The sequence below is a fragment of the Oxyura jamaicensis genome, chromosome 13 (assembly GCF_011077185.1).
Source record: "Oxyura jamaicensis isolate SHBP4307 breed ruddy duck chromosome 13, BPBGC_Ojam_1.0, whole genome shotgun sequence".
NCBI classification, from domain to species: domain Eukaryota; kingdom Metazoa; phylum Chordata; class Aves; order Anseriformes; family Anatidae; genus Oxyura; species Oxyura jamaicensis.
Window position 1 is genome coordinate 11,205,763 of NC_048905.1, and position 72,089 is coordinate 11,277,851.

Here is a 72,089-nt window from a genome sequence, read left to right on the forward strand (position 1 = left end):
TGGTGTTTTCAGTCTCATCATTTTCTACAGCTGTGATTCAATTATTAAAGTATACACACGCTAGGGAGGAAGTCAAATTTTTACAAAAGGGAAAAAGTAGGATCAAGCCTGGCTGGGATCAAACAGGGATACAATCATTTCACCACTGGCGTAGTTTGCAGTGCTGGGCAAAGCATCGGACACCTCCCTGTTTCATTTGTCCATCTGTAAACTGTTAAAACAATTCTCACCCCAGCATCCAGGAGAAATCAATCATCAGGATGAACTGAACTAAATAGCAGTTAAATTCTTGGATAGAGGACATAACAGAAATACACGTATTTCAGCTTGAAGTGTTATGCTGCCCTCAGTGCAGACTATAGTGGATGTGGTGTTAAACAATGCACATTGTCCTTGCTTTCAGGACAGACTGAAACTTTCAAAGACTACCAAGCGTTTTAAAGGCTATTATGTAGTAATGCTGCTTTCTTTATCCTGAGTCCTTTGTGAGGTTGCACCTGGTAAAAGGCATTGCAAAACCCCAGTTCTGAATTCTGAGAGACAACCCTAATGATTCTCTGGCAGCTGCCTTGCGAGCAGACCTCCAAGCACCTTTCCAGTGAGCCACCTTAGAGGGACCTTTGCGATGAATGGACCTTGTCCTGCCCCTTGACTTCCCTACAGCAGCCCTGCTGCCAATTCTAAGTGCTTGACATCAGAGAGTCAGGCCTCTACAGCGTCCATAATAATGCTTCACAGATATCTGAGGTCTTTAAAGGAGGAATACGTTCACATTATCCTAATACTTCACCTCTGGCTTTGGTCACACTCTGAACCCTTCCCCTGCATCACTTGGACTTGAGTCTTTCCTTTGGTTTTCTGAATGACAGCAGAAATTCTTGTATAATCCTATTAATCCAGCAGCTGGCGCTTCAATTAAAAAAAGATCTGCAAGTACTGCAAAGCACAAGTTCACTCTAAAGGTGGGCAAACCCACCTAGCTCACTAGAAAGCAAGCACAAACCACAAATTTGTTCAATATAGAGATAACTGTGACACGGAGCCTGTCCGGACCACCTAGTGAAGGTGAGGTGTGCTGCCCCAGCAACTCTACCTTTTCCTCCCAGTGGCTGCCCAAGAGCAGGGACCTAGCAGACAGCCTGGGGGCTGACCCATCGCATTCAGCACAACAACAGGTAAACCTGCAGAGGATTTATTTTATTTTATTTTTTTAAACAAAGTTGAAATCACAGATAAAAATGTTTCTGCAACTGCAGGTATGTTTTATCCTATTTTCTTTTTGGAACAAGCTTCCACTTTGTATTGAAAATGACCTAAAATATTCCAGAATTTATTTCCAATAAATAATGCAGAGACTTGTTTAGGATGCAGCTGGAATTTGAGCTGCAAGTTTCAACACTAATAGCACTGCCTAACTTTCCATCAATGCTGTCAAAGGCTTAGAGGCTAAACAGAAGGGGAAAAAAAAGTCCTGCCAGAAGTCACCCCATAGTCCAATGTCCCTATTTCTACAGGCTCCCAGCTCACTTTCCTTGGCTGTGTTGTCTTCCAGAGACTGACCTGAAGACCCAGTATGTACCAATACTAAAGGATGCTGTCCTTTCCTGTGCACCTTCAACTGTGCAACTTGCATTAATCCAACAAAAACTTCACCGTGTGAGCCAAACAAAGCCAAGCAGCAAAGTACTCGATAGCTCCCACTGTCTTCCCACACATTTTTGCTGAGTACTTTTCATCCAGACCTTTAACAGTGGCCATTCTTCTGTGGTGGCCTCAGCATGCAGAAGTCATGGCACATCTTCTATATGTGCTCTATACCCTCCTCAGCTTCTCATGTGTTGAAGTTTTTTGTGGAACCCCCATTGGTCCTGATGATGCTTTTGATTTAGCAAATGTTTATGTGATTCTGGGTTGGGGAAGGAAGTCCAGGCACATCACTCTAAATAGATCTGTGGGTAACACTTTAGCTACTCATTGAGCTGAGATTTAGTAGCATCGTTATTGCATGTAATGTTTATTTTATTAGGTTTATTTTATTAGTGTGCCCACAGCAGAATGTAAGCCTTGTCTTTGTCAACTCAAAAGGCACCCCACAAGAGGCTCTGAGTAGAAAAATATGGTGCACTTCATTTTTTCCTTTGGAAAAGCCAAGCAGATGCTGATGAGTGGATAGTCACAATAAGTGTGTGTTTTGAATACAGTGCTAAGCTCCAAAGCTCAGCTGAGTTAACTTGGTGGGAAGTTGGGTTTAATTTGATCCTGTCTCTGAGTGTTCATAAAATGATGCAATTCAGCTTTAGCCAGATGAGTAGTATCATCAAAATATATTATTTAAATCCCACCCCCTCAGCCATGTGGCCAAATTGGAAGAAGTGTCATTTAAGTATCTCCTTCCAGGCCAGGAAAAGATCAGTCACACTTTAAATTAAGTGTCTCAAGTAAGGATTTAATTTAGACCTAATAAGACAGCGATTGTACATTAAATACCATTGAGTTATTAAAACCATATTCATTGAGGTTTTACAGCTATGTCAGGACAATATGCCATAAATGGAAAAACTGCTAACAAGGCACAGTTATTGATTCTGACATGTGCTAGATAGGATGCATTTGTATGTTCAATAAAAATTAGATAAACATAGAAGAAACACCCACAAGTGTGTTTTCCAGAGTCTCCATGGACCCCCTTACCGAAGAGTCTGAGCACTCAGAGATGAGAGTGCTGAGACTCACCACCTCCTTAAGAACTGAGATTTATGTGTCCTATTGCAGGAGAAACTGAGGCACAGGAAGGGCTTCAAAGACATTTCCATAGGCTTAGCTACAAAGCCTTTGGGAAGGCAAAGATTTTAAATTGCCCTTATGCTTCTCCTCCTGTGCCTTAACCACAGGACAAAGTTGCTAGAGAAATGATAGAGAGGGTTTGAACAAGAAGGATGCTGATCCCATCTATCCAAGGATCCAAAAGGATCCCAGAGCATATATTAAAAAGACATTCAGCAGCATCTTCCAGGCCAGCCTTCTGCTGAAGAGGGAGTGCAAGGTCTGGGCAGTCCCACAGCACCTTTGTGCTTGGGGTGAGCAAAGCACAGCTGAACTTGGATATGTTAGATAGAGGTTGTGTATAGGGGGCTGGCAATATCCCTGCTTGCACAATGCTGGGAACAATATTGCATTTGCATAATCACTATATTCCTTCACACACAAATATACATAGCTGTGTGTGAATGTGTATATACAACACATGTATATGTATAAGAGGACTTTAAGGAGGAACTTTCCCACCGGAGAGAAACTTGGAAGATGAGAATGTTTATACAAAAACCATTTCCTTGGCCAAGAAGTTTCTGTATTCCCCTTGCTGCTATTAGAGACATTTGTGTATAAATCAGAGCTCCCAGCCCTGCCTCTCCTTCCATCTGAGCCTACACAGATTGCATAATCCTCTGTTTGTGGCATCATCGTGCGTTGCTATAGAGATAGGGGAAACGTCTGCAATGATGATGATGTCAAATCGCTCAGCCAGAAAACTCCAGCATCAAGACAGAGGAGGAAAGGGTCTGTAAACAGAAGCAAAGTATCATCACTAGTAGTCAGCAAAGAGAAGAGGTAATATTATTTATAGACCTTTAAAGGTAAACAGATGTCAGCTCCAAACGAGCACGACTTGAAAGCTTTCTCCAGTGTGAAAGTCCCCAGCTCTGCTCCCACTTTCAAAGCTTTGCTTCATCAACATGACTTCTCTTTCAATTGCTCTTTTATTCAATGAGCTCTATAAATTTGGGAGTAGTTAGGCTGCTACTGCCACGGGAATGTGGCAACCCGATGAATACTTTGTCTGTCTCATCTTGTGGCTATGTCTGGGGATGGACTAAGAGTAAAAATGCGGATCCACTACTTATAAGCAATATTTATTGCTCCTGTTGCAGGCCAGTCTGAGGACTTCAGACAGGGTTTGGTCCTGGCTGCTCTGCTAGAGAACAGCACCCAAAATCCTTGGGGCAGGATGCTCACAGAGAGGTACAGGCAGGGAGGTATGGGCATGGCTGTTTTGAGACCCGTACCCAGAGCCCACAAGGAGATGCCATAACTGCAGTTTTCCATAGGAAAGGGAACATTTCTAGCTCTTGGAAGTGCAGGGCCCTGCCTGTCAGTCTTGGTTCACAGCACACCCTCACCATCTGCACTGGAAATCCCCAAGGACACACAATGAGGCCACCCCAGACCACATTCGGGAGAATCTTGCCTATGATCCTAGGGGAACAAAGGCTCAGCACACTCATTAACTGAAGGCAAGCTCTTGTTTCTGCCCAGACCACAGGAACAGCATCAGTTGGACCGGTCCAGCACCTTGAGGCAGACCCTGCAACCTGCAGGGTGAAAACGGAGAGCCTGAGGCAGCACCATTAAGGATGGGTGGGAGAGGAGGCAAACTTGGGAACCGCTTTGGTCCCAGTTCAAGTTGACCACTTCTGATTTTATCTCCCATTCCTGCCTACATCCAGCTTTTCCACCGGCCCTTCAGTTCAGTCAAAATACAGGTTTACAGGACAGTTGAAGGAAACCGATCTAAAAGACAATTATATTCACAGTTTTTCTAAAGAAGAAAGTAGTGGCTCAGTTTCTTTCCTCCCCAGCCTGTTTAATTACTGGGGTATCATGGAATGCCTGCATTGTAATAAAACCCCAGTGTGTATCCAGGTACCGGGGGATTTATTAACTTGCACTCAACGCTGGCAATCAGCAGCCAGGGTCAGATGTGCCTGCTGCTGATGACATCATCATTTTTGGCAGCTCTTTCCAATGAGTGTTGAGTGAGGTAATGTCCCCAAAATTAAAACTGACAGCAGGATTAATAATGATAGATTCTTCGAGCCTTTTCTTTGTGTTTTGGGTTGGTGTTCTATTTCTTCCGTTGGGGGTTGCCAAAAGATCATCGTAACATCCACCCGGCATTTCAGCATGCCACCGCTGAGAGTGATAGGGGACACTGGGGAGTGTCAGGGGGTGAGTAGGTTACCTCAGCATGGTTTTGTCATGTGAAGCCACTGGCTGTATTTTCAATGGGAGATGGGCATGTCTCATGCCACCAGACCAATCGCCATCCTCATGGACGTGCCAACCTGCAGCTCTGGGAGTACAACTGGAAAGAGCTCCCGGGAGGTGCTTGTCACCTGAGTGGGATGGCTCCTGCTACCTGCGGATTTACATCGAGTTCAGCTGGGGGAAGACTGCCTCAGAGTGCGTGCTGCCCCAGCCTCTTCGGATATCTCCAGCCATACACCCCAACATAAGGATCATTAAGTCCAGAAAACCTTGCCCAGAACACCCAGGGATGTTTTCAGATTTCAATTAAAAAAAAAAAAAGGATTGGCTTGCAGGTGGTTTCATCTGTCTGTTCCAGGAGGTTTATTTATTTCTGAAGTTTTTGCGAAGGAAAGGGGAAGGAAAGGAAACCCAGGCTGTGGCTGTCACCCTGTGATCAAGCTCACTCAGCCCAAGACCTCAGCAGCCACAAACCAACGCTGTGAGTGCAGAGCACACACTTAACCAAACCTAACCCAGCACACACAGGCCTGCTAACACCAGGGCTCACAGACCTGTCTTTATATAGATAACACACAAACCTGGCTCTCTTTTCTGCTCAATTGAATGTCAGATGGAAAGGTCTTCCTGGGGCATCCCTGAAATCTGTCACCCACAGCATCACCACGAGTTCCCCTGGATACAACAGTCTCATGACTTTGTGCCCAAGAGACGCAAAGCATCCAGGCTTCCACACTCCAGCCCTCACCCCCTTTTCTCCTCCCACTGCTCCCACTGTCTGACCATTTTGCTTCCTTGAATTCTGCTCAGATCCATCTCCTGACATTTCTGTGCTTTTTCTTGCTCTGCTCCAACCACTCGCCTGCATTCTCCACTGAGACCAACACAACCGAAAGATAAAGCCTGAACATAAGCCTAAGGTTCAAAGTCAGATTTCTTATGCAAATTTTCCAAACTAGCCAGAAAGAGATTTGAAAAATTAGCGTAGGCAAGTACCTGGGATTTTCCTGTTAATTGTGTTCTGTCACAGCAGCAGATGGAGGTGGCCTGGGTATTCATGCAGCCTATTGACAAATTAAATCCTCTGATGGCCATTTGGCACTAAAATGAAGAAAAAGAAAATACTGAAACTATGGATCTCAAGTAGCTTATATTCACATTAAATAGCACTTACTACTCCTAGTAGTCACTACTCCTAGCTCAGATAAAATCCAGCTCAGTGAGGCATTACTCTGCCTGAGCACAAGCTACAGATCTGGGCACTTACTGTGCACTTACATGCTGTAAAAACACTATTTTGTCTTTGTGCATAGGTGGGTGGTGCGGTGCATGGAGCAGTCCCTTCTGGATACTCTCATGAAAAATGCAGACCCTCGTAGGACCTACCGCCCTTGAGGTGTCCCCACCCCTTGCTCCGTATTGACAGCAGAGACGTACTGCCTCTATATTGCTAAGTCAAAATGAAGACATGGAAATCTGAAATAATGATGGAAGAAATGAGCAAAGTTTTGGTCATTGTTTAATTTGCTCAGAGAACAACCCCACCTAAGATTCCTTCTGCCAACTCTGACAAAGTGGCCAAAGATAAAGACAAATATGCCTCAGAGATGAAGCACAGCTGTTAAACTAACAGTGAATGAAAAAAAAAAAAAAAAAAAAAAAAAAAAAAAAAAAACACAATAATTTAATTAGTATCTGTGCCCTTTCCATGTTTCTCCCTCCAATGTTATTGGCAAGAAACATAGCCTGAGATTTTAATTTTTCCTATACAGATGTGGCCATTAAAAAAAAAAAAAATCTACCAATAACCTCTTAGGACTCCATTTCTCTAATGATGATAAAGTGCTTTAGTTAATTAAACCTCACAACATTTCTGAAAGCGTCAAACTAAGCAATGCAGCAGCCTCATCTCAAAACGCAGCACTTCCAGAAACGTGTTTGTGGGCTCTGAGCAGCGGATCTCCCCCACACCCTCTGCGTTCATATCAGTTGCAAAGGAACCCCAGGGGAAGATTATATACAAACTGACACAGAAAATGGGTTGGAGCTGTTTCTACTGAAAGCATGGGTGGTTTTTGTTGTTGTTGTTTTGTTTTTATAATTTGTGGCTTTAGGAGGAAAAAAAAAAAAAAAGAAAAAAAAAGAAAAAAAAAAGGGCAAACAAAAAGTTCTGTTCCCAAAGCTAAAATGCTTTGCAAAAATTATCTTGATTTTGCCTGAGGTTACAACAGAAAAGATACTGAAGTTCAGAATGTGACTCGCTGGTCAAACTTAAGGGGAGAACATGCAGTCAGTCCAGACCCTGATCTTGAGGTCTGAGTTTTATATTGCAAACAACTTGGAAGGATTTCTCTTCATGTCAGCACAAAAAAATCTCAAAATTGCAAAATGTGGTCACCAGACATGGTTGTAGTTTTACATCCAGCTCTATCATCAGGGAAGATTGGGTCTGCTTTATGTTTCCCTTTCAGGTAGTGGAGTTGGTAGTACAAGCAATTATAACAATAATGTCTCCAGTCAAAACCGACCCGTAACAATTCCTTCATATGGGCATGTACATGCAAATAGCATTGCCTCTGTACACATTTAATTCTCCTTCAGTAAGAAATACGCATGAGATTTGCTGTCAATTCTCTGCTATGCTCCCCATCTTTTTAATAGGAACTCTAGTAGGAAAACCAGCAAGTTTTTCATCTGCAATGAAACCCTTTAACCAAGGCTACTGTTGAGTGGTTCAGGCACGGCCTCGCTGCATGGTGCTGGTCCTGAGGAACCCAGATTGGTTTGCAGTGGGCAGACCAGCCCTTGGCTCACACAGGCTCTAAATCAGCAAATTCCTCCAGCCTGTCCTTAACTTCAGTCTTGGGTCCCATCCTCTTCCTCTGGGACAAATATTTCATTGTGATTGCCAAGCAGGAGACCGTGCCCTTGGGGGCTGACTGTAGGCCAACCTCTGTGCTGAACCGAAGCCCGTCTGCCTGCTGGGTAACCCCAGCTACTGCTTTGGTTGTGGGCTGCAGAGCTGCTGGGCTGTGGGCTGTGATATCCCCATTTACCACACCACAGTCAGATAGACAGCAATGTACAGAGAAGTGTCAGACACGCACAAAGTCCTCCTTTCCTCACTTCTGAGGAAAACTTTGTATTAGGGGAAAGAGGTCATCTCATCACTTCCATGTTTGCTGACAACCCAGACCCCCTCTGCCAAGCTTCAACCCATGTGTGGAGTTTTACTGCTAGATTTAAAAACACGGCAAGCAAGGGCTCGTCTAGGATAAAGAGGCTCAGCAGAGATACTTACAGGAATGTGAATATTGGCAGCCAGGATTTGTACAACCTGCCTGGGAGATAACAAAGAAGCAAGACCTATCTTCACATCGGGTACCAGCTTCACTCTTATTCAAATTGTGGATCCTGTGGTGGTTTCCTTCACTCCCAAAACCACTAATTTAATGTACAGTACAGTCATTCTATGTGGGGGGAAAGAGAAATTCTTTCTTCCTTCCTGTTGGAAAACTCTTTGGCAGTAACGCTTGGATTGTTTTCTTTGTAAATTATATTCATGCTGTTTTCAAGATGTTTTCCTGACTTTATTGAAATTTGACCAATTTAACGAGTAATGTAGAACTTGTTTCCATGTTAAAAAACTCTCAGAGCTGCTTGGGAATAATTATTAAAACTTCCATGTGTGCAGCAAAGCCAATCACTTTTGCAAATAGCAAAAACTGTCCGCAACAGAAGGACACTGCTCTAACAATAGGCAAAGTAACGCAAAACCCAAGGCCACCAGCCTTTGGAGAACAGGGGCTGCACTGGCTCTGTGCTGGGAACATTACACTCACACCTGGTTTTCATGCCAAAGTCCATTGAAAAAAAAAAAAAAAAAAAAAAAAAAAAAGTTTTAATCACAGATAGGGGACCAACACAAAGCCCTGAAATCAATGGAGAGGCTCATAATGAGTCTAAACCCGAATCAGGCTCCAAAGACCTGATCTCCTGCACAGCAGTTGTGCATGCTCCTAACTTCTTCAACTCCCTTTTGCCAGTGCTTTGGGGGATCAAGAGACTGTGGTTTGCTGTCAGACCTATTTGATGCAGATATGCATGAAAGATAGAGCAGCAACACACTCACGACCCACATGACAGTTATGTCCAGCCCAGGAAGCCAACAAGCATCTGGCTAAACTTCAACCCCTTTTGTTTTTGTTTTTCTTCTAAATACAGCATGACTGTAAACATAAGCATGCACTTAAGGGGTTGGTTGATAGGCTCGGTGCTCCCCATCACACACAGCTACCCGTGGTGGCAGCAGTGCAGGGGACCACACCTCCGTGTTTAGGAGCAAAACACCAGTGCCTCTGCAGCCCCTCTGGGTGAGGGCAGCCCCAGCAGGGACCTGCCAGGCAGGTGGGACATGTCCTCGTTGTTATTCAAGCCGAAAGCCAGAGGCAACCCTGACTGGTTGTAAAGGATCAGAAGAGAGCATTGTGCACGGGTAGTTTACAGAACTGAAATACAGAAGCTGACGTTTTTATGACTTTCATAATCTCGGCAGTGAGCAGCGTGTGCCCTGCAGCAGACAGCAGCTCCCCAGCACCACGCACCAACAGGTACATGGAGAGATGGGAACGTGTCCTGGGAACCATCCTGCACACCTGGGCACTTATGTCAGTTCTTCAGGGATGCTCTCCAGATTTTGATACCCTCACAAACTTAAAATAATACCTGGAAATCTTACAGATTTATTTAGCTATAGATTTTGCTCCTTTTCCTTCCTGGTGGCTAAAAACACATTCATGTGCACACACACACATTCCTCTTTCCTCACCCCTATTTAGCCTTCAGGGCTGGCATTGCAGGCAGTTCTATGCAGCTGCCTTTGAGGTTCTGCTTTCCTCACAAGATTCCCTGTAACACTTTTAGTTCTCATCTCAGATAGAAGAAAAACACAACTGGAGGTTTGGGCAAAAGAAATAAAGGTCTAGGCATCTAAACCCATGGCTAAACAAGAGCATTTGTGAATTTATGAGCACTCCCTGCTTTTAGCTACTTCTGTACTGTTAGTGGGCTCAGCATCTCTGAACAAAGCCCTTGTAGCGCTTGCATTTCCTCAGCATCAATAATGCATCCTGCCGAGCTAGGCTGTGCCATGCCGCAGCAAACCGAGCCGCGGGGTGTCACGCTGCTGCCAGCCGGGCGAGGCAGCAGGACGAGATGGGGCTGCTGCAGCTGCAGTGCCATCCGGCGTGGCAGAGCACAAGCTCTGCTCCAAGGGAAGCTCCCTGGCTTCATCCTTCCAGAGACTCGGATACATAAAGTGCTCCCCTGCAAAACTCAGCACCAGTATGGATTCATCTGCCCAGCTGTTACTCATTCAAGATACATTTAAGAAGATATTCCTTAAACACCTTTCAGTCAAAGGGACAAGATGACTCTGCAATCGTTACTCTTGCATGCAAATCCTCATGTGAGTGGTTTCCCCTTGCAGGATGAACTGGCAAGGTTCCCCTTGCAAGATTTAGGGAACTCTGTTCTTGCAGGGGGCACAGTGCATCATGGAGAGGTGAAGGAAATGATGCTGATGCAAAATAGTGCATTTCCTATCCCCAACAAAGGGGGCATGGATTTTTCCAGGAGTTCAAGGAGATGGCACGCACCCTCTCGCTGTTGGATGAACTTTGTTTTGATGCCTTTGAAACCCTCTGCCTTAATGCTTGAGATTAACACCAGGCAGATGTTGGCAAAGCCATCAGTTTACCCACTCCACGGAGCAACCAGCAGCATGACTGCACCATGTACATGAGGCTAGAGGATGGCATTTTGGAAGCCATCACACCTTTCCTGCACTCACCCACAGGCTCCCCTTAAAGCCTGAGCACAAACACAGACAAGGGTACCGAAGGCGAGGAGAGCTCAGCTCTTCTCCAAAAGGTCCGCATCAAAAATAAAACAGCAGCTGAACGTGCAGCATGTTTAAAAACAAAAACAAAAAGAAAAAAAAAAGTTCGCTTTCCTCTTAGGATTAAAGCGACACTCCATATAGCGTGTTTATTAAAATGCAGTGCTGTTTCAGTATGAATGGCATTTATACATAAAAAGAAGGTGATTTATTTATCCTCCCTCTCCCCAGGGACACAGGACAATGCGTGGGCTGGAGAACTTTGCCTGCTGCTTGCCTACGCTTCTGGCTGATGAAGCTGAAGCGTATCTGTGTCCAGCTGTTTATGCCCTGTGCCTGAGTGGAGGTGACACGCAGGGGACAAACATGGCTTAGTTAAGCTGAGGAGCTGTGGGAAAGTAAAACCTCCCAAGGATGGAGGAGGACAGCAGAATTCAGCCAAAACCGTCACATCTCACTATCAGCTGAGCATCGTCCTGTGTTCTCAGCACGGAATCAGTGAAATATTAGGAACCTGAACTATTGTTACATTCATTAAAAAAAGCAAAGGATTTTATGCTTCATTACAAACTGCAACACACAGCTCTGCTTGCAACTGCTCCTTAAGGGTGCCACGGGATTGGGACTCACTGGGAAATTCTCTGTTCACTCACAAATAGGTCTGCAACGTTTCACAGCATTTAAGAGTGAAGTTTATGAATGCCATAACTAATATTTTCAGCGTTCATTCCTCTAGTGCAACGTAAGCCTTTGAGAAGTTCAGACCAGGATCAGAGAAGTGAACACATGCATAGTAACTTGGCCAGAGGAAAAAAAAATCCCCCCCTCCAAAAAAATACAAGACTTCCTAGCCCAGAAAAAGTCTTAAATCTTTTTTTTTTTTTGACTCCAAATTGCTTCTCTTGTAAGATGTTTTAGAAATATTGCTTGTGTACATCTGCCTTTGCCATGACTGGAGGTAAAACCACAACTGTAGTAAAAAGATTTTTCAGAAGTCTTAAACGTGAAGGAAAACACCTTCAGGCTGGTCACATCACAACCTAAGTCACAGTTTGTAAAGTAAAACATAACCATGAAAATGGATATTTAATGTTATTAAGAGCATCTTGCCTGTTATAGCTAAGAAATATCCCTTCTGTGTGAAAAGAAAATAAAAATAAGAGGCAGCTAACAATCCGCATCATCTGCTTTAAGGCTGCTGCTTGGTAAGAAACAGCCTGGCATGCTTTACAACGACAGAAGTCAAGCAAGAGGACTAGAGATGGTTAAAACTGTTAGCACATCCCAGTGATCACAAGATTTTCAACCTCAGCACACCCTGGTGATCCCAAGCTAGAAGAAAAGCAAGGCAGCCCCCTCCCCACAACATATGGGGGAGACAGGTGTGCGAAGGGTGGATGCTTAACCAGCAATTGGTGAATAAAATTATAAATAAGGAAGCTGATAGCTGAGGGGAATTACTTGGCAAAGGGCAGGGAGGGTTTTTGCTGAAGGCCGAAGCAGGGGCAGAATCCCAGCACAGATCTGACAGCTCCACACATCTCCACAGCCCCATGTCGGGGGTCACTCTGTGGGACTGCCCCACCTGGACGTGCCCCGGCACCAGTGCTGGTGCTGGGAGGGTTTCAGAGCCCCTCGGTCACCTGTGAGCAGCTTGTAGTGCAGAGAGCTAAAGTATGTCTCATATACGCAATTAGCTCTGCAGGCTGCAAGAGAGGGAAAGTCACCTGATATCACTCTGCTACCTACAAGGTGTTTCGAAGGCAGCTGTCTCAAAAAATCTGACTTTTTACAGGTTTGGGAGATTTAAATCTCTATGAGCATTTTGGTCAGCAGAAGAGTTAAATATTCATTGCCAGGAACGCTTCTGGAAACGCTGAGGAGGTCAGAGCCAGGACCAAAGGCAGATTTCAGAGAAGTTCTCTAATACTTTGGCTACAACCATTGCAAAGTTCACCAGCACTTGCTGTCAAATCCAGGCTGCTTTTGGGCAAGGCAGAATCTTGCACATAAACCATTTGCAGCTGTAAAAAGCAATCTTGCTTGCTTCAGAAACTACACAACTTTCCAAAAACCCAAAATGACTTACAAACACTATCATCAAAACTGAATGGAAAGGAAATAAAGTGCCTGCAAGAAAGAAAAATTATTTTTTGCAAAATTAGTCCCATTTGTGCAAATATTTACACTGAAGCTTAATATTACACACATATTCCCACTCAAAACTGATGAATGTACTCAACCATACATTGTTATGCGTTTGCCTGCAGTGTTTGAAACATGAGCGATAATTGGCATGAGGGAAGTCCTGATGCTCATAAGCTTTTGGAACTGCTGATAACCCGATAAACAAAAATGTTAAGGCAACTTCAGGAGCTAATCAAAACCCTGGCAGGTTGGGGGAATGTCAATATTTACAGCCAGCAGCCTTTCATCAGTTAATCACTTTTAACCTTCATAAATTAAGATACTATAGAGGACTTCAGGTTAATGTAGGAACCCTCTATTCAATTAAGGTATTACAAAGGCAGTTACAAACAAGTAAGGCATCACGAAAGCAAGTAACATTGAATTTATCAGGTGAGAAGCCAGCCGAGCAGGGAACAGAAAGCCCCAGTTTCAGTGTTTTAAAGGAAGAAGTAATTCTAAAGAAACAGACTCAGCATTAGCTCCAAATATTTTATTTCACACATAAAGCACGGTACCCGTACCCATACTAATAAAGAACAGACTTATGCCAACTCTGGTGCATGCTTTTGTTATTGCATTATAGTTCCTGAGAATTATTGTGCATAATTAAATAGAAAAAAACTTGAACCTGGAATTATGAAGCAGTCACCACAAACCAACAATTCCACTTGATATGTATTAAGTCATTCCTTTTTCCTTTTTTTTTTTTTAAGTAAAGAAAAAGGGAGTCAAGAAGGAAGAAGGGGGGAGGGGGGAGAAAGAGAGAGAGAGAGGAAAAACTCTTTTCCTTGTAAATCATTAAAAATGCATGAAGGTTTAAAGCACGCCAGATACAGCCCGTGCATTCATTTAGGGGACTATGCACAAGCAAAGCCATTGCATTAAAAGCAAAAAAAATGAGATTTTTCTGAAAATCCATATGGGAGGGTAGCTGAACAAGCTGTGGAAGTGGCTGGAGGGGTGGAAGTGCTCCAGGCAGGGAGGGGCTCCTTGTTCCTCTCCCCCCCTCCTGACGCAAAGCATCGGAGGCCTTCAGCGCTGCGGCATTTGCGATGCTCCAGCAGAGCTTTCTAAATTTTATCTTCCAGAGGAGCTGATCACAATAACAAACATATGGATTATTATTCTTGCTGTTGAGTTCAGCTTCTGCCAGAAAGAAACCTCCTGGTATGAATGGCTAATTTATTGCGCTGCAGATGTGAGCCCTCCCCTGCACGAGGGAGGCAGTGTGATATAGGAGTTAGACAACAGGAGCTAGCAGTTCCAGGTTAAATATCTCTTTGACACTTCCTACCTCCTGAAGGCATTTCAGCTCAGCGCTTCCTTGCCCTGTGAGAGGGAAAGCTTGCTATAAATGATGTTCCACTATGAGAATCCTGGGTTTTGTATAAGCACAGTTGATCGTTATGAAACAGCAGACATCACACCCCATCAGGGGACGACTTTCACCCCGTACGAAGCCGTGCTCCTGTGGGACAGGGTATCCGACCTTGATGTGTCACGCTGTCACTAGAGAGAGACATCAGGAGAGAACTGGCTTTTATTGTGTGGAGCTGCTTGGTTTGTTTGTTTAAAGTTTTCTGCGTCATCCTCTTTAAATTTTTAGAATGAATTTATTGCTCTTGAAATCCATATCCCATGGGCCTGGGTCTGCTCAGCACAGAAGAGAGAACATGGGAAGCGGTGCTGCATCTTTCCCCCCAGTGTCTCAGCCCTGACTTCCTGACTTGCAGTAAATGCTTGGAGATTTAAAAAAAAAAGAAAAGAAAAGAAAAAAAAAAAAGGTTAACTCTGTCTTTCTTCTCTCTTGGCACTGCAAAGCCAGAAGTAGCCAGCCCTGATGCTTTTCCTCTACAATTTGGATGCAGTCAGACTGAGAGCACCATTCATTAGCTAATCATTGCTGGCACCCCAGCGCTACATACCACTGAGTGGGTGCAGAAGGAAAGCTCTTGGAGGATGCTCAGCTCTCTACATCCTCAGCCCCAGTCTCCAGCAGCACAAGCATTGCTCCATCCTGGTCCATGCCAGCAGAGCTGGAGTCACCTGGTCTGTTGGTGATGGCACCCTTAGATTAGAGGTAAAATATGAGAAACACCGGGCTTCGTGGCTTAACTAACACAGGGCTAGAGGTAATCTGCAACAGGGAGAAAAAATAAAACACCCCCAGTGTCCCTACTGCCCCTCTGGTACTGAACACGAGAGCCTGCACCGCATGGACCATGGCTGTCAGCCAGTGTGGGGTCTGCCATAGCCAGTGTCTCTGGAAAAATTTTGGGCTAAAATTTTGTAAGCCAGACCAAAGGACAACCATCTATTTTTCTGCTCCCGGTGCTCGCCATGGAAGTTACTGCTGCGCTCTCGCTGCTGCCGACCAGGAGCTGTGTCCCTCCTAATGATGCCATTTCCTACCCTAGGCAGAAGGCAGTCAGCTTTGGCCTAGTCAGCAATTTTCAGGCTTTTGATTCCACTCTTCCCTGCCCCCTCTTTTTGTCAATATTCATTTAAATGCTTGAAGTCAGAGTTCCTTTTTCGCTGACTGGGCTTTCTCTGCCTCACCCCTTCAGGTGGAGAGCTGACAAGTGACCACTGCTAGCGCAGGGAAACTTCAAATGAATCCCAAAAGGAAGTATTTGTGTAAGAATGAAAGGGCATTCAAGGCTTCTGCTGAGTAATGGATGTGATAATAATTGTAGGGGGAAAAGATCCAAACATGTTTTTTTGGCTGTATTTTTTTCTTTCTTTTTTTTTCTTTTTTTCTTTCTTTTTTTTTTTCTTTTTACCTTTCTGCAGCCAGGCTCTTGATCAAAAGAAGTCAGAGAACTGCAGTTGCCGGAGCAAGCCCTATGCTTTGATTTTAGGGCACCCAGGCAGGACAGTTGCCAACCTGGGAATCAAGAAACTGGCTGCTGCTCCTTTGAACTCTATCAAAAGCTCATCAGAATTACTTCTTCCAATTAATGAGGGAATTTATTATTGGAGCTAACGATGGGCTGGGAGCCAAGGCTGGGAGCAGGTTGGAAGTGGGGAGCTTTGCTCATTGGAGCAGCGGGAAGGCGCTGCCACCTCCAGCCCCGCTGCTACCTCTCTAGTACCCGGAGCAGTCGCTGGTAGCCCAGCCGTAGGCTGCTTTTCCCTGGAGACAGCTCCTTCTTCCTAACAATCCGTCAGTTTTGACATGCAGAACAATACAGCTGCAACCAAACGCCTTCCTCCTGTGCACCGAGGCTTAGGATCGGGTTCCCCCTGTATCTCTTACCTTCCATCTCTGACTTTGAAGGGTTTGGTCTTGAATCGTATCTGGATATCTCAGAGTGGAATTTCATTCTTCTGAGACTTTTAGAAGTAGACCGAGTGAAGAATTAGCATGATACAGGGAGCATACCAAGTGACCTGCAGCTCAGAGAGCTTTCTGTCACTGTTGTTGGCAGTGCCTGGAAAAGATGATGCTCTCCAGAATATGGGAATCGCCACGTGAAGCAAGGGACAGCATCTGTGTAGTTTCCACTCCTTGAAGAACGAGGACAGTTTTCCTTCTTAGCCTGACATAGGTAAAGATGTACTAACTGAGACTGAGCCAGCATTTTCTCACTGAGACTAGCCAAAACCAGACGTCTTGGGAAGGGTAAAAAAAGCAGTCTTTCGGTACATTTGCTCCATGCAGGATGAAGAAATATGTGAAAGGGACATATCAAAACAGAGCCCATTCCTCAGGTCTCAAGCACACTTGTGCAGGACTGAGTTCTGCTGGGTTAGTGCTGTTCTGCCCGCGTAAAGGAAATAACCAAGAAGCAGAATGAATGTGTCTAGGAATTACATTAACAGCTTTTGATGTGGGATCCCATACAGCTGATCAACATATGTCCTCGGACAACTTACTCCGAATAAGAGCATATTGCTAAGTCAGCATCTCCCATCATCTGGTGCATCCCAGCACGTGAACAATCCTCATCCTGCCCAGGGTGCAGCAAACACCGAAGGTGCTGGCACGCATTCATGAAGTCCATGTTAATGTCTAGAGAAGACTCATTACTCTGCACCAGAGCAAAGACAGCATTTCCAGGATGCTATTAAAGGAATAAGCCATGTCCTAGACTTTGTCCGTGTTTCTGAATGAGATGTCCTGGCTGCTTAGCTGAGGAGACTGTCAACATGACTGATCACCCCTCAGCGCCTCAGGAAAGGGCTTTTGTTTATATTTCAGGTAGACAGTTTTACTGCATTATATATGATCCTTGCAATTGTTACCACTATCAGCTCCTGCCCTAAATATAGTGTGAATGTTCCTTGCCCTTACCCCGGTGTCCCTTCCATCCTTCATGCTCCCACTCCCGGTCCCTTACACTAGCTGCAGAAGCAACAAATCAGTACAGATGCATCGCTGCTCTTCAGGGTTCAGCAGCCTGGCTCTGGGACATGCCTCTCAGTTTGCAGCCACACCGGGAGAAGCTCTGTCTCAGAGCTAAACAGAAACTCTGATCCCATGCAGCTCCTCTGAAAGCTTCCCATAAATATATAAGGCTTACGCTGACAAGCTCGCATTAGATTTATACCCCCAGGACAGAACAGTCACTTGTTCAGTCACACACAATGTCCCCAAGTCCCTCGTAGATTTAGCAGTGGGTAACCTGGTAACAGGACAGGTTTTGATTTCGCTGCCTATCAGGTTTCACTGCCTTCCCGTGGATTTTGGGGAGGGGGCAGGGAAACGAGAGGGAGGGGTTTATGGGACCGGGTTGGGGGAGAACACCTTGCTTACTTGCTTTTGTCATGATCCTGCTCAGAAGCATCACGAAGTGGGCTTTACGGGTGACTGTGATCGCGTGCTGCCTTTCTATGTTTATTCTCTCTTTGCTGATGCTCCTGTCAAACCAGCTCACTCTGAAGGCCAGGAAAAGCTGCATCCACTGATTCCAGCTCTAAGTTCAGTTTGTGCATCTGAAAATGTAGTGGGAAAAATCCACGTTGCCCTTCAGCACTGGAGGAAAGCAGTGAGGAGCTCAGCAAGCAGACCATGGTGCACTTCAGGGTGATAGGCTGAGCAAAACAAAACAAAACAAAAAACAAACAAACAAACAAAAAACCTCACATCCTATGTAGGTCTAACTCACAAGGCAGAGCAAGAGCCATGTGCCACTGTGATAAATTAACTTTTAGATCCAAAGGACACCTCAGAGGACAGAAGAAAAGAGAAGGGGCACCAGGTCATCCTTGTTGCGACACGGCCAGCCTCCATTTCCATTTCCTGCCCTTCTGCATGTCCCGTGCTCCTTTCCAGCAGTACAGCCAGGCCTGAGACTGTTTTTCAACTGGGCAGCTCTGTATTAAGTCAGCACCCTCCCCAAGACTACATATGGAAAAAAGACCCAACTTTTTAAGACTTGCGTGCAACAAGAAAGAACAAGCTCATATCATCATCCAGCTGTCTATAACTTTATGGATCTGTTCAGTGACTATTCCATAGTGAAATGCAGTAAATTCTGGGAGGGAAGACAAAGAAGAACTGACAAAAAAAAAAAATAGCCATAGATCACTGAAATACAGTTTATCAGCCTGAAATTACAGGTTTCAGGCAGGGCAGGAGATAGAATATAGGTAGAGTACAGAAGCTTACCCTTCTTTTCCTAGCTGAATGCAAACAAGTAATTCACCACGTATCATTCAAAATGCAGGAAAATCAATAATAATGTGTCCCCCAAATCCCCTTGGTTAATAAAATATAAACAATGACAGCAACATTTCAGTTTCCTGGGAGGTCTCCCAGCCAGGCACCAGCCTGGGCTAACTGGGAGTGAGCGAGCGATCCACTGATGCCACAGCCCAAACTGGAAGTAGACAAGGAAAACATTGACCATGATGAAACAACATCAAAGCAGGCAAGCACAAATGCCAGCAAGTCATTTCCACTTCCAATTAAGGTTCCCTGCAGAGACACAGTAAATACAGGCTGATCCAATACCTTACGGATTTCAAATTTCCGATGGCATTAGTGCATCTGAGATGCCCTCCTATTATCTGCAGAAACAGTCTGGGCTACTTTAGTACAGATCTACTTTAGTACAGAAACTTCTTTCTTCAGGTGAGAGGGTTGCTACTTTACACACAATTCATTAGCCACTCTGCTGAATTGCCAATTACTAATTGTTTTGATCGGTGGCTTTTGAGTAATGCCCATCTCCTGTGCTCACTCAGGACCGGTCATTCTTTCCTACGTGCCCACTGATGGGCTCTCAGGCTCCAGCCTCTGCTGCTCCTTCCTCTTTTGGAGCTGTTGATCTGACAATCACTTTGCTTAACTTTGAACTACCATGCTGGCTTGATTTCTCCATTCATTGTTAGCCTAAAACCAAAATAAAACAACAGCAAAAAGAAACTCTTGACTGTGTGTCAAAAATAGCAAGCGGAGTTTTTTGACAAATGACCCGTAATGGCACATCAGTGACTGTGCACCGTAAAAGATAAGGAGAATCCTGGCTGCAGCTTAGAAATGCAAGCGTGCTGGCAAGGGGGAGATTTCCAGCCTACTCCACAGCACCATGAAATACAAGGTCATACTTCCTCTATGCTAGAGTAACAGGAAAGTATGTCTATTTTTTCCAGTTTCTACAGGGTAGTTTGCTTCACTTTTCCTCCAGTACCCACCCAGCCAGCTTCAGTGAGTGTACACAGAGAGGAAACTGCAAATAAAAAATACGTGTCTATAAAACTGAGCAGTACGATTTACCTCCTCATAATACCTCAAACTTTTGAAAATAACTTGATCAAGTCTCGACGAGATGCCTTTAAAATAGCAAACTGTCTCTTGCATGAAAATGTATTCACCAGAGTGCAGTTAATAGCCAGCTACGAGAGACCATTTTTACCGCCGAAATTACAGCTAATTCATCGGATCTCAAGGGTTTGTTTCTTTTCTTTTTTTTTTCTTTTTTTTTTTTTTTTAAACTAGTAACTTTCATTCCATCAATGTACTGCAGCAATTCTTTGTACAGCACAGTCCTGTTAAAGCAGAATAGAGCCAATGCTAGGTGAAATAAAGCAAGAAAGGGCACTCGGTGGGCCCAGAGCAAGACAGAAAAACTGAAGACTGCAAGGTGCCCCCGAAAGAAGTAGCTGCAGAGCTCCCCCTGCTTTAGCTGCAGCTCATTAGCTTCCAAACCTCTGCAAACTTCTCCCGAAAAGCAGGTGAACTCTGGTGTCAAGATCACAGCTATAATTGCAGCTTCTCCCTGAGCTCGGGCTGCTCAGACTCATCCGGCAGCAAACAGAAATTAGACCGAGCAGCCGGTCCCTCGGACTGCTCTGTTGTCAGTGCGCATCCTGCGTGCCGCCGAGGCAAGCGCTACGGGCAATTCAGAAATAATAGGGCAAGCATACAGCAGGTTTTATTTGTCACTGTCTCATTTTTATAAAGATTTTCTGCACAGAATGGTAAGAGGATGGTATGAAGAAATACATAACAACTGATAATCCCACTAAATGATACTAGTATACTCCTTAGGCTAAATCCAAATCGTGGCTGTTTTAAACTCTTTAAAAATTTTAGGGTTCATTATGCACCACTTAAAAACACAACTTAAGAAGGGGAGAAGGAAGAAGAATCTGCATTGAATTGTATTTACTTATTTTGGATATTTTCACACCAAATGATTCAAAAAATTAAAATAATTTCCATTGGTTCAAATGAGAAAAAATATCACTGGCAAGTGCAGGTGGAAAGCTGGGAGAGGTCTGCCCTGGTGTGCTGACTGCCCTGAGCATCTCAGCACATGCAGCCTTGGTCGGAAACCTTTAGGCCACTCACTAAATGCTGCTTGCTTGACTAACTTCTCTTTACTTTCATCACACCCACTCCTGCACTAACTGGGGGATCACAGAACAGGTAAAACCAGCAAAAAGTGATCCAGACTGCCAGACCTCGCACTCCAGGACCCCACAGCAGCAAAGCAACTCCCAGCCGCCGCCTGTGCCTGCTGGGAGAGGCTCCTCAGCGCCTGCCGAGTGCCTCGCTGAATCAGATTAGAAATTCAGGGGAGGGGATGGGTATTGAAATGCTAAAATCTTCAGCAACCCTGGCATCCGCTGGGAAAAATCTATAGGATAGGACCGATAGAAAATAAACCAGGGCAACAGAATTATTAATCTCTCTAAACCACAGTAAGGGCTCTCTTACTGGAACTGCACCCTCTGGAGGATGCATCCCAACAGATCTGCAGCTACGTTCAGCTCACATATTTATGCGTGTGTGTTTTATCACATGCTAACATGGGATTTCTTTGATTTGTATATGCGATTGGGAAAAAAAGACTGAAGTTTCCATCAGACTTACAGAGAATCTTAATGGTGATTTAATGCAGTGAAATCTGGCTCCCCACAAGGCTGTGACAGGATTGTATTTTTTTTCTGCCAGGGTTAGGTGCTCTCTGGTGTGGCGGCATGTTATTTATTTATTTATTTATAAACGAAAAATATATTAATCATTGATGAAGCTGTGGAGTCTCGTCAGGATGCCGAACACTGTTCAAGGTGCAGGGTATGCAGCGTGTGGCAGGAGAGGGGCAGGGAGGGAGAGGAGCTGCAGCCTGCCTCAGCCGGGGCTCTCGGTCTGTCTGGGAGCAACGTCACAGCCACATCTGGGGGATGTGCTGGGCACACGTCAGCAGGAGCAGGTTGGCCTCCGCTTTGTGTTCATGAATAAATTTCACTTTGCAAGAGCAACCAAAAAAAAAAAAGAGCCAACAACACCCCTGGCTGCATAGGGTAAATCTACTCAGCTTTCAACCCATGCGCTTAATAACACCACCTAAGGCCATGCTGTGAACACACTGTCTAGGGAGCCTTTTTGCTCAGTTTTTTCTCTGCTATATTTCATCATGCTTAATAATAAAATTCAATAATTGCTAGCATAAAGATGAAACCCTTTCCTTGGGAATAGCTCTGAAAAACAACAACAAGCGGCCTGGCGAGGTGCTACGGCGCAAAAAGCAAAAGGAATTCCCCTCCCCTTGTGCCCCTTTTGGAGCATTTGATAGCCTCAGCGCTTCATGTTTTACCTCTCCCTGTTTGGGGAGAAAGAAAGCGAGAGCCCAAGGAGCAGCCTCAGCGTATGCGACTGACATATATAATCTAGATTGGCTTTCCCAGGCAGACCTTTGATTGAGGAGGAAGAAGAGCAGCTGGTCAAAGTAATCTGCTCAGAGCAATTTGCATAATTTTCTCCCCCGTTTCCTCCGGCATTGTGAGCGTGTCTGGAGAGGAACACAAGCGGCAGATGCCGCGTCGCTCTGTCGCAGGGTACAGCAAAGTGGAGAACGTGGGTCAGAATTCATCTGCTAAATATCCCCAACAGGTTAAACAGTTCTGGAGAGCTTCAGTCACAGATCTTCTTTTGAAAAGCTTTTTTTTTTCCTTCCCTTCTCTGAGCACAAATGATTCCATTTCTCCAGCAAACGCATGTTTCCTTTCACACTTGTGTGCTATTCAGAAAGATGCTCTTTGTGTTTCTTTACGGAGCTGGCTTTCAGGACCAAGTATTTCTTTCCCCTGCTTGGATGAAGAACCCGTTGCGAATGGGTTATTTGAGAGCAGAAAGACAGGCTTCTGGATTAAAAATAAATGTATGTTTAATACTAAATGCAACATTTTTAACTGTGGCAGGGAAAACTAAAAACCATCCTCCAAAGCTGCGGTTTTGTGTTGGGTCTCGCATACTGGTGGAAGCTGCAAGTCTTGCTCCCAGCCACTTCCCAAATGGGTGCCTAAAATCAGGCATCTGAATCCTGGTCCAGCTAAAATAAAGGAATCTCTGTAAGCAGGCAACTGCTTATTTACCCTGAATGGAGCTCAAGCCCCACACTATGCTTACATGGCTTTTGAGTCTGGCTCCTCACCACACAGAGCAAACAGCACCATCCACCCCCAACAGAAGTCCACATAAACTCACCATCCCTTGCTTAACTACTAGATTCAAGCACTAAACAAGCATTTATTTTTAAATCCTTTGGGGGAAAAGTGAAGTACTATTATAAAGTCTTTAAAAAGCTACTTTTTCCCCCAAAGTTCTTCCCAAGTTACTAGAGGCAGATAACACCAATTTCCTTTACATCAGCTGTACGAGCTGAGCGCAGAGGGCACGACTGCTGTGCTTGGTGGCCAGCAGCCCCATTCCCCAATGCAGGGGACACTGCAAGAGAGAGCATTAACCACCCCCATGGGCTCTGCCCTCCTTCTCTCCCTTGGGTTTTCCCACCTCTGGTGCCAAGATTTGCCCTATGCGGGATATGAGCTTATGGGAGCTCCAGCCCCGGGCTGCTGCTGGATGCAGAGCGCCCGCAGCCAGCAGAGCCCCTGCATCAGCACCGTTTGCAGCGCAGGCAGATGAGGGTGCCTGTAACAGGTTAAGACAGATGACAGTACCGGCTTGTCCCTGCTGGCCAGCTGGGAAGCCACCATCCCAGCAGGGATAACACATGCTGTGTTATCCAGTCTCACCCAGTTGCTGCCAGGCTTTTACCCGTTACCCAGTCCTGATATGAGATGCCAGAGAAGGGGCCAAGATCTATTTCAGGCTTCACGGTAAGCCACGATCATACGATGGCAAAACCAAAGGAAAGCACTCCGCTCCAGAAGGGGACAGCCGGACTCATTGTTCCTCCACCACAGGTCAGAAACTATTACATTCCTGCAAAAACAGAAGTGATTCACTCCCACACGGCAGTATGCCATGCCTTTCCACACTTTGCAGAAAAGTTTTTTTTAATTATTTTATTTTTTTTTATGGACACGGACTGCACTGCCTGTGCCTCCCCCATCCCACCTCCTGAAGCAGTGCTGGGGAACCTCCAGAACCCAAGGCTGAGGCTCTACTGGGCAGGAGCTCAGGAGGTAAAGCAGTAATTCTAAGAAACTTGCATACAGACCTAGCTTCTGAATATTTCAAAGTTCAGGACCGTTTATTATTGTTCTAACTCATTTCCTAAAATACAGAGAAACTCAATTTCGTACACCATATACTGCAGAACAAGCTCAGCCTGAGCGAACCAGCCATCCACAGAGCACAGCGGGATCCAGCTTTTCACAGTATTTCTACCCATGCACCAACCCGGCTGGAACTGGAACACCCAAGAGTAGAAACATTACCATGTTTGTGTATCCTTACAGTGACATTTTATTTTTTGGAGTGTCTGAAGTCTACTGGAGCAGGGTGGATTGTGCAAGGACCGATCTTAAAGCTGCCTAATTAATAAGCACATCGGGGGGAAAAAAAAAAGTTTATTTTTTTTTCTTCCTTCAACGTCATCAACATTTTTTGTGGGATTTCAAAAATATGGTCCCTCCCCCTTCAATTCTATCCCCTATGGGTTTGGCTCGGGATCTTTTTAGAAGTTTTTCAGGCTTTTTAAAATAAAAAGAGAAAGAAAAGAGAAGAGAAATCCCAGGGACTTTCCACCTCTGCACCTGCCCTTATCCCAGCGACCAAGCCCCTTCCAGGAGCAGCTATTTAAGCCCACCCCAATGCATTATTTGGATGTTCACTGTCAGTAACCGCCTGGTGCCTGACATGACACCGCTGGCCACCAGCAGTGCCAGTCTCTGAAGCTTCTTGAGGGACACCGGCGCATGCCGGGGATGTCCCTCTGATCTCCATAGGCAGCCGGCAGCTCCCTGAGGGTTTCTGCTCAGAAGAGCTACACAGAACAAATCTTCCCCCCTGGCTACAGGCTCTGAACAGAATTCAGCCGGGAAGAAAGAGCCAGGACCAAGGTTTCCACCATTTTCCCCTCCCTGCTACTCGGTAGCAAGAAAAACAAACTTTCTAACAGCAAAAGGAGACGGCTGGAAGCCTTTTGTTACCGATTTGGAACAGAAGCATCTTCAGCCATCGGAAACAGAAAGGGAGTCTTGTAGGAAAGGAGGAAGGACAAAACATTTTCTGCAGCCTCCTGTCCTCAGTTGCCCTCCGCCTCCTGCCCCTCTGAGCCCAGCCAGGCCGGCTGCCAGGCCGCAGCTCCAGCCCTTGCTCCCTCTCAGGAGGTGGGCGCTTCAGCTCCAGCCTTTGTTGGGGAAGCCAAGCCACCCAGCCCCACAGCCCCACGCAGGAGATGCGATTAATTTTTGCACAAGGGGTGATTTGTTGGCACAACAGCCATAAACAACAGACTCCATTAATTAACGTGGGATCAGAGCAACAGCGTTGTTCTTCAGTTCGGCAGCCAGGGGCATATATACTCTGCCCTTGTCCATATAGAGAATATACCAGAATTAAAAATTCTCCAAAAAAAAAAAAGAAAAAAAAAAAGAAAAAAAAAGCAACCACCCAACCAAAAAAAAAAAAAAAAAAAATTTAAGATGGTAAAAGAGCCTTCCTTTAACACTGTGTTGATGGTTAATGTGCCCTTTGAGGCTTTTCCTTCCTGAGGTAGCTAATTACAGAAACCCAAAGAGTTAATTCATTCTGTAAAAGCCCCTTTCATTGTTCTGTTCACACGTCTGGTAAAATCACGGTTTTCATTTAGTAATCGAACATGTCCCGTATCCTCTCCCTCATCTCCTATTACTATTAGTGTCAGCCTTGTACTAACCCTCTATTTCTTTCTTTTTTTGTGTGTGTGTGGAAACTAACTACCTTTCAGTCACTGAAATGCTAATTTCAGAGACAGGCAGGAGGCAGCTAGAAGATAATGTTACATGTTTCCATCCTCCCACGGGGGAAAAACCTGGAGGAATCACAACATCTGAGATGCTTTTGCATTTTGGATAGGAAGACAAAGGGAAAACAGTTTGTGTATACATAGACACAAACACATTCACAGACTAGGTCTCAGAGATTAAAAATGTAATTGATATTAGGTGCATTTTCTCTTTACAGGGCAAGCAGGAGAGATCTGAGCTTTATACTTCCAGAAAGGAGAAACACAATTGGCTACACCCTGTTTAAAATCAATATCTTGATGGATATTTTTCTGCTCAGGAATACATACTGAGGAAATGGCAGCATTCTGCACAGAAGTAAAGAATATTTGTCATATTTTCTTGCCGTGTCACTTTTTCTGCACTGTTTCATTGAGCCCTGTTCATGAAGGAACAATTGCCTTATTGTCACTCTGAACGTCCCAGGAGCAAAGCAACAAAACCAAACAAAGAGGCAGGAGGTAGAAGAAAGATAGAAAAAGTGGAACAACTTTTCCTGTGTGAACTGCTAGTTCGTATCAAGATCCTTGCTGCAAAGCTGCTTGCCCTGGCAAAATCCTGCCCCTGCTTTCCCCTTTCAGAATATGTGCGCTCACTTCCATCGTTCCCCTCTTCACTTGGAGTTTCTGGGGTCAGAATCTCCTCATTCGGGGAAATAAATATATAAGTCACATATGATCCCTGCCATGGCTTTTGGAAGAACTCAAACATTTCATGCCATCTCTACCTGAGCCTCAGCCTGCTGCCACAGTGGTATATCTGTTCTACTCTCTCCCTGTGTTGACTGTGGGATGTGCATTTAGTCTTTCACCAGAAACTCATCTACACATCTTCCATTCCAGCTGGACAAAAGAAGGAAAACACCAAACAAGGGTGGCCACTGAGGGGCTGAAGATAAGCATTCAGGGCCTGTCTTTCCAATATCTACCCAATCACATTATTTCCCACAATTAGAGATGGATCAAGGTTGGAAATCCAAATTCAGACACCGAAAGACCTTTCATTAATGGTGTGGGAGAAAGCAGAGATGTTGGATTTAATTTCCCAAATTAAAACCAGCACAAATTGGATCCAGGAGGAAGAGCATCCAAAGGCATCAGCTACAGCAAAGTCTTGGTTAGCTGAAATCTCAGGGAATGAATTGCAGTAACGTTTCACAGCACACAAGTTTGTAAAACAGAGAGCTGCTGGCATGGAAAAATGCATCTGGGCACATGCACGGAACCATTAGCAACTAATTTTTGGTGGCATAGGATAACTGGTCTTAGCTGCTTGAAGCTGTAACTCAGCAGTTCAGATTCTTTCCCGCTCTCTAATGTTCAACTTAGTGCCCTCGTGGATGCTTCCCATGTTGTGAAAAGCAGCCATGTTAATCAGGCAATTCTATGGGCTTTGAACTAATAATGTTTGAGTATCCACATCCTGGCTTTCACAGATATCATTGCAATCATTTGCATTAATTAAAATTTATAAGTTACCTCTTTCCAGCTGAGGCATAGTGAGCCACCAAGTCAAAACTTAAAGTCCATTGCAAAACACTATTCTGATGAGATTAAATTACAACCAAATTTCTCATCAGACAGCTAGTATGGAACCTGAGAAAATTGTCTTTCCCAATACCCACCTCCATGTCAGAGGAATTTCTCCCTGGGGTAAGAAGATTAGGTTGACCCTCACACCAAGAGGTTATATCTGTGCATCCAAAGCAGTGATCTAGATGCAGTTCAGTTTGGTTTTGTTTTTTGGTGTTCTTTTTTGTTTGTTTGTTTTTAAATCTTTGCTAGATTCTACTCACATTTAACTGAATTACTATATAGTCCCTTTATTTTCTTTCTATTTTTCCATTCTACAGAGTGCTTATTGTTATTGGTTTTTTAAGCTGAGGCTCAAGGATCACATTTGATTGCACAGGACAAACCATTTTAAGTGGTAAATCTTAAGGACGGAAAAAATGAAAATTATGTAATTTAATAATGAACCGCAACAATGGAGCTCAATCTTCCTGCATATTATTGACAATGATCATCTCCGGCTGCCAGCACTGCTGGCTGTGAGGATTCAAGATTTTCCCTGTGCCAACACAGACCTCACTCCTATTTCCAAGTTTTCCAAGTGCAAACAGAACACAGGCTGCTTTGCATTACTGGGAGGCCTGTCCATTAGTTTTCCATGAAAGTTTCACAGATTTTTACAACTTGGTGTGTGCATACAGGCATGCAGCATCTTTCCTGAAAGATTTTGTTGACCTCAGTTCAAAACACCTGGACAAAGACAGGGATTTGGCTGCAGAAAGAGCACCTTATGCACCTCATAAAGCTTGTCTTTCAAACCCGGCGGAGGATAGTCTTTGCTCAGTACAACCTGTGGCAAAGCATTTCTGTTGGAGCGGGCATTTAAAAGCCAGCAGAAAACCCCTTGCCATGAAGCCACATTGCACCTCTCCACATCACATTCCTCGGGCAAATCCAGCCCCTTGCCTTTTGTTTCCAACTTACTCTATTTCACGTTCCCTGAATTTGCATTTTGAAGTGTCTGGATTTGAACAAAGCCAAAATCTCAGCTGAAATCTCACTCCACCCTGGCAGCCACTGCCGCACTCATTGTCCATGCTAGGTGGAACCATATGTGGAGCGTGAGGTTTTGAGCCTGCTGTCAGCCAGGTTTCAGATGCAAGCCTTTCAACAGCATTAAGCTCACAGTTGTAGCTAGCCTACAAATTTTACCTGAATTGCTGACAGTATTTCAAGCTCTTCATTGCTTTGGTGGAGAAATTGCTGTCCGGCAGATTGCTCCCTTAGATTAATAGCGCAAGGTGATACACAGAGCTGCTTGTAGTTAGCTCGTATTCAATTGGTAGGTCCTTAATCATAAGTAAGCTCAACATTTTGAAATTAATTAGGGAAATGCTTCTAAGGTATATTGATGTTGATAAAGATGAAAGTGTTAATGATTATCAAGACTTTTATATTGGAGGCAAGCTGCCATATTTCTCATTGCTTCTACAGAAAGGTCAGTGCCTCAATTCCAGATGATCAAGATGGCCTCAAGAAGAGGAGACAAAGGCTATATAAAGTGATATGGGAAAATCAATTCTAACAAAATAAGCTACAGCCCAAACCTCCATCAGAAATTCCAGTGAAACTTAAGAAAAATAAAATCCAAACCCTCCAAGAAAACAATCTGGAGATTCAAGTAAATCAGATTGCCTAAACTATAGATTCATTTCCTTCTTGTAAAACATCTGTGGATGCTTCTCACATCCTGGCCCTTCCACCCACTCCCACATTCCCGCACCCAAAAAGCAAAAATGAGATCGGCTCTTAGGAGGCTGGCTAGCACGAGCGCTTGAGTGCCAGGTATGTGCAGCTGTATGCTTGATTGCTAATCCATCTGCAAGACTCGGCATGGGCCACTTTTGTTTGAGCCTCAAGTAAGGATGGGAAAATGGGTTGGAATAAATAATGCAAAAGTCTTTGGCCTTTCGCCTCTTTTGAAAGCTGAACTGAAAACAAAAGTTCCTTCCAGGTTCTCAAGCGCTCACTCAGTGCCACCCATTTGCTTGTGCTGCCTCTCCATTTTCAAACTCCATCTGGCAGAGCAGGCCCTAAAATGCAGGGAGAGCAGCTTTCCACAGTGCCCTCCCGGGCTAGAAGCAGGGGCTTAGCAAACCTTGCAGGAAACCTGTCTTGAAGCTGATGTTTTTGCATCAGAAAGGTTCTTTGAGTACAGGTAAATATTCAGTGTTGAAGAAGGTGAGGGAACAAGGTGTTTAACCCAGACCTAAACCTGGGACTCAACTCTGTACATCTTAAGAACTGGATGCACCCAGAGTGGGTAAATGGAGTTAACAGAACATGCAGAAGAAATTTGTAGTTCAGCTGAAGAGCCATGTTTGCCTCTCACTGGTTTGTCCTTTCTTGTTCTGGCTCTGCCCCATTTCTTTTCTCAGTGGGCCAGGGGTGTTACCAAGCAACATGGTAATCTTGGCCCAAATGCTAAACCATAGATTTTTGTGTAACATCAGTGAATAAAGTTATTTAATATCCTGCCTGAACATTGTCCTAAACCTCTGGGTACACGCTAAGGAATGCCAGCCCCATATGACTTTCATGCAAAAAAGACCAAGGCTCCCTCCTGATTGTTTTAAGTCACCATTTCTTGACAGATGAACATCTCAATCAAGGCTTTTCAAAGCCATTTTTTAGGAAGTGAGATCTAGTCACAAACACCCAACCTGACTGAGGTAAGGCACCAACCCGAGGGACAGGAACCCAGCTGCCAGACTGTCCATGGTTAGAAAGGAACCTTGAACAGAGGTTCTGCCTCCTAGGGACAGTCCCTAACAGGTGGGGTACCATTAACCCCTCACATATCACAGACTGGGACTGAGATTCAAAAACTCAGCTCCTACTTCTACAGCAGTATTTCCCCTCATCCTGTTCCCAAACTGGCTGTAGGGTCTTGTGACCTGGCCTCCTAGGAGGCCCTCAAACACCACTGAATCTCCCTCAGGACTCACTCCCATCCTGTCCACCACCCCATGTCCCAGCTCTCCAAGTGGCAGCCAGGAATGTTGCCTGATGAAAGCACAAGGGGAGGGAGCACGGTCCTGTCTCCTGCACCCTGCCCACAGCTCCTGGGCAGAAAAGAGCTATTCCCTGCTCAGGCTGCGAAAAGGGCTTAGCTGCCTCCCTCCCCTCTCCGGGAAGAAATGGATCCATCACAAGGTGCTTAGTGGGATGAGCTGTCCCCCCCCTCAAATCCCAGGATTTGCAATTTGTGCAGCTTCGGGGCTGTGGGAGGGCACCGGACTCGCTCTCCCTTTCCATTTGACTCAGTCTTCTCATAGCAGGGATTATCCTCGTCTATCAAAGGGAAAGCTGCGGAGCAGACGTCCGCCTATTCTTCCCGAGCACTGAGCCTGACAGCCGGCTTTTCAGCCCCGCTCACATTACCAGCTGCCCTACAATGAGGGAGCTAAACTCCACACAAGGCCCACATGGAGCTCCAGAAGGAGCTGGGGGGCTGAAGGGTGCGGGAGGGGAGAGGGGGTTGAGTGGTGCAAGGGAGAGGAACAACTCATGCAGATGAGGGAGAGTTAATCCTATTTAGCACATGTATATTATCAATGAGTGTGTGTGGTGGGGAAAGGCAGGGGGGGAACCCCCCACTGCAGGCAGGCGGAGGCAGACAAAAAGGTCATTCATGTGTGGCTCACAGAATTAAGAAGGTACCACAATCTGCTGCTGGTTTGGCTCCAAATGCTTCTTCGTATTCAAGTCAAAGCCCCTTCCCCCACCCGACCTGCAGAATTTCCTCGCTTCCCTGTCCCTGCCTCTCTGGGCGAGCACCCAGCCAAGTTTTACTTTCCGTCCCTTCTGCTGGCACGGGGTGGGTGTTGGGTAGCAGCATTTCAGGGCCAACTCAACACCCCAGCCTCAAAGTTTCAGGCTATGTTAACATCCAGACTTCAGAATTGCAACCTTGGCACGGTCTTCCACGTGCCCCAAGCATTATCCAAGAGACAGCTCAGGACCCACTTTTGCAAGGCTGTGGACCCACAGCTGAGCAGAGCATCCAAAACGCTGAGCCCTTCAGAAATTTCATCTATGGGATATAATACTGAGATAGCAGCCCAAGATCTCAGGAATATTTTGGCAAAGTGGTTTGACTCTGGACTGTCATTAGCTGTGGCTTTGCAATAAGACTTCGAATTTGTGAAGATCCTCTTTGTCCGAATTTTAACCCAAGAGCAAGACACCAGGTGACTTTTTGCATCCTCCCACCTTGGCTGTAAAGCACGGCTCTACCTTCCCCTGTAAAGTCTCTGCTTCCTCGAGAGCCGATGAAAAGGAATCCAAAACTCAGGGTTCTTTTAAATAACAGTGTGGGGATGAAAGACCAGGGCTGGAGTAAGTCATTTGAAATGCATAAGACATCTCAGGCTTGAATCTACAGGCTGTCCCTTTAGAGAAAAAGCAAAATGTATTTTGGACAAACCACTTGACTGCTAATGAACCACAAACACAAACATTGCTCTGTAATTTGCATTCAGTGCCGGAGGAGACCCGCGGTACCTCTAATGAGCACTGCCAGCCACCCTTTTCCAGGGAGAACTCCCCAGCCACCGAAGAGAAGCCGGCAATTCCTCCGGGGCCCCTGCACTGGCTAACTCCAGGCTTTGGATGGCTGCTTTTGCTGTGCTGCGTAGCTCCCGCTTCACCCCCCAGTAATCTTCTCGCCTTCTCCACAGGAATCGGGGATAGAGGAGCTCTCTCCTCCCCTACTGTACATGCTCATAGGTTTTAATCCAATTAAACCGTTCTCTCTCCTTGACAGATTCTCTTTTTTCTTCATTTGCTTTCAATAAAGAAGCATCATTTGCTTGGGAGCATTCCAGGGTTGCAACAACAGGCCCTCTGCTTACATGTGTCGCTTACAAGTGGAAAACTGCAAACGAAGCTCGCGGTTTATTTTAGGAGGGTGGAAATGGCCTTGCTATTTAGAGTTTTTTTTTTTTTTTAATGCTTTTAAAACCTTATTAAGCAAATTAAATTTCAAGACACATCTCACTCTTTCATTCTGGGAAGTCCCTTCCTGAATCCTTTCTTGTACCAAATTGGTATTTCAGCATAGGCGTGCCCACTGCCTGGCTCCCACAGACCCATCAAGCATCGATTTTGACACTTAACAGAATTAGAAATGCCAGCCATCCAAACCTTGATGGCTCTTCACAGGGAATGAGCACTAACCTCCATTAGGAGGCTTCCTTTTATCACATAGATCCTCTTATAATTTAATTTGCAGTGAAATTCTCCCGTCTCCCCAAACCTTGCCAGCTGCCAGACCCATTCCTCTACCGCCAACACTTACTCCTCAATCAAACAGACCTATATCCAATGCTTTCCGCAATTTAAAAATCATCACTCATACCCGCTTCCCTCTGCTGGAAGAAAGCCACAGTCAATGGGTGAATCAGGGCTGTGCCTTGTACCCGAGTTAATAAATGTTGAAAAGAGGGTGAGCCAAAGTCCTCTGTAAATATCTCTTGTGCCAACCTAATAAACTTAATGTCATAATGCAAAGCTCCCAAGTTCCTCGTAAAACTGTGCCTGAAACTGAAGATAGTAGCAGTGAAAAACTCAAACATTGTTGCTCTGTGAATCCTCCAGCCCTCAAGCAAATAGCTAGCTGTACAGAAACAAAGTAAGGAAAACACAACTCAAAGATAAGTGGAACTGCTCTTAATGTGAGGCAGTGCGCTACCTGGGTTTGATCCAAAAATTAGTCAAGTTCTTCATTTAACTACAGGGGGTGGTTGGATTAGGTCCCACTTGGCTGATGTGCTGGGGGCAGGAACGTGTGATTCTGTGTCTTTCTCCTCCTTTTAAATGCTCTCAGATTCTTACGGTATTTTACCAATCATTCAAGGACTTGATGGATTAGCAGAAAAACAGATCTGGTAGGCAGCTCTTCTGCATTTTACAGTATCCGAAATCCCCATTCAGTTACAGTAGGGAACGTATGCACAGGATTAAAAATTATCCATGATTACAATTTAGAGTATTATAAACCACTCAGCACCTGGAGCCCTAGCGAGGTGATATTTAAAGATTAATAAAATAAGCATTTGAAAATCCACTTCCCCTTTGGTTATTTGCCAGGATCATAGTCCAGAATACAGCATTTTCTGTGCAAGAACTGGTAAGCTGATTAACAGCTAAAGGAGAGCACTCTTCTATAGCTCCTTTGGCATGTTCAGTACAGACCGTATCATCAGCACAAGCAGGGGAAGCTCATTCTGAACTTGTATCTTAATAGCTGAAAAGTCAGTTCTGAGATTATATTTTGATTAATAATTACTGAATGAGAAAGTGCTGTTCAGATATTTGGCCATATTGACTCTCCATCAATTTGGGATTAGTTCCACTGAAATCTATGGGGTTTTGTCTGATGACAGATGGACTTTCATTAAAAACAGGTTTTTGTTCTGAATATGCTTTTAAACTTTACTCCTCAAGACTGAGCAAATGCATTTAACTTTCCCCACCCCAATAGTCTGTTTTGGTCTGGTGTTCAGGGTCCTCTTCAAAGTTTGCTGAAATTAGTGTCTTTCCACTGGCCTCAGTGGGCTGTAGATTGCAACCCAATTCATGAGATGTCTTCATTTAAGTTTGACACCAAAGCCTACTGAAGTGAATTAAGCAATTCCCATTGACACCAATGATCTCCGAACCATGCTCTTTTATCTCCAGCTTTACCTTAAAAGCATTAAAAGAAAATTAAATCAAAACCAGGGCACCTTAGCAAGGTAAATGGCATTTAAACCGTAGAGGACTCTAACCTCTTAACCTGTACATGTTTGGGTAAGGTTTCTTGAAATTAAACACATTTTTCCTCCATAGCGTATTTTTCGCTTCAGCAGTCTACACCACTGTTTCCACAGGAATGGGATTTGATGTTCAGTGAGACTTACCCATGTAACTTCTCAAAGCACAGACAATTGTTGCAATGATGCTACCCATTAACAGTAAATGCTTTCACTGTCTCCAGCTCTATAAACCTCTAAACATTATGAAGAGCTACTCCTTAGTTCCTCCCATGAGGAATCAGAGATGGGACTTCTGTGGACACAACTAAGAAAAGTAAGAAAGGTTCTCCCCCACCCACCCCTTTAGTAGCTGCTTATTGAATGAACATGTAGGAAAGGAGGGGGACTCCAACATCAAGATATAAATTCTTCATCATATAGTTTCCTTTATGCTGTATAACAGAGTTCCCCTAAAATAAATGGAGATGGCATTGAAAATTTACATTCCATTATTTTATTTTTTTACATGATTGTTCCACATACTAAAACCATAAAGTCAGAATAACTTGACTTTATGAATTTAGTTTGAAATTGTTATTTGTGTAGGTGGCATGAGGTAAATGCACACAAGACAGGAAAAGAGGCTATAGAGGCTGGAGCGTGGCATGTTGCTTCAATAGGAAAGGTTTATTCCGATGCCTGTCAATGAAATACCCTGGAGAAAGGAAAAATGTTCCTCTCCTTCACCTTGCTTCTCTGAGCTTACATGCCAGATCCTGGTCTCGCTTTCCTCTGACCAGCCCTCATCACCTCCACTGGCTTTCTAGGAGGGAGTGGAGATTAATGCCCATGTAATGGAGCAGATTTAAGAATTACTTTATTTCGGTGGAAAGGCCTTGTTGTTACTTTAAAATATGTCCTTCTCTTTTTGTCAGACATTGCAATTAATCAAGTCTCCCACCCACTCAGAACCTATCTTCAGAGTTTCTCCATCACTCACATTCTTTTATGGAGGAGGCTTTAGAGTCTGCCAGAATTTATGGAGGAAGTGACACAGATCCAGGCAGGACCTCAGAAATGAAGTTCAGACACTCTCACAGCATCTGAACCTTCTCCCTCCCATCACAGGGCAGACCAGCAGCCAGACCCTCTCTTCAAGTAAAAATCTGCTCCTGCATCCATACGGCTGCAGAGGGTCTCGTACTGTGCTGGGTCTGGGCTGTGCCAAAGAGGAAGCAGACGTATTGAACATGGCAGGTTTGAGGAATCTCAGTGCTCCAATTAGCATAATTAACTTAGAGAGTGAGCCTCACACAGGGCACTGTGCAACCTGATGCCTCCAAGCGAATCAGCCTCACACGCTCTCCCCAGCCCCCAGATCAGCCTTCAAGGGAACCCAGGAGGACCCAACTGGTTTTGGGGAGGGGGCCAGAGCAAGGGGAGAGAGGAACAGCAATCTCAAAGTTTCACTAGCAGTGCAAGTACTTTCCATGAGCAGAATTAATTTAGCCCTTTGCTTTTAACATTACTCTACTAGACTAGGAATTTTGGACTCGTTCTGCCTTGCAGTATCCTATAGGCAGCTTCGCTATCAGTGAGCCCAAGTCAAATTCTGGGGGCAGAGCTGATTGCTCCCAGCTGCCGTGCTGTATTTGGGCCCCAGGTCTGGTTCAGCTTCGTCACCGAGCAGTCCTCTGCAAGCATGAAGTCACCACTAGATGTTATGAGCAGGATCATATATGTACAAGGCAGATCATGGAGAAATGTTTTGTGTATGCTATGAAAAGGGAATCTCTAAAGAACAATGTAAATGTTATGCCTTCTAATTGCAGGGTTTAAAAAAATAGGCCTGGTTATTTGTGGGCTTTTTTTTTTTTTTTTTTTTTTTTTTGGCAAAACATGCCTGTTTTTCCTTTGTCAGTAGGTGTAAGTTGATTTCTGGAGCCAAAAACACCTCTTTTTGGCTACATATCGGTTACTTTTTTTCTCTTAGTAGCATACCCTGGAGGAGCATAACTGAACTGACATAAATTATATGCGGAGGAACTGGGAGTTTAATGAATAGAAGACTCGTGGAATTCACTTGATGTTGGCACATTAACACACTTTTTCCTGTCCGCTGAAAGTAAGTTCTGTAGTTTTCCCACATAAAGTGAGAAGGCAAAAAAACAGAAAGTAAAAGAAAACTTTCAAGACTGAGACCTTCAGGTTCTATGAGCAGTTTTGTCATTCTGTTCAGCCCCTGTGAAATGACTTTTGAATGAACCAAGCTCAGCACAGTGTCAAGGTGGACAGCAAAACTTTTCATATTCCACCTTCAGTGCATGTTTATTAAATGCTTGTAAACAAATAAGCTTGTGATAGTTTTGACTTGAAGTAAAAAATACAGGTGCCAACAACCTGGCCCTCTCAATCATCTTTCAGATTACAAACTCAAGCCCCAAACTGGCAGCTGGGACAAAGTGAATATTATAACAGGCACCGAGTGAGCAGTATCTACACTCTTAGAAATAGCATACGTTTCTGCATTCCCCCCGGTTGTTTAAATATTGCATATTGGCAACTGGAAGCCTTTTTTAAAACAGAACCTGGGTGCATAAATAAACGTGTGCTGACTTGTGCTGACGCTGTTCCAGCATTATAGGAAACACATTTGTTTATCAGGTTTGATTAAAGTTATACGATCCAAGTTCTGCAAGTCAGGAGTGCATTGTACACATCATTCGATAAGGGAGAAGGATGAGTTATGTAAACACCTAGCAACATGTGAGGGAGATTTACTTTAATTGTTTATGTGCCTTTGTGGGAAGATTATAATCATGTTGTTTCATTAAACATAACAGTTGTACAAGTTCTATAAGACAAATTGCCTTTTGCTCTATTCACTTGCAAAGGTCATCCTGTTACCACTGATTAGCACCAGACAGCCAGTCAGACTTTGGCAAAAAGTGAGTTCATTCATAATAGGAATGCAGAGCCTTTCTCAGAATAGGTTTCCCAGTGACTGACTTGGCAAGGACACAATGTAGAAAACACTTCTGCCCAATATCAAACATTCATTCACCTTCTGACAGTTCCAGAGGACATCTATCCTTCACAGCAGCACCGAGCACCACCGGCCTAAGCCTCTGGCTGCATCAGAGCCTCAAATAGATACGTAGAGGTGAAACATGGGTAAATGCTTTCCACATACTGCTAACCAATAGAGCAACCAACCTCATTGTTAACTAATCCCCAGAAGAAATGTTAAAGTTTGGGAAAATATAGCAGCAGCAGAAGCACTCTAGGCCTGTCCTAGCACTAGAGAAACCTCACCCCGATGCCTCCTCCTCTAGGCCCATCTCACTTCATTAAAGGCAGCCCAAGGAGCTGTCATGGACTCTCTTAGCACATACACACACCACTCCCCAGAGCTTGGTAACTATCTTGCTTTGTCTCTTTGATAGGCATGTAGGAAACAAATGAGAAGGAGAAGATGTCTGAAGAGTCCATTAACATTGTTAGGTTAGATGCGTTGACAATAAATCGATTCTTTTTGACATGACTGTCGCAGTAATGAAGGTACATTTGTGGATAACTCTTCTTAATGTAAGATAAGATATGGATGGCCCATGTCTTTCTGACATATGTCCAGCATATCAAAGGGTGGTATAAGAAAAGGTTGTTTTGTTGACGCAATAATCAGAGATAAAGTTTAAGATTAATGATGATGGGTGTTTTTTTCTGTCTGATATTTTGAGGGATAGTCATAGACTGCTGGGGATGGCAGAGCTTGTACCCTACCTTTGAAAAGAAAATGAACACCCAACAAGACCCATATTGAAAGGTCCCTCTTTCCTCTAGAGATGAAAAATGCAGTAAAAGGATAAACATGCCTAAACTTGAATGTCATGCTACATTTCTCCACTGTTTCTGATGTTCTGGCATTTGAAAGGACCTTTCAAAGCTCCTTTCTTTGCTATATAAAAGAAATTTCCAGCACAGTAAAAATATGTATATGAGGGTCAAAGTGGCAAGAGGGAAGAAAAACATAGCAAGTACCAGGGAAGGCCGGAGCTGTGTCATGCGGTAGGAGGGGTAAGCCATGTCATGTCCCAATGATGGTCTGATGCTGTTGCTGGCAACCTGGGAAAGGATGGAGGGATACAGAAAGACATTTCCCTCCTAAACACACACAGGCCTGTCATCTTTCTTTTGCATTCTGCTCTGGGTCCTGCCTGCTGTGTGAAACAAGGCACAGCCCAGGGCTGTCCCAGCTGGCGGGATCCAGACCAGCCCTTAGACCATCAGCATGGTCTTGCTGAAGGCAAAGGCAGCACCAGCACTAGCCCTAGGGTTATTGCACAACTTCTTTTGGCTGGCTGTAAGGATGCCAAAAGAGCAAAGCTTATAGATCTCCCTTGGCAATATTACTCCCCAGTTTGCCAAGATGTACAGCTGATGAAATACTAACATACACTGTAGTGCACAAATTTTAGTCCATTTTTTTCTTAGGTGAGGTATTCAATTAATGTTTGGTGAGACCTCAAATCCACAGAGAAAGGACATTATTACCTTGAATCGCCTTGAAGACAGGCATAATTGTATTGTTAGGATCAATAACAAAACCCTTGGTAGTAATAAAAAACTTATTTTTTTTCCACCTCATAGTATTGTTTCAACTACAGAGAGAATTAACTTTTAATTACTTTGAGAATAAAGAAAGAAACAAACAATTAATTGCCTTCAATTTACTTAGCTAAGCGATGAAGTCATGTGAAACATATTTTGACTGGAGATAGGTAAAAGCCAAATATTTGAAGATTAACACTTCTGAATGTTGGGATAAATTCAGGGTGAAATCCCAAGAACAGAATTAGCCACTGGTATTTTGGTTTTGCATCTAATTTAAAATGGGAAAAGGACCAAGAGTTCATTAAAGCAACTATTTTTGTGATGTTTTTGCAAATTGAGATAATGGATCAAGATGCTTGCTGCTGTGGAGCCAAAAATCAACAGAAACAAAGTGTGCAAGATTTCAGCTTTAAAACCCCCCACCTAGTCCAAACCTCAACTCCCAAAAAGCATCAATCTTGCTCTACCAGAAACCATGAAATCCTTCTGGAAATTCAATTTTCTGTTGAAAAGGTTGAATTTTGAACCTCTTGACTCTAACACCCATGTTTCTAAGCTAACTTGATAGCAGTAGAACGGATTTAAACAAATAGAAAGACTGTTTAAAAAAATCTCATCATTTTTCATCCAAAACTTTTCACTTTGAAATATTTGGGGTGTTTTTGTTTAAGGCTTTTGCTTTTTGCTCTTTTTCATTTACCATCAAGTGTGATGAAATGACTGATGCTTCCACAATTTTTTCCTTACCATTTTTTTGTTGTGTGGTTTGTTTTTTTGTGTTTTTTTTTTTTTTTCCCCCCAGCTCTCTATTTGTTGCTTTTCAGTTTGCATTCAATTGAAGAGTTAAAAAAAAAAAAAAAAAAAAAGAGAGACATTTTTAGAGACATTTTTAAGGAAAACTAAAAAAGACTGAGGCAGAGAGGGACTCATTCCTAAACAGTACAGATACTACTGCATTTTCTGATTGCTTATTCTACATAGTGTACAGGGGAAAAGAAAGGAAAGAAATATCAAGAAATATCTGAAGTGTTAGCATATAAATTATTAACATAGCCAAATTATTGTTTTAACCCCAAATACCCAGTGGATACCCAATTTATTGTGTTACCAGATATAGAAAATATATATTTCTACCATTAAAAGCACTCTAGACTTTGGATAAAACAATTGGCTTTGATCTCCTTACTAGGACATCCTGTAGACACAAACCCATCTCGCCAGTCTCCTAAAATACCATCTATTTGGGTTAATGCATTCCCCCATTAACAACCTGTCAAGGCACACACTAGCAGTAACTTCACAGATTTCCACAGGGACGATTGCCATTTGCATTGGGCCTGCAGTAGCTATGTCCTTGAACATAGCTGCTTTCCTTCCAGCTTTAAGATGGGGGATTCATTCAATACAACTAGCACTAATTAAGTAAATAAATAAATAGCAGCCTAAAGAACCTTTGCTTTGAAGGATTTAAGCATTCTGCTAATGATAACAAGCCTCCAAGGCCATTCAGCAAGGTGCTTTTCTTACCTCTCAAGATAGGCTATCACATAGGGTGGAATCAGAGGAAGAGAAAATGGGTTTGAGGAAGTTATAAAAAGGATTGCATGCAAGCAGTTTGCATCATTACCAACTTAAGGCAGCTGTGGGTCATTCAGCCCAGCCTATATCTCCATTTCCATTTAAAAGTAGGTTTTCTTCCCCACTTCTAAGGAGATATAAATGTATTGGTGGTTGTTTTTCATTCCTGTCCTGCTATGCCAACTCCAGACCTGGCCCTTTGTTTCTCCTTTCTTATTGCTGACCCAGTGAAGGCTCTAGATTTCCTCTCTTTCTATCTCTGCCCGTGGTTTGTTTGTTGAGCATTGTTCGGGTACTGGGTGAGTATTCCTGTTTTCTGACTTTGAAACTGTGACAGGCTGACACTGGTGGACTTTCTGCCTGGCACTGGGAGCGCAGGTTCAGAAACACAGCAGCGAGTTCTCAGGCAGACACACACAGAGCAAAACAGACCTAGCTTTTATGCAGCCCCAGCAATAAGACCACCACAACTCTCTGTGATGGTAGCCTTTCTGTATAGGTGAAATTAAATGAGACTTAAAAGCAGACTGAGGCCTAGGGCTGTGTGTGACATCTCTAAGATCTCACGAGTTGTTCTCACTCGAATTTGGTCTCAAGCTATAAAAACAGGTTAATATTAGCCTGTTCAAACAGATTTTCAGTCAAGGTCTCTCTGAAACAGCTGGAAGAAAAATCCAAATTAAAAATAAATAATAAAAATGTTTTTGAGTTTCAACCCAAACCTGAAGCCGTAAGGATGGGTTCTGACCCAAGTGCTTCAAATTCAGGGAAGGGGTGGGTGGTTTCCAGCCTCACGTTGAAATCCAGCCCCCATCTTCCCAGGGAACTGAAGCTTCCCTTTGGGGCCACCTCTCCACCTGAGTTTGCAGATGACACTGCTGATCTCTGAGATGAAGAACTGGGATTCCAAACTGATTTACAAAGCCAGTGCTGAGTAGATGAGCAAAATGAAATCATAGCTGCCTGACCTGCTTATACACTAAAAGGCCTTGGGAAAAAAATAAAAATAAAAAAATCAATTAATCAATTTGTTTATGGAGGCAACTTGGCAACAGGGAGCACACGGAGCTGATTGGTCGGGTCTGTTAATAAGCCAGTTGAATAGCAGATAGTTGCATCAACTGATTTCAAATTTTGGAGTATTGATTTTTGTTAAGGAGACTCATTTCAGCTGACCCTCCTCCCAGAGAAAGAAACACTCTTCCTTTCTGTCAAAGCAGTAACATGCTGTGGTTAAGAATTACCACGTTGCCATCTCAAGGAGATTTTGGTATATCCAGGGTTTCTGAGCCTGGACTAAATGGAACAGCTGCTTGTCTGCTGCCTCCATGTTTCATGAAGGCACTTTAAGAGACAGTACTCAGGAGATTTTAAAAAGCAATATATTTAGAATTAACTGTAATATTTGCAATATACATTGTTTAAAATAGGTTATGTTCAAAATCTGTGCAAAACAATTTCTAGCATGTTTTAGATGCTAAAAGCATGATAACACTTACAATAAAGAAATACATAAATACTACCCTATGGCTTCTGTAGTTTTATGTAGTAGTTTAGATTACATTTTTAGAGGGACATTCAAAGCCTATGATGTATATGCATTTACAGTCCATGTGCTAAATGGACATTACAAGTGGTTGTGGACATTGCAGTCCACATTGCATAACTTCTCGACAGGCGGAGGTTAGCCTTAGGGAAACCTGTGCATCCGAACACCCTGGGAACACCTGGCTGTCAGTGTCAACATTGCCCTGTCCCTATTCAGTAAGCCAAAGACATAATTTCCTTCCTTCTGCCACCCTAACAGAGCTGACATCCCACTCCCGTTCACCTTTTCAGGGCACATTCCTTATTGAAACGGTAGCCTCAGAGCTGCTGGTTTGGAGAGGGCTGTGGATGTAGGTATACCAGACTGCAACACCCCAGGAATGTTCTCTGGGTGCCCCAAGGAGAGAGCTGCCTGTGCGATGTACAGCCTGCAGAGCTCCCAGAGTAGGTGCCAGGAATACAGCCTGCCTACATGGAGAGACATTGTACAAGGCTTACACCTCCTGTAAACCATATCTTAGCCTCCGGACTTAAAAGGAGCATGGAAACTATTGAGCCCCTTATTCCTCAGTATGAGGAGTGCCAAAGAGAAGGGAGCTATCATTCAACCCCACAAACCCCTGACCGAGGTCGGCTTGCAGGGCCCAAGCACATTGTGGTGAGGCTCCAGCCACCTTCTAGCCACTTGGTTTCCTTCTCTTCTCCCTCTCAAAACCTTGTACACGTGGCACATGTTTCATTTCTTCTGCTGGCTGAACAAGGTTGCCCATGATTATAAATCATCTTGGTTATTTTTTTTGGAAAATTTGCCTCATTTGTGCTGATAACCTCATAAACTCTTGATACCTTTACTTACACCAGTTGTGCTATTTACTGTCATTCTCATGAGCCTTGGAAGGGCAAAGGGAAAGTAACTACAGGCACTTACATCTGAGACGCAAAAAATATGGTTTTGGGAGAAGTATAAACAAATGAGAATGTGAATGCTGAGAGCGCAGGATTGCCCAGCACTGAGTTTCTGCAGAGGCCCTTTTATTTACTGAACATTTATGTGTGTATGAATATTCAGGCCTTGATAGAGCAAAGAGCTGGTTTTGATACTAGCAGCAAAAATATTTGCTGTAAATGTCATGACACGCCTTGTCCATAATATGATTTTTTCCAGATGGTTATTTTTTTTCAAATTACTGAATGGAAAAATATGTCTTAAGACAAGTACACATAAAAATAATTCTTTTTCCTATTATTGCTTTTTTTTTTCTTTCTTTCTACATTTGTAAATGCGCTGCTGCCTGCCATGGGATGATATGCTGGGAGAGCACACACATCCTGACATCTGATTAATCATGCAAAGCAGTGGATGCATAATTCTTCACTGACAGGGTAGCTGACCAGGAACTGTTTTATTACACAAAATGCAAAGGTGTACAATATTCACACCCTCTTCAAGATGGTTTCTAACACCAAAAACATTCCACTGAGTGAGTGGTAGGCAGATATTCAAGCTGATTTTAACTCCAAGCAAACCCGTACTCCTTTTGTTAGCTGGGCCATGAACCGGTTTCTGGATCCTACGTGATCTCAGCTGGCAGTCCCACCCAATACAGCTTTTGAATGATTGTCTTGATCTTGCTCTTCATTTTTTAAGCTTGGTGTCCATGAGGTTGTGCCTGATGTGGAGCGCCTCGCCTGTAAACCAACATCCAGCTCTGCAGAGTGTGCTCCCCATGAAGAGGTGGAGTCGGCTGAGCTCTGCCCACACAATCTGGGGCCTGGAAAGCAGCTCCTGCAAGATATGATTTTGCTAGGGCTGAGAAGGACAGACTCCTTCACAACAGAAGCATGAGTTTGGGAAGATTCCTGATTATAAGCATCATACCACACTTTCTGCTTGCTAAGGTTTCCACATTTCTAGAAGCACAGTGCCGTGCCAAGCCAGGGGGTGAAGGAATGCAATGTTAGAGATGGAGAGGAGTGAGGAGTTGCATGCTGTAGGTGCAAGGTGGAAAGGTGTAGCATAGCCATAGTCTGGAACTTGAGATTTCCACTCCATTTCTGCAGGCATCCAGCCTTTGGCTTTCTCCATGAGGGCTGAAGAGGTTTTTGTTTTGCAGCCCCCACCAGCAGGTAGGAGGCATGCTCTCCATTGCCATCCTGCCCAGCACACTGCCTGGTAAGGCAAGAGGTGTAGGCCCCAGGAATGAAAAGCTGCTACAGGTACAGTCTGTTCTTATGTATTAATACTATGTGTCGTGCCAAGCGACACCCTTCCCAAGCCAGGAGCGGGGCGTTGTCTGAAGAGATCGGTTAACATGAGCTGGAGATTGACTTCTAGCTCATGGCCCAAATCTCAATGTCATGGCTCAGTTCTGGCAAGGGCCTTAGCAACTTCGGCTTGGGCAGGAGCTGAGATCACTTGGCATTTTGCAGAATAGAGCCCTAATGCAAACCAGTTAGTGAAGTACGAGCCTAGCAATTTCTCTCTCTCTCTTTTTTTTTTTTTTAAAAAAAAAAAAAAAAAAAAAAAGGAAAAAAAATTGGAAAGGGGATAGAAGGGCAAAGTTCAGAGTGGTTTCAGATTCCCACAATAACAACGAAGCCTAGCTCTTTCCCAAACACTTGCACATTTCCTTAGAAACAGGTGACAGACATCTGCAAGGCTGAGTTCAGTGCTGGAACAGCCCGGCCTCCCTTCCTTGGTTGTGGGTGTTCTGCTCTTACAAGAGCAAGAGAGATTCAGCTTAAATATTTCCAGACAATGCTGCAATTTATTTTAAGTGTAATAGAGGTCATTCTTCACTGAAAGAATATAATAATTGTTCTGTGTGAAAGCAGGAGAAATGTAGAGAAGCAGTAGATAGCAAGATTTATACCCACCCAATGAAAGATTAAACAGCTTTTTTGTGTCTCAGCATCCTGGGCATCCCACCCAAGCCAGTAAGCCCAGTGCCAGCCATGGCATAATGCAGGATCCTTTACTTGCATTGTTCAGTATTCACAAGGGGAATGGCTCTCATGGAGTCAAATGTTTTTCCTGATCCTGAACGAACTATATATCTCATCAGCGGCATTAGGAAAGAAAAATTTGAAGTAGAAAAGTGGTGAAAGTGGCCATCCAGCATGGATATAAACATCCCCCCTTGCTAGAGCTCAGATAAATATCCACTGTGTTAAAGCTCCTCAATTTTCTTCTGAGGACCCTAAATGACCTTGCACTGCCTCTCCTCTGGTGGGGTAACACTCATCGCCTTGTTTCCTCCCACAAAGTGAGCAGACTGAGGAAGGGAAGAAGAGCAGGGAGCGGAGGAGTAGAATCCATCCTGAACCAACCACTCATCATCACCGTTCCCCAAAAGACAAAAGTACAAAAAAAAAAAGGCATCAACTGTTTTCAAGGAAACACAGGCTTCTCCCACTCATGAAGAGGAAGACTCACCCATTGGGCAGTGCTGTTATTTCCACCAGTCCTGTAAGGACACACTACAAGCTTCCAATTGCACTAGTAACAAGCACAGGCTGTGTGGGTGGCGAATTGTTCCCAGACTTTCTGAGCAACACAGAGGAGTCCTGTGTTTTTCTGAGGTCTGCTGTACACTCTCTGGGTGACCCCAGGAAAGTCATTTCATCTTTCTGTTCCTGTCTTTCCCCAGTGTAAAACATGGTCAATAACAGCTGCCTTGCAGTGTGCAAAGCTGAAAGTGCACTGTGGAAGGAGGTGGTGGTACTGCAGAGAAGAGCTGCAAAGCCTTTCAAGTACTCCCTGAACCCTAAACTCTGGCTCTGAAATTCTTCAAATCTTGACCAACACCTAACAAGCAGAAAATAAAACTGATTTCAAATCAAGTGGCAGAGAAGCCAAGACTCAATCGCAATACCTGCCTTCTAGTGAACGATCTCCTCTGTCTACGAATCTGATGCACATTCAACTGTTTCTAGTACTTTATTCGAGAAATGTTTCAGTTGGAAAGCATCATCACTTAGAGAGAAAAATAAAAATACCGTAGATGGTTTTAAGCTCTACATCTGTGGAAATCTCATTAGGTAGTTTTAGATGTGCTAGCATCTGGAAAAAATCATCCTTCTAAACAGAAAAATATGTCATAAATGTCATAATGGGGTGTTGGAGAAGCACATGAAATTAGCTTGGTTCTTCAGCTCAGCACCTCTGGCTGGAATTGTTAATACGTGCATAAGGCATTAAACAGTTTTTGTCAGGATTGGGCTGTGCGGACCAACATGGTGTCTAAAGACCATTGAGTCCCTGACCAAAAGGCATAAAACTCTGGAGAGCAACAATAATCTGGAGCCAACTCCAACGTTTATAGAAGGTGAGTTGGAGTACACTGAACCCCACGGTCTGGGCAGGCTCTTTCCAGCAACAGGCAGGCACTTTGCTCTGACCAATGAATTATCCAAAGCCCATAAGGGCCATCAGTGCTTAGTCCTAATTAACTGGATATTTGCATCAGGCATCATTAAAGACCTCAGGCCAGCATCACCTTCCAAGCAGTCCTGTTAGGAGCCAACATTCTGATGTTGAAGGACCTCAGACTCCCTTGAGGTGGACAGATGTGGAAAGCGCTCAAGAGCTTAGTGGATTGGTGGAATTTCCAGTCTTCAATCCCATGGAAATGTCCACAGAGGTCTTCTCTAGTGGGCACCACGCTCTCATGCCTAGTGTTGCTCTGCACTGAGTGAGGAGGGCCCAGACAGGAGGGGGCACCCGGAGCTCGGGGTGTCCCTTCTCAGGATGGCTGCAGACACTTGCACGCACCTTGCTCATCTCCAGTTTGTGGGCTCAGCACTTGTAACCTGCCCTCCATTTAAGCTCTGTCCAAATCAAATTGGGAAAGCCTGGGACAGATGTAGCCCTGATGCTGGTGATGAGGTGGGAGAACTGGGCCTCCTCTTCCTCTCTCCATCAGGTCACTCTTCTGCAATGTCTCTGAGGGAACGGTGCCAGTGGAAAAGATGGTAGCGAAGCTGTACTTCTACATTTCACCACAGCCTTTGGGCAGCTTTGGAAGAGAGAGTGAAGTTGTGGCAAGGTCACAGGCAATGAGCAGCAGATGGTGCAGGAGTAGAAGAGGCCCAGTTACCACTGCACCAAATCTGGGGTCAGAGCAAGCACTAGGCTTGCTTGTGCCAGGTGCCACATCCACAGCATCATGAGACATCACTGCCAAAGCTAGAAGCTCAGCTAGGTATTTTCAGTGCCCTCTAAAGGTCCTTTACCTTGAACTGACCTACAGACATGGTGAGGAAGTGCTCTTGGAACATCCTGAGTCTGTCCCCCCCAAAAAAATTCCAGTTCTCTTAGGTCTCTGGAGGGGCTGGTAATTTTGCAAAGATGACTGCAGCAATGAAAAATCTGTTTTCTGAAGTGAGATACTCAACTCTAGGATGTGCGAGCTGCAGCGATCAGTCAGTGCTGATTGCTGCTTTGTTATTGCATGCTACCTCATCAAAATTAATGTAATTGTTAAATACCAGCCCTCCAGGCCTTTGCAAGGTGCACGCTGAGAAGGTATAAAGCAGCTGGAGATGGGATTTCCTTGGGTAGTATGTAAAACACAAACCATGATCACAACTGGTCATTAAAAATCCTGTGGCAGTCTCTGCAATAGAACGTTCGATCCATTGTCCCAAATCTAATCATTACACTCTGCCCTCTGCCCATTTAGCATCCTTCTAGTGTTTCAATTGAGGATAGTATTGCAGCGCATTTCCTGACCTGAATAGTTTAACGGATCATAATTGTCTCATGGTTACTTCATGCTCCTGCAGTCGGTTTGTTGCATCCATCTGTTTTCTTTATTATTACATGCAAACTGTAAGGTCTTTGGGGCCAATGACTGCCTCTGAGCTCTGTGTTAATACAGCGCCGAGCACAGGGGGGTCCTGATTTTTAGGTTCAGCAGCAGAACAACCCATAATTAATAAATGGCGGCTTGTCTGTTCCGAGCAGAAAAGCAGCGCAGCAATCTGTCAGGGTATAGAGGAGGAGGGTGTGACCTCTCCCATCAGGCCCACGTCCCTTGGGATTCTCCTGATCATCCTCATTTTCTTTGGGAAAGTTATGGTGCCGATCAGTTTTTTGTGCATTCAGTTTCACTCCAGCCCAGGAACAGATGGTGGCACAAAAGAGGAGTGACTTAAAATCACTTTGTCCTGCTCTCCCCCTCCACCTGCTCCTAATCACAAGCCATCCATACATTTAAATACCAAACAAGAGGAAGGAAAAGAGCTTGTGTGCAACAGAAATACCAAACAATGTTTGCATTAGGAAAAATAAAAAAATAAAAACAACTTAGACATGCCTTTCAGCCCCTAGCAGCAGTCCCCATGGAAAATAATGTTAAAATAAACAAAAAGAAACAATTCCTCTCTGACTGATGATTTTATAATATGGTCGGCGCTGCTAAATGCAACCAGCCGTCCCTCCCACACTCCCACTATCCACCCAGAACTGCTCCCCTGCTTTAAGGGTGTCTCCTCACCCAGTGACATGTGCACATGAATTCTCTTTCTTAATGATCCTTAAACATTATTAAGAACAAAAGAAAACCTAATCATGATATAAGCCTATTAAAGGATGACAATGATAAATCATTAATAATGATGCAGAATGGGCAGAAACATGCAGTTAGCACTTCCACTTCTGTATTCAGAAAGAGGCAGACTGATGTATTTTTATTAAGTGAGGATGATGAAGTATATCCCAGTCTATTAGTAACCAAAGAAGATGTTAAACAGTATTTCTCAGGAGGTTCTCTCAATCTGCATACCAAGAAAGTAAGACCTGGCCAAGGTGCTCTCTGGATTTGTAGTTTAATTTTTCAGTACAACTTGGAACAAGGATATTTTATTTATAAATATATACTGCTCTGTGTATCTCCTCACCTCAGCTCTGTCCCTTTTTTGCAGTTCTGCTGTGTATTCATGGGGAGCTCTAGAAGTAGGCTGGAAGATCCTCATGCGAAAACTGGGGAAAACAAAACAAAACAAAAAGTTCCTATGAAGATTTCCTTAAAAAAGCAGAAGAATTACTCATCAGGTACCACAATCACTTGTAGCCACAGAAGCTGTGTCCGCACAAGACCACAAGACTGAACCTGCCAGAACCACCACGTGCCACATGCTCACAGCAGACCTGTGACAGCTCTGGTAAGTGCCAGGACGCCCAGCCCCATGGCAGCAGCTCTGCAGCCCTAGGGAGCAAGATCACTCGTGGCAGATCAGCCAGAGTTATCTGCAGTTACAGCGACCAACAGCTACTGCAGATGGCTGGTCCTGGCTCTCAGGAATCTGCAAATTGCAGTAAAAAGCTGCCCTGTCCTTCTTAACACTTGCTGGCAAGTTACCCTCACTAAGTTATGCTAAGCAGAGACTCTGCCCACCACTTTCCATCTGCCACTCAAGCCCCCCGACTTGTTTGCTGGCACTTGGAGGTCAGGGATGATCTCTGTCTGTCTTGTTAGGAAGTGCTTGCGTGCTGCACTGATGGGGTTTCTGCTTGTGGATGATGGCTGGGCAAGGTGTCTGCAGAGGACCAGGAAGGGGGAAGCACCATCCATCTTTCAGAGGTCATCCATAGCCATCCTTCCAGGCACCATCAGGCTGCGGGGATGCGGGTGAGAATTGCTCAGTAGAAGCCAACAGATTTCTCCTGGTGTCCCTGAGGTCAAGATTTGAACATCCATGTGGGATGTCTTTATCTACAAGGCTGAAGAAATCCACACCTGTCCATGCCTGTGAAGTGAATCTCAGAATCATTCCAGTTGGAAAAGACCCCTAAGACCATCTAGTCCAACCTTTAATCCAGTACTAAAGTCCACCACTAAACCATGCTTCTAAGTTCTCCATCTACACATTTCTTGCAGACCTCCAGGGATGGTTACTCAACTGCTTCCCTGGGCAGCCCGTGCCAGTGCCACACAACCCTTTTAGTAAAGAAATGCCTCCTAATACCCAACCTAAACATCTCCTGGCACAACTTGAGGCCATTTCCCCTCGTCTTACTACTTGGTGCTTGGGAGAAGAGCCCAATCCCCACCTCGCTACAAAGCACCTGGTTTTACCGTGTTACCAAGTGCAGGCACAGTGTTTGCGGAGCAGATCCATGGTGTTTTGTCTGTTCCCACAGGGCACTGTGTGGTCCCAGGCTCTGCTTCCCACCATGAGCAGACATTGGGGAATTACAGCCTTCTTGGGGCTTCCCTTCGCAGAGATAATCCTGAACAAATAGCTGAATGTAGGGAAAAAGCATTGAAGAGTAGTCTTTGAGGCTCCCTTATTTAAGACTTCTATCCCACCGGCTGTTCCTAGCACTGACACCAACACCCCTAAGTGTCTGTGGGGTTCTGCCTGCTTCAGGCCCAGCACTGCAGCTCTGCCTGCCTTTAATGCCCTCAGCCTCCTGCTGCCTGCCTCTGGTGGAGCCCCAGGGCAGCCAAGGGGGGCTGGGGAGAGAGGTTTCACTGCCCAGTGAAAGGGGCTGCTGTGAATCCACTTGGTTTGAAGGAGGAATATCCCAGGCCTTCAGGTGTGCAGAGCCAGCACTGCAGAGGGTACTTCCCTGCTCCTCCTCCTCTCCCATGAGTTTTTCAGAGGAGCTGGTGACTCCCACAGCCTCACCACAGGGCCTTGGGTTTGGGCATCCTGAGATGGGAGCTGCATTCAGCCACCAGGCCACAGGCTGGGGTTTTGTTGTAAGAAACCATCTCAAACAGGCAGCAAAGGTAAAAGACTCCCCTTGGTCTCCCCTGCTTGTGCCTGAGGAACCCAATAGCCACCATTGCTCCAAAGGAAGATCATTTTCCTCACAACCAGCCTTTAACCTGCCGCACACATGCCATTCACACAGCCACGTCCTTCCCCAGTGCCCCAGGTCTCTGTGGGGACGCTTCACACTGGGCTGTGTGGGTGCCTGGAACAAGAAACCACCATGCTGTTTAGCATGTTTGTGCTATTCAATGGAAAACTGCCTTCATCGGGGACAGTTTCATTCTGAGGCTGGAATGTAAGGAGCTGTAAATCAGCACAGTCCCACTGCTCCGAGCAGACGTACAGGATTTGTGTCAGTGCAGGAATTTGCCACTTCGTTACAGAGCTCCTTCAGCAACAGCCTACCCCGAGTGAGGCCCAGTGGTCAGCTAGGAGAGGCGGCAACTTTCTCTTTGCCGCGGTGAACAGCAAACTCACAGATATTATTTTAATCAGCCCTAAGCACATAGGAAGGCTCTGTGCAGATAGGCTTGTGTTAACAAGGAGCACACTCATATCACGCTGCTAAGTATTTTTGGGTGGCCGGTCAAGCAGAGCTGCCTTTCAAACTGCCTCGGAAGGAGAAATATTAATAAACTCCCTGCAGCATGCAGATTTGATTGAATTTCTCATGGATCATAGCTCGCCTGCAGCAGGGTGGCATACCTGTCAAGCTTAGACATTGTTCCATAATTGTTCCTGATGCATTGTGTGCTAATTACCATTGCTGAAAATAATCTCCAAAGATTATGGCAGGCATCATAAATAACAAGCCAGCAGTTCGACACTGCATTATGACAAGGCCTCAATCGCTCTTATCTTTTACTGGAGTGGAGCCTATGCATTAGCTTTACTAATGAATCTTTTTCATTTGTACAAGTGATGTTTCCATTTGACAATGACATGAACATAAAGTGGAGGTTAATTTACTCTATTCCAAGAGGTTCATTATTTAACCTGACGTTGAGGACAAAACAATGTAGCCTAATAGAAGGCAAACAGAAATTAGCTGTGATGAATTTTGCCATTTAACACTCTCGCGCTCAGAGGCGGCGCACATGGGAAGAGGATGAGTTTGTTGCACCGGCAAAGCCACTTTATTTCCACCGGTCTCAAAAAAAAAAAAAAGATTCCCTGAAAAAAAAAAAAAAAAAAAAAAAAAAAAAAAAAGATTCCCTGACTCCCAGAATCCTCTGTACCTTGTAAAACACGATGGATTTACACAGACATAAAAACTGCCGGTAACTAATGGCCCGACGTTGTCATTGTGTCAATTTTTATCAGATTAGTTGGCATTAACACTGTATCACCGATTGCCTTACAAGCCAGGCTGCTGCGAATTGAATTGGATTCAGGTAGCTATTAGAATTGCCAATTTAAACACTCGGGGCTTATCTCAGCTCTAAGCCATTGACAAAAAGGTTTGGTCACTTCCCCGACATTTTCTGACATGTGTGCTCTGGGCAAGCGATGCAGCATCCGGCCGCGGGTCGCACTCATCCCTTTAGGCCTTCGAAATGTATCTATCCAGCAGTCATTTAACATCATCCAATGTGGTTTGAATCAAGCAAATATTTTCCTTGTTTATTGCACGCGCTCATTGTGCTGTTTCAAGGAGGTTTATTAATAGTTTGCAATAAATTTGCTAAACAATTTGCAATAAATTATGCAGTCATATTTATAGCAGTGACACATTTTAGAGGACAAAAGTTGACCTTTCCCATGCCTCAAAGAGAGAAGGGGCAGGGTGTATCCATTACAACCCAGCCTTTCGAAGGCTCATATCCTGGTTCCTTCAGCTCACAGAGAAGATAAAATATATCTGCTCAAAAGCCGGTTTGATTTGTTTACAAACAGTGGGACATGTTCTCTGGGAAATGAGACCTGTAGGGTCTATTCGAAGGGGTTTGCAGAGCAATGAGCCTTTTGGATTTGGGGTTTGCTTGTTTTGTTTTGTTTTGCGAGGGTTTTTCGTTGTTTGCTTTTTCATTCATAGCTTGACACAAAGCAACATCTTGAGAGGAAACACTCCGATTTCAACAGCACGGCATTTTCCAGCAACAACAAAAAGGTCCCTTTAATTACTTCCAAATCGCGTGGACCATTGAGGCAGCGTGGTGTGGCGATGTGCCTGGAGGTCTCTCCAGCGCTGCCCTGACCCCACCTCACCACCCCGGCTCCCAGCTGCGAGCTGGCCCAGCCCTGAGCCACCTGGGCTCCTTCGCTTACAGCCTACGACAAGAAGGCCACTTGTGCTACAGCGATGGATAGATGCAAATAAAATCCTCTGCCTCTTGCTGCTACGGAGCCGAGGTGGCACCTCGGGAGGCGGCACAGAGCAGATCTCCCCCTTGCCCTCCTCTCTGGGGCTTACAGCCATCCTTCCCACTGCCTTCCTCCTCCACCTCCACACGCGCATCTAGCTGAAACCACAGGGAATACAGGGTAGAAAGAAAAAAATACTGAATCCTCCATATTTTGCCAGATATTAGGGCTGCTCTGGCTTACTCCATCCTGACAAAGAGCGTCACAGGATCCTCAGTGGCCATACGTGGTCAGGAACTGGATCCCAGGTTTCCAAGAGGCAGCTTAGCCCCTCAACATTTTCTGGGATCATTTTCGCATGGGGGCCTCAGAGCCCAGGCTGCCTCCCTGACACCAGCTGCCTCAAAAAGCAGAGAGCAGCCCAGGAGAGGTGCTGGTGAGGCAATGGTCTCACTTCTCAGAGCAGTGGTGAGAAAGAAAGATCACCGCTCTAGGAGCAAGCTGGGCAGCGGTTTGACTATGCCGTCTTTTTTTTTTTTTTTTTTTTCTGCATATTATTACAGCACTACATTCATAGTCAAGGGTCAGCTGCCATTTCCTGGGGTTTATAACTTGCCTGTTTTAATTAACATCAGGCTGAAACTTGGTAGGGAGGTGGGGTCAGCCCAGATGTTAATGTTATTCCAAAAGTCCTTTATATCAGCTTTGCTATTGAAAATATATAAAACAGGGAACGTTTAGGGATGGTTTTTGGACAAGTAATACAAACAGGGCTTCATTTTGGAAGAAAACGTCTTGGCACAGACCTTGTGCCTCTACAAGCAGGCTCAGCACCAAGAGGCGGGCAGAATCCTCTCTCTGCTGTCCCCAGGGGCTCCTCTGCCCCGCGCATCACCCAGGCAGAGAGCTGAGCACCCCAGCTGCATGCCCAGGGTGATGTGGGGTCTCAGCAGGGCTGATCTTAGCCCAGATGCAGGCATTTATGAACTCAGCTGCACCCTTTCACTCACCCAAACGCAGAAGCCTTCTCACCTGGATGCAGAGCCCTCATCTGAGTTTTCCACAGCCCCCTGCGCTCTGTTACCCCATGTAACGAACTGGCTGTGGCAAGTTAGCTAGGCGGACAACAATACTTCAAAGAGGTGCCTATCACATGGCATTCTCCAATTTTGGGATGTTTATGCTTATAAGACACCAGAGAAGTTACAGCTATAGCAAAGTGGTCACTACCACTCCTGCAGTATTGCTCACAGAGACCCAGATGTTCTTTGCATGTTTGCAGTTTGCAGAAGTGATCTGAATTAAACAAAGTTACTCTGCTTGTGGCACTGACATCATGAACGCTGGGACTTGGCATCGTCTTTTTAGAAACCCCTCTCATAGTTAACAGCTCAGTCATCTCTAAGGAAGGTGCTGTCATCACTGTTCTGGTAGCGGATGACTTGGCATGCAGGCTTGAGTCAAGACTGGCAGGGACTCTAACACTGAATGCCAACGTTATTATGTACAGAGACTATTTCTTGCTGGTTTTACCTAGATTTTTGGGTTTCCCAAGTCCATGCCACCTTCTACAGCTTCACCCCACTCAGGCTGATTTTTGACCTCTCTGCTTCTCCTTGCACTGGTCTGCAATCTCAAAAGCTCTTGTAGTCATAGAGCAACCTCAGCATCCTCCCCAGAAGAGATGTCCCCAAAATCAGCACATCTGCTGAACCAGCCTCCATCACTTGAGGCTGTCTCACTTGCTTATCTGCTAAGTATGAGGCTTTGAGACATGACCTGGTGCTCTCCTCGCGTAACAGGCAGGGAGCTGTAGCACAGAGGGAGAAGGGACTCGCCTGATCCGATACTGGGAAACTGTGGCAGGGATGGGAACTGAACACAGCTCTTACAGGTTCTCGCACTCTGAACAATTGGTCATCCTTCCCCAAGACAGGTCTTCTTCCTAAGCACTAACACAGGTCTTGTGCTGTTGGCTCTCAAGTGGCCTTGGAAAAGCAGCTCCCAAAACAGCCCTAACTTACATGCTGCTTCTTGTAATAGATAAGAGGAAAAAAAATCAAATCCTTAGCTTGTGGGCACTGCTCCCAAGGGACATAAAAAAGGTAACCCAGAGAAGCAAATCTATTTCCAGTTGGCTAAAATTTATCCTACAGAGAATCGCTCCTGTTATAAAAAAACAAGTTAGAAATCCGTACATCAAAAAAGACTGAGAAGTGCTAGTACGTTGCCAGCCACATTACACACTGAGCTCAGGACCAGTCTGCTCTGTCCCCAGTCTCTTTCCTTTTCTGCATAAATTTACAGGGAATTGTCATATCATCACTATTGCTAAGTTTGGCTGCCCAGGACTAAATGTTTAGGGATTTAGCCAGTACAATAGCTTTTCCCTTCATGGCAAAGCTACCAAAAATGCCCCAGGCAAAAAGTGACATTTCTCCAATGCTAACAGGAAAATTGCTAACAAGCTAATTGTTCCTGTTTTGCTTTAATTTTGATTAGGGACTCACTGGCTACAGGTAAATATCCCAGTATGACTGAGTTTAAAGTGTGCTGTTTGCTTTGTCTTCATTCATTAGCGAACAGCAGGAGCAAATGCAGTGGGTAAGTCGATTACAGCTCCTGGCTCCTTTCACAGGCAAGCGGTGAATTCCTCAGGACCACGCTCTGCCCAGGTGTTACATCCCCTGGTGACCCACGCAGCACTCACATACCCTGAGATCACAGCTGGAGCATCCGACTGCTTTTTTTTTTTTTTTTTTTTTGAATGCAAAAATGCAATAACTTCATCAACTCTTTCCCCCATGACTTTTGTTGTGTTTACTTTTTGAAACAGCAAGATTTGGTCATGTGTTGTGAAGCTGCATGTTGCCAAAAATTATTTTTGGGTGTATTCCGTGAGTCTTTTTTCTCTCGGAAAATCAAAATGCCCCTGTAACAAATACCTAGGTGTGGTATTTATGGAGTCCTCTTCATTTTGCTTCTTGGAAACACAAGAGACTCTTCTGCTCTTGATAACATCAATGGGAATGAGCCAGTGGTGCTAAAAGGAAAGGAAGGGCTGTACCACGCACAGCCAGGCAAGGGCACGTTTGCCAAAGAAGAAGGAGGGCATTGCTCTGACCCCGACCCTGCTCCCAGCCCCTGACACCAGTAGGCACTGCTGCATGTATCAGTGCTGGCAAGGTCATCTTTTCCTTTTGCTTTAATACTTTTTCCGAACAGCCACTGTTCCTGTACAGAGTGAAAACAGAGAAGGGCAATAGATGTTTCTATGAGCCAAGAGAAAAGAAGCCAGGAAACAAAGAGCATCAGTAGCGTGGGTATCACATAACTCCCTATGAAGGACTGAGAGCAGGGTGGTTAGCTGTCCGCTCAGGTGAAACAGCTGTGAGTAGAAGGAAGAAAGCCAAACACGTGGAAACACCTCCTGTAAGGAGTCACTGGAGAAACAGCTTTGTATGAACGTGGAGGCACATTTGCCCCAGCACAGCACACCACGAGGTGTGCAATAAACAGAAGGAGACAGAACAGGAAAAGATCAGGGTCAGACCAAGCCAAGCAACTGCCTCTGGCTCCCTCCTGGGCCCTCTTGTTTACGTGGGCAGCGCTCACTGCCTGGGAACGTTTGTGCCTCTTCATATCCTGGCCCTGTCCAGGCAAATATCGGCAAGACCCCAGCGAGGAGATCTGCAGCACTTGCTCCAGGTGTAATCGACTCCCTGGGGATCATCGAGGACTCAGGGCACTGCCGTGGCTTTTCACTATAGTTGCAGCCAGCTCTTGCCTTCTCAGGCGGCTGTAGCAAAGAAACCCGTGAGGAGATGGAGGCATGAGGTGGAACCAAGGTGGAACGAAGGGCCACCAGAGTCCCCGTGACCATTCCTTACCTCAGGAGCCAGGGCACAATACTTGGAACATGCAGGTGTGGAGCCACTCAGGGGCAATGAGCTACATTTGGTGTCATCCCTCCTGCCAGAATTAACCGATCATCAAAGCAGCGCAAGCAGAAGCAGGCCTGGGCAGGCTTTTTCTTGCATTATCTCCCTCAAAGCTGTGGCCTTAAATTGTCTGGTCAGTAAGATATGGTTCATTCTTGTCCCTTCTCACTCTCAGTATTCGAGGCATCACAACTTAACACAAAACTGCACCCCTTCAGAGGAGAGGACTATGGGTTCTGCAAGACCCAGAAAGCTGTGACTTTTTTCTTTAATGTCAAGGGTTATTTTCTACCAGACAAAAGTTACAAGCAGTTCCCAAGATCCGGGGATGCAGATGCAATAAAGGCAGACAAAAGATTTGAGGTTATGTTCTTCAGAGGGGAGCCTCTTTTGTTTCGTTTGTTTTTACTCAAAGGGCATTTTTAATTTGTTCCTCAGTTAGCTGTTTCCAAATATATTTGTCTTTGCCATCTTCCTCCTTTCCTGTCTCTCTCTGGTTCTGATTTTCACAGCCATTAGTAAATACATCACCAGTGGGATCTCTTCTCTAGGATTTATGTTTATAGTTAAAAATCAATTTCATCCCAGAAATAAAGGATGAAGGGAAAAAGTGAGAGAGAAAATGAGAATAAGAATACGTAGGAAAGAGCGAAATCACACAGATGTTTTGAAGTGAACATTAACATATTAAAACCAAGAAAATTTAGAGTTAAAGAATTCAGGTAAATCCTGGCAAAGCACAGTTAGGGTTAGCCGTGGCATCTTACACCATTTAAGCAAGCTTTTTTAAGCTAGCTGATTTGGGTAGAAAAGTACTCAAGGATCATCCATACAAACAGCTGGGTGCTGCTCAGGGATGCAGCCAGGTCTACACGGGGGAAGCGATGTGCAGAGGTGGCAGTGTCCCCTGCCAGTAGAACTGTAGCACGAGGAGTCTGCATGCTAACAGCCTCCTGCCCTGGGCTTGTCCTTGCCCATACTCTTGGTTTTCATCAATATAAGTGAATGCTGAAAAACTAAACTTTCCATCCAGTCATTCTCAATTTATTGCATCAGGAGGGAATAAACATCATACATTTTCTACATTAGATCTAGCCTGAGCCGAGCAGGATTTATTTTATTTAGACCACACATTGTGTGGTGTATTTATAAAGCAGAGACCTCTGAAATACAGCTCTGCTCCGGGAGGTCTCAGCCGAGCCGTATATTGAACAATCACACTCCTGCAAGCTGGCAAGCACCAGCAAAGTGTGCAAGTCACGGAAGAAGCTGGTGGACACGATGGGAAACTGGTACAGGAGCCGGCTGTGGGGCAGAGTGAGCAGAACCCCCCCTGCAAACGGCAGGAGAGCTTCTTCCCAACATCCTCCCCGCTCGCCATGAGTCACTACCAAGGCTCCACATTGAGTTATCGCCATTTAGAGTGGCATTTCCTTTCAGACTGCACAAAGCAAAGGAGCCATATTAGTAAATTTATTGAGTATTTCATTAGATCAATATGGAGTATGATTTAGGAGCCTCTGCTCAGGCTCTTTAAATCTATTTAATCAAACCAATTAATAAAAAAAATCTAGAAAGTTGAAACATATCCTGTAAGGTGCATCGTAAATATAATCCCTTACTTATGCTTTTGATCTCAGCCAGGTAATTAACGGCTTTGGTTAAGTTCAAGTCATTCCCTCATGCCTGCTCGTGGTCACAAAGCCCTAGGGCTATGCGTAGCTCATGGATTTATTATGGTTTCTTTTTTCTTTTTTTCTTTTTTCTTTTTTTTTTCCAGTTGCAAAAGCTACCCTAGTGCTGTTTCCATTTTTTTTTTCCTTCCCTCCCTTAACACCACCTATGCAGACTTCTGTGGCTCTCCATCCTGGTTACAACAGCAGCGGCTGTCATGCTTTGTGCGATAATGCAATGGAGAATGGGCCCCTTTCATCATCCTCTAGCTTGTAGGACACCACAAATACCTGAATCCTGGATATCCCAACTGCTTTTCCAGAGCTGTAACCTGACCATCGCATGTGCCAGGCTAATGCTGCTCAGCAGGCATCAGCTGCACTTCAGGAGCGACGAGGCAAAGCCAGGGGGACACTGACGTGCTACCCACCTCATCCAAAAATGAAGGGGTGGGAAACATATTCCTCCATGGAGAAAGGAGGCTCCTAATTCTTCAGCTGCAAAACTGTCATTTAGACAAGCATGGAGGAAGCTGGAGGGAGAAAAAAAAATGTGTCCATCACAGGGGGATGTGTAGTACGCTGGAGAGAGAGGGAGAGCATGAACACATTTCTTCCCAGAGTCTTTAAAGTCAAGATAGCAGCTTTATCTTGCTTTACAATCAAGGAAATCCGGGCTCTGGGGGAGAGAGACAAGGGACAGATGAATGGGTTTCCTCTAAGCACATGTAATATATATCAGTATCTGAAGAACGTTGGTCATAACTCTTGGACAGTGCGCCAGAACAAAATAAATAACAAGGCGTGCTGGGCTCACCAGCTGCTTGGAGCAGGAGAGCTGAGCCCAAACGTGCTGCAGACAAGGAGCTTCCCTCTCCTTCTGCTCACGGAAAGCATCTGGTTTTACCTGCACAGCTACGGGAGGTGAAAAAGGTAAAGAAACACTCATTCACCTTTTTTTTTTTTTTTTTAACTGAAATTCTTTAGCGAACACCACATCTTTCCAAATGAGTGGCAGGTTAATTTTTCATCGTTGTACGAACACCATGCAAGTCGCACCAAGTTCTTTCAGGTGAGGATTAGGCCTGGTATATAAACGGCCGCCAGTCCCACTGTCACCATAGATTAGATCTACTTGATAAAATAGATCTTGGGAAACCTGAGACATTGCATTTCTCACCATGTGCTTAATTCCCAATAAAACCAGAGGGTGTCCTGGTTTTAGCTGGAATCAAACTGGTATGCAGCAGTGAGATGGAAATGCCTACTGGTTCCCCGGCTTTCCCAAAAGCTTCAGAATGTGTCAGTCTGGTCTTCGGCTGCGTGTGTGGGAGTCCACAAATGATCAAAGCTTCAACGCAAACTCTGAAAGAGGGCACAGAGCACAGTCCTGCCTTAGCCTTCCACTGGGCTTCCCATTGCCTGAGCGGCAGTGTGGCAATGATAGGAGCAGAGGGGATCATCCCTTCCTGGACAGCATCTGCAAGCACAAAAACCCCAACACAAATCCTTTGAAGATGGCAAGAATCTTTCCCTCAACTTCAGCCGACCTTGGATCCAGCCCAGGCCTCCCAGCCCAATGACTCATCGGTGAGGTTTTTTCCTCAAACACACAGAGAGAAGACGCTGCTCTCACAGCTGGTTGGGGTGCATGCAGATGAGTTCCCTCCTCTGTATTTTGTCAATAAGCAGCAGGCCATGGCAATTCTACTTATTCCAGTATTTGTTCATCACTCACAGGATAAAAACAAAGGTGTTCTCAACCTATCTTATTGCCAGAGAGTTTCTAAACTTGTCAGACCCAGAATCAGGCTCTTTCCCTCTTATCCCCACTTTCCAGGGGCTGGGGGGACCACGTGCGCTGGGCAGTGGATGAGTTGCCCCCACCGTGGTCCCATCCTCACCCAAACCATGTTCAGCTACGGGGGGGTGGAGGGGAAACGGGACTTCTGAAAGCAAGAAAACAAATCCTTAGCTAGTAAATTATATATAGCTTTTATCCCACAATTAGTATGTAATTCTGAAGGACTGCAGACAGTCAGACTCCTGTGTAATAAACCCTGAGATCAGATTCACATTGAATTGAAGGACTTTGAAGAAAGAGAGATGCAACAAGAATTGGGCCAGGATCTATACCAGTTAACACTAGTAAATGGTCTGTCCCTAGAAGGGTTTTAGCAAAAACAAGCAGCCCTTTCCGCAGTTAGTTTTTTATTTGCGCAAGTTCCTTTCCTGTCTGAATGTTTTCTGTCTCAAACCCTAGACCTGATTCTTCTTCATCAGTACTTCAGTGTTGGTTTCAACAGTGTTACTGCTGCTTTACATCACTGTAAAACAGTAAAGAGACCGTGCTGTGAGTGAAGAGATACATATTTCAGGTTTGGATAATTGGAAATAGACACTGAAAGCACGTTGTGCTTTATATATCACATTATATATAAAATAATATTACAAAATGGGTGGTACTTAAATTTATCCATTCATCATAAATATTGATTACTTGCATAGTAAGTGATAAATTAAAATGCAGTAATCACTAAATCAAAGATTTATACAACTAAAGAGCAGCAAAGCAATTAATCAATTCCCTGTACAGCCAATGATTAATTAGGTTCCAATCTGAAAGTATAGAAGCTGGTTTACAATTAAGGCTATTACAGATAGGCTTTAAATATTTATTTATTTTCCCCTAAACATCCTGTTCTTGAAAAGGAGATAAGTCAACCCAAACAAACAATGCTCTGAGAAGGATCAGCTGATGCACTTGTGTTTACATGCAGGGCTCCCAGCTCCTCAAAGCACAGATCACAGGAGATGGAAGCAGCAGCACGTTCCTAAAGTCCCATGGTCAAACCCTTTGCTCTGCCTGAGCTTCCTCTGTACCACAGCTGGGAACAGAGGCTTGTCCCCGTGGATGGGATTTGGGAGCTGAAGCCAGAGACCCTCTGGGGGCAGCATGGATGCTGGTGGCTGTCTCTAACCAGTGCTTGTCCCTAATCAGCATTTCTTTAAGCACTGCCAGGAGCCTGCAGGGATCCACGTTGCTTCTGACATCCCAGACTTTGCAGTCTGTGAGTGGCACCAGCCCCCACTCAGCTTCCTGCCATACGTCACCATTGCAAAACCAGAGAATAAAGCTGGAAGCATCGAAGTGCCCCAGTCTTTCCCACTGGAGAGTAAAGCAGGTCCCACCTGCAGCTGCTGGTGACAGGTAGCCAGGACAGCACCCACAACAAATCCCAAATCCAGGACAGCACCCTGCACATCCATTACACGAGGTCACCATGAGCAGATACCATCAATCATCATCGCTCGTCCATCTAGACCATAGGGAACAATTTTGGCCCACATAGGTTTCATTTTGGGCAAGCAGCACTGCTCCAGCCTGCTGAACTGGAAACAGTGGGGCCAATGTAGGATCAACCGCGTAGCTCAGCAGAGCAAGCACAACACAAACATTTGCTCCCAAGTCTCCAACCAGTAAGAGCTCCATCTTATGCCAACCAGGTGTTTGGCAGGAGTTGCTTCCTGTTCTTATTTATTGTCTTGCCTTAGCCAGGCCAGTTCTTGTGCCTCAGCTAAGCTCCAGAGAAGAGCAACAGGATATGCTGCTGTGGCTCAGGGCATACCCTTAATTCAGAAAGATGAAGCCCCAGTTCATGCAAAAATCCTCCTCTTCGGCTTGGTGCAGCATTGCTGCAACGTAGGTTCAGTGGCTGCTGGCTGTCAGCAGCAAGTGTCACACATCTGTATGACAGAGGTATCGAGCTGGTCTGCGCCACTGCTCATGCACCTCAGGTGATCACAAGTCAGACCTCCTGAAAGGGAAGTTTTGTAGGAAGAAAATATGCTATATACCAGAAGGAAAATAAAATAAAATAAATAAATAAATGATTTCTTCCTTGTTCCTGTTTTTTTGTTCTGTTTTGTGTGTTCCCCCTCCTCCCCCCGCTTTCTTCCCTTGGAGAGGCGATGAAAGGAATGCAAGTCTGTAGATGTCTCCAGCCCCACTAATTCTGACCAAGAGACAGCAACTGGAGCCTCCTTCACTCTGGCACTACAAATCACTGTGGATAAGTCTGTTTGTATGGCATTCATATTGAAAATGCCCTAACCAACGCAGAGATCATGAGTTTGCAACCCCACCTGAGCACCTTCCTGAGGCTCCCCCACTTCCAGCTAAGGCAGGTGAGAGCTCTGGCTATAGATACTATAACAAGTTTTCATCTAAAAATGCAGTTAGAAGTTACCCACATGGCTCCAAATAAAAACGTAGCTTTTTTTTTTCTTTTTTTCTTTTTTTAGGAAAAAGTCCAATCATTTCGTTTGACATTTTAAAAATTAAATGTCATAGTTCCATATTTCAGCAGGAAGGTTTTGAGACCAAATTTGCTCAAACTCCAGCTTTTTATATATAGATGTATATTTTTTTTCCAAACAGAAACAAAACAACATGTTTTGCATAATTCGAAGTGATAGTTTTCAGAAGAGAAGACAGCAGTGAGAGTTATTTCAGAAAAAACACTCAGTTTATGTTCTCCTAAAAGGGTGAACAAGCTGAAAAATTAATTATTCACACATCTCTAAAACACAGGCTGCACAGCGCAGTTTGGGCCCAGATAGAGATGCGTTGGAAATGTCTCCTAGTCAGCATTTGATTCCTGATCCCACTTTACCTTTGCATATAACAACTGTGTAAGGCGTGAGAGCATCATGCGGCTAACGGCAGGTGCTCTGCACAGAGGTAGCAGTGAAGCATCTTTTCTGCATAGCATTGCCTGCAGTTGCTCTTTTTGACCTCATTTTGCCTTGATGCCTGCATTACTCACTCTGAATCTGGCTGCCTACCTTGCTCTCCAGCCTCACGTCTCTACTTATTTGTGTTAAGAGTAGGACACATGGACAAAATCACCAAAGCAGTGCCAAAGCTGTAACCCAACCCTGTGTGTTCTGAGAACAGAAGAGAAAAGACGACATATTGGTGGGGAGAGAGGTAAGGAAAGGGGGGCTGCAATGAGGGATCAGCTAATTAGCCTCATCTACATTTCAGCTACATGGTTCATGGGTACTAAATCATTCCTGACATATTTAGGTTGCCATTTATTACCAAAATTATTCAGTGTGAGTTTGCCATTTAGGACGTGTTAAGAAAAATACTTATGCCTTCAGAGTGACTCCAGCTCTGATCCTTTCTGACATAAGGGCACCAGCAGGCCCATGGTTTAAGTGCACGTGTGCCTGAGGAACCTGGGCACACAGCTGGACGCACAGCTGTAACAGACGGGATGACAGGGCTGAGTTCAGATGCAGAGATGGGTGCTCAGGAGTGCCTTCTTAGTTAAGGGGATAGATAAATAAATAAATAGAAAGAAAGGAAAGGTAATAATATCTCCACTCTCCCCCCCAAAGCCACTAACAAGTATATCCTGCTACAGTCATCTTAGCATTCAGTTCAGTATTCCTGACATACAGTGAAGACTTTAAATGCTTTAAAACTTCACTTAGAACTTACAGACTTGAAGCTGTATAATCACAATGGAAATGTAGCCTTGTGCCAGAAGATACACACAACTATGCATACACACACGTGCTTCCCATGACTATTAAAGTGTCTTATATTTTTATTTACCTCTTCATTGTTCATTGACAGATTATCCACATTACTTTCAGGCATAGCTATGCCCAAAGCAAAATATTAATTCAAACCATTACCATGTCCCTGAGCGACAGATTTATGGGGCCACTCAGCAGACAAGACCTACTGAAGACCTACAACATCCACCTGAGTTTCTGACACCTACCTCAGCTTCTTGCTCTGTGTCTGCTTAGTTCCTTCTAAAGCTCAACTTCACCCACAACCTGCATTTTGAATCCCAGCCCTATTAAAGCCTCCTATCCTTTCAGGTGAAACCACTAGCCTGGCTTACCACATCCCTCCCTCCTCACCAAGCCTTAATACTCACAGACACTGGCATCAAAAATGCACGAGATTTCAGCTGACTAATATGAGCCAGCCTTGGAAACAGTACGTCTGTACATGGTATTTCCATTAGGTTGTGTCTCTGCTCAGATCACCATGAGCCTGGCAGTCATGTCTCAGATCACCAGTACCCACACTTTCCTCTTTTCTGCTGTGCTCTCATTGCTTTGCTAATGAAGAAATGAGATTTATCACACTGTGCAACTGTGGGTGTTCACCTCTGTAGGTCCCCATTTAATAACTTTAAGATGCAATGGCTAATTTCAAAGAAAATTTGACAGAGCAACTGAGGTCTCAGAGATATGAAGTTCACACAAGTTTTATGAAAAAAGATTCCTGGATGGAGGAAACTGCTCTTATTATTGTCTCCCACAGAGAAAATGCTAATAACCTCACCCTTTATTAGACATGAGAGAGTCAGTGTAGAAAAGAAATGCTGGACTCTCAGCTCCACCAATCCTGCTGTTTGTGGAAAAATTACATAACGTGGATAGATTTTGATCTGGGCCACTACAGCCAAAGATAACTCTAAGAGTTGCCTGTACATGCTCTCATAACTTAGGAAACAAAGCCCACCCTACATTTGAGGTGAAATTCCCCATGTTACTGACAGGCTGAAGATGAATTTTAATGCTATATTTTCAGTTGACCAGTTCCTTTGCCACTGAAAATCAGCATGACTCCAAAGGCATGAAGAAAGCAAAGCTGAATTTCACCACTTTACTCCTTGTTATTGTTGGGAATATATTCATTCATCCATCTCTGACTTCAAAGAGGAAAACAAAATTAGCCTTTTTCAAAAAAAAAAATCGAAGTGGGAGGGGTTAGTTGGTAAGATGTTTCCAGTGAATGGGTCTTGATTTTGCAACTGGCTTCCAACTGAGTCCAAGGCAGTCTGAATTTGACTTTCAGGCTATCTGCTGAGCTATTTTCCCAGGCATTGAAACAGATGAGATGTAACAGCAGTTTCATCCCCTAGCCAGGGCCAGTTTCCTATCAGAGGTGCAAATTCAGATTTATCTACTACAAGAAGCTTAATAAAAAACACTCTTTTCCCCCTCCCCCAGTCATTGGTTATCATAAACAAATCCCTCAGCAGAAGCTAAAAAGAAGATACTTTGAGGTTAAAAGCAGCCTTTAAAAGAAAATGATGTTGTACATCATCCCAAAATTTAATATGACTTTATGCACAATAGTAATGTGCCTGGTAATGCAAAGATTTTTCTAAAGTAGCTTAATAACAATCCAATATTCTCTTCCTTAAAAAATGAAAATGTATGTCAAAAAGAGATCTAATGTAGCTGCATCTTGTATCCATTGATGGAGAGAGCTGATTTACATAGATAGCATTTAACATACTATCATCATTATCCTATCAGTCTTCTGTCTAATCTGGAAGCCTTGAGACAGAGTTCTCAATGTTCTCTGAGGTAAAAAAATACCAACCAAAATGATGGTAAAGGGGGAGAAAAAAATCAGCGAGGGACAGATGAATATCAAATCAGATGAGATAAAAATGGGATTTTTTTTTTTAATTTTTTTTTTTTTTTTTTTTTTGGCAGCATAGCATGAGCTTAAAATGCTGAAGAGTGGGTAAAACAAATAATGTTTAAGACCGTAGCATACGGTACCACAATGATGAGGAATAAAAGAGAGAATTATGTTAATGGTTGGGTCTGCGTGTGCCTGTGGAGACTGCTCCGAGATTGCTTGTGATGGTTTGAGGGATACAGATAGATAGCGTGGATCTCTGAAATCCAGGCAGTGTATAATATTAATTTTCTTTCCCTCTTGGCCCCTTTAACATGAGTTTAATGCTTGTGCGGGCTGTGAGCAACTGAAGGAGGCCTTCTAGTGTGGCAGTGATGGTGTCTGGTGGGCTTCCCCCACTGAAGTTGGAGAGGTTTTGTGCTTCTCTCTATTAAATTGCTCACCTTCGGAACAAGTGCATGGTCATAGCAGCACTTCCTCCCCCTCAGTCTCCTCTCCCACATTCATTGCCTTTCTTTAAAAAACCACCAGCACCTGCACCTTTCCCAGCCCGTGTCTCCCCCGGCCTGTCCCCAAGCCCCATAAACTGCCCCCCTGGCAGCGGGGCCAGGCCTGCAGTCACAGCACACACTTCCCACCACTGCTGCAGGACCCCACTTTTCAGGGTGGAGGAGAAGAAGCAGTGCTTTTGTTTGTCCAGAACTCTTTTCTCTTACAAACAAGGCAACTAAGCGGGTAGTGATTCAGAAAGGTGTGCGCGGAGCCCAGGGCCGGGCTCAGGGCAGCAGGCTAGGCCTTCCAAAGCAGCAGAAGGGAGCCAGCAGCCACGGTAACCGTGTGGGCTTCCTGACAGGTGACATGAGGCCCGGTGGCTGCCTTTGCTGCTCTCCACACCTTTAAACTCTTACTCAGTGCCTTAACTGCAGTGGCATGAGCAAGGCCAACACTCAGATCTGATGCTGGGCTGCTTCCAGGAGCCACCAGGGCTGTGCTTTCATCCCTACAGCTCTCTGTGCTCCCGCTGTGAGCTCTGCCCCTCCACACCCTCCCTCTACCCCTGCTCATATTGAGCCGGATGGGATATGTGACTGCTACTGCCCCTATTTTAAACTGGAGCATAAGTCAAGGAGGGTTTTCCATGTGGTTTTATAGGGAACATTGTTGCCCAGGCAATACCCTATCCAATGGGTCATCCCATTTCTCCTGCCAGTCCTTGGCTCGTGCTCCCTTGCTTGCCTGTTTGACAGATTGGCTCCTGCAGTCCAAACTAAACAACTTGCATGATGTAAGGATGTGGTCGCCCTCTTTGTCTGAGAAGGCATGGCAGGAATTCCCGCAGCGGAAGAGCCCCAGGCACCGATCCAAATCTGTCTTGAGCGAGAGCGGAAGCTTTTCCTGCAGATTTCAGTGTCATTTGGATCAGGTCCTTCAAGAAAAGAAGGAGAAAAAAGTAATGTCTCCTGCGGAAAGCAAGCACTTACCTCTGACTGCACCCCACTCACTGTAGAGGTGCCCCCCGTGACCATAAGCCAGCCTTGCTCATAAGAGGGAAAAAAAGAAAAAAAAAAAAAAAAAAAAAGGCCATGACCCAGAGTGAGCACAGTGATTCTGAGGGTGCTGAAAAAAAAAAGGAGCATCCCCCCAGTATTGCCTCTCACCACCCATATCCCCATGTCATGTGGCTGCTCAGCTCTCCACGTAATGCTGCATCTGCCCCTGCATAGAAGCAAGTATGATGCAATCTAAAGCCTGGGCTAGTCACTGCACCTAATTATGAGGAAGAATAGAGCAAATTATAACCTTACATGGACATGGAGTGCCAAAGCCATGCTGCTACTGGCAGAGTTCCCCTGTGGTTGCAACTATAGAGCACCCAGCGGGGATTTAATCCTGTTGTAAGTAGCATTATCTTGAGCTTGGATATTTGTTCTGGGCTTCACAGGGCTAGCAGTGGGGATCAGTCCTGCCCCTAAAACCTAGTGGCTTTCAAGGTGGAACATGATCATTTTATAAAAGGGATTATGTGTCATTGTTTGTTTGCAACCACAAAGCACCGGACTCAGAAACTCAGGAGGTGCCTTCCAGTCTTATGCTGCTGTGTTGCTAATTGAAAGAAAAGCTGTTGGTTTCCTTGTCCTCAACATTTATCATACACAAATCCCTCAGAGATCTTGCAGAAGGTTTCTGTGGGAGCCCAAGGATCCAGGGACATGAAAACTCTTTCTCCTTTCCTAACTCATATTTACTTTTCTCAGTCACTTTCTTTCCCTCCTTTTTTTTTTTTTTTTTTTTTTCCAGAAGTGAAGAAAATAACTGGGACCACAATAGTGTGAGTTGCTGCATTATTTTTCATAAATACACCTCACTTCACCTGTTTGGTATTGTCCTTCTCAACACATGCAGAGCTCATGGCAGAGCAGCAGACAGGAGACAAACTCTCAGAGATCCAGACCAGCAAGAGCCACTCTCCCGGCACCTAACCTAGACCAAGGCTGAAAAAACATGTCCTAGAAAATAATTTGCACGAAGTGAGTTGCCTTTAGCAGATGAGAAAAAGTAAAAATGAGTTGCAGAAACAAGCAAGTCTTTTCCAACCAACCATTAGGTTAATTGGGCTTTAAGAAAACTCTGAAGAGGAAATTTTTGTTGAGGATAAATAGATATAAGTATCTTATCACCTTCTGGATAAATAGGTACTGCTTTTTTTGGAGAGGCTCTGCCCAAGTCCCAAGTTATTTACCTTCACTGTGATCTGTGGGGCTGTAAGCAAAAGCTGTTGGGCATTGTGCCCACTCATGCCAGTCAGGCTCGTGTGAGCTAGAAGCAAGACAGAGGTTTCAGTGCATGAAATTTAGTCTGGGAATGCAAAGATTCAATCATTCCATCCTGGAAAAAAAATAAAAAATAAAAAATATAAAAAAAAAAAAGAAAAAAAAAGGAAGGGCAAGTAGAGAGACATTTCTTTCAAGGAGTTCTTTTGGAAGAGATCAAAAACAAGCTTGTTTTTAAATACAAAAACTGATAAAGCTCTGATCCTGGAGACAGACATCTAAGCACATGCAAAGGATTTGTTGAAGACAAGCATTAGTGTTTGTAAGATAAAGCCTTTATTGATACTTAAAGTTCCATCAGTTTAACTAAATGTATTTTTAAAACTCATTTAGTGAAAACATGCAAAACCCTTGGGCAGACACTCTACAATTGTTTTAATGGTTTTAAATTGAATTGGCTTCATGATTTCTTACTAAATTAAACTGTGCTAACTTTAAATTGTTCTGCAAGTAGCCACAGAGTAGTATGCCCAAGATTAACTAAAACAAGTTTTAAACTCAATTTCAGTCAAACCACCTTACATTTAAGTGCAGTAAAAGCTTTAAATACAGGAAAATCATTACATATAGGATAGTGAAATGGCATCTGGCTAAATAAGCTGAACCTTGCTCATTGACACTCAGAGTTAGAATCACTTCCAAAATTGATATATTTGCCTTCTTAATTGTTCTCTGCAACTGACTGCTGATAAATGGTTTTCCAGTGTAAATCTCTGCAGCTCTCACATTCATTGGAATCTGCTGGGTTCAACACTCCAGGAAGCTTAACAAGAACTTTTCAAATTTCTTTTTTGGCTTCTCCATGGCTCTCTGAACAGAGAGCAAAAAGGTGACACTACAGTGGCAGCACCCAGAGACAGCAATGACAGCTCCACAGACTAAGATACTGAAGGAGTGACAAGTATTTCTAAAGGCTGCTTTGACAACTCATACCGGAGTTTTCCTTTAAGTTACAATCATTTTCCTGAAGCAGTAAAATTGGTGCCTGAAGGATCCAGAAATGAAGGAACAAAGTTGTGTGAAGTTGGCAGTCTCTTACAGTGCTCATTGAGCATCAATTATATACACAACGCCCTGCCTTATACCTGGTGAAGTTGCCTCATGAGCCAGTTGCTGTGCCATAGTATAGAAGCTTATTAATAAAGCTACTAATCTGCTTCTGGTGACTCCAAGGCAGCAAACAGGAAGCAAATGTGGGATGATGGCCTGGGTTGCCATATCAATAACTCTCCCTCTCCCTTCTGATTCCTTTTGGTCACACCAAAGCATTCACAGGACCTTCCCAAGAAGTGATGTTGGGACTGCCTGTTACCTTCTCTGCTCAAGGCAGTTCTGGTTACTGAGACAGATTACTGTCATTGCCATCAGTAGTTGGAGGTTTGCCCATTGCTCTCTTTGTATAGCCACAGGGATGAGGCACCATGGCCATTCTGATGGATGCTACAGGACAGTCCCTTCCCCAGAACCCAGCACTGAGATGTGGCATGGGTCACTCAGGAGGACTTGCCATGCCCAGGAGGTCACTGCCCGTCTGTTAATTAGCTTTAACAAATGAGGTGTTCAAACCTAGTGAGATCCAGACTCAGTAAAGGTGTGGGAGATGGTGGGATGCATGGCACAGAAGGCCTGAAGCAACCTCACCTGTTTTCCTGCCTCGCCACAAGCAGCCTCACCTTTCCGAGGCCGCACTGAGCTCCCTCCCAGCCCCGTATAGAAATCCTTCACCTGCTGCTCTCTGTGCCAGGGCTAGCCTGAAGGCTCCGCCTAACCCTTGAAATTTGTTTTCACCCGTCTAAAGAAATGATTGCTTGCCTGAATAATTCAGTTGGTGTCAGCTTTATCAACTGGACATCAGACTATTATTGTTTTGTTTAGAGGGTCGCAAATCATTCCATTGAAGAGTGGGAATCATCTGTGAACTGCAAAAGCTGGCAGCTGGATGAGCATCAGGATGTCGGGGAAGATCTGTAACCTTGCCCAGCTGCTGGGCCTGATGCACTTGACTTACCCACTGGCACCACCCTGCTTGGTGCCTTTCATTTTGGCTCTTCCCTGGATTGGGGAAATTCCTTCTTTTTCTAAGGCCAATCAACAGAAGCTCACTGAGATTTATGACTTTGATGAGTGAAATTTTCAGCCTTGAATCTACAGACTGCCGCTTTAAATACATTATAGAGATTATCAGCAATGTATCAAGGTGTCTTTGCAGGATGGTATAAACTTCTACTGCACTACTTATTGCCATAAACCATACTTCCAGGTTTTTATTTATATGCGCATTAGCTCAATATGATTGGATCTGTAGCCAGCCCTGGGGATTGGAGTAATTTATATATATCAATAAAGGTCTCCAGCCAGCCACTGGGTGCTCTAAGGGGAACAGTAGTTCCATTTAAAACATTAGGAACTGGAGAAATTGAAAATAAGTCTCTATTTAGAGGCCAAGAAGTAAGACAGCAGGCAACAGAGGTCCCAGCACAGCAAGGCTATACTAAAGAGATTGTTAAAATGTCATTTCACTTACATATAAGCCACAGGAAAAGAAAAAAAAAATTAACCCATTCTCTCCCATACTTGCTACAAATAAGGCTTGAAAAGAAAATATATTCTACAAACCTAAGGTGTTTTAAATAATCCCGGAGGATATGACCATAAAACTTTGAGCGACATATTCAAATAATTTAGGGAACTTTACTTGTAAAATTCATTTTACAAAAGACAGAAAATCTCATTACCTTTGCAATTGCTAATGTTAGAGCTGAAATGTAAAAGCAGCAAAAAAGAAAAAAAAAATCCTTCAGTGGTTGGATTTTACTAGGCACAAAAAGCCTACAGGAAGAAGTGTCAACCTATCTACCTAAAGTAACCAAACCCAATATTATTCTATTTTAATGTTAAAGTGTCTTTGACTGCTCTTTTCCTTTAACAAGCAAGGAAAGCATCACACAAGCACCCAGCACGGAAGATCTGATAAATTTTACCTGCTTCCAGCTCCTAGTTTTCTTATGGTTCGTGGGTGAACTTGGCTGGTAGTCTAGGTTTTATGAGTGTTTATATAGTGAAAATTTCATCTTACAGTGAGATTTAATGACCTGTGACTCAAAACCAGCTTGATTGACTTCCTACATACATACATTTTAATTTTATTTAACTTTCTGCAGAAGATAACTAGCAGGTTGGAAGGAGGGTAGGGCAAAAATGTTCTAAAAAGAAAATGTTCTAAGAAGAAGCTATATGAAGCTACACGTGAAAAATAGGCTGTAGAGGCT

The 72,089-nt window shown here is 44.4% G+C and overlaps 1 long non-coding RNA gene across 3 annotated transcripts; it reads right to left on the bottom strand.

Moving 5' to 3' along the window:
- Positions 1–2,425: 2,425 nt before the first annotated feature.
- On the bottom strand, positions 2,426–48,826 carry LOC118173958. Of its 3 annotated transcripts, none has more exons than XR_004754472.1 (3): positions 48,777–48,826; positions 6,043–6,147; positions 2,426–3,560 (listed from the first exon to the last, which is right to left on the bottom strand). It is a non-coding gene; the product is annotated as an uncharacterized LOC118173958 (long non-coding RNA). The 3 variants fall into 3 exon arrangements; XR_004754474.1 differs by lacking the exon at positions 48,777–48,826 and adding an exon at positions 40,275–40,293; XR_004754473.1 differs by lacking the exon at positions 48,777–48,826 and adding an exon at positions 8,348–8,462.
- Positions 48,827–72,089: the final 23,263 nt, after the last annotated feature.